Below are 72,089 nucleotides of genomic sequence, written 5' to 3' on the forward strand. Positions count from 1 at the left end.
TTTTCATGGAAACTTCTTAATTATGAAAATGTTTAGAATTTTTAGAGAGTAGAGAGATTGAGTTTGAACTAAACACACATTTAAATTTGCAACATATCATCAAAGTACTGAGGAAAAATCTTAAACATTACACTAAATGATTCTAATAATATAATATTGTAACCTTATAATGAAACTAGCGGTTAACAGTTGCTTATATGTCAGCAAATATAACCTATAACTCTTTGCTGCTAAATAATAAACTCGATGTTTGTGATACTTCTAGTTTTCTGGTGGACAACAAGTAATATGCTTACAAAGCCTAAACTGAATGTTAATCTACGGCAGCTGGGGGCTCATATTATGCATTATGGCGTTACCGTGCCTGTCAACACACTGCAGAAGAACTAAAGGAAGACAATCCTCTTTCTGGATACTCACTTTGTCATTATTGGCATATCTGAAGCCAGATATCCAGCCCTCTCCTCCCCACAGGCCGTCCTGCGACTGTGGAGGGTAGTAGATGGGTATCGGGACATCCTGCACCCTTTCCTTATGGCCCGTCTTTGGGTTCGCTCGGTACTGGACTCCCAGGGGCTTCCAATGGACAGGGGTGGGGTCTTTCTGTTCGAGGGACTTGAGGTAGTGTTTGGGGAGACGAGCGTAGATGCCCTGCTTCAGTTTCAGGGCATCCCAGATTTTGGGTGCGTATTTATGTAAAGGCATGATAGACTTCTGTAGTCAAATCTGAAAGACAGAACAGGGATGAAACATCACTACTTAGTTAGAGTAGGAAATCAATCAAAGAAAAATCAGTAGTTCAGGACGCATCCTAACCAAGTCAGAGCTGAAAGCGTAGAACCTTTCTGTACTTAGTTTGGCAGGTTGCATTTATAAAGTGGCACAGATCATTTAATACACTAGACATTTGTAGTGAAATGACTGGCTGAAAATTAATCCATTTAATTCATGACACTGAATATTTGGTTTACTCTTCAGGTCGAGTCATACATTATAAGTCTAAGCAACAATTATATTTATGATTTATAATGTATTTCTGTTTTAATTCAGCGTCACATGAGCTGAAACACTAAAGGTCATTTAAACTATTTTAACAGCTGGGTGAAAATGCAGGAATTACTAAATATCAATTTACAGAGACTCAATAGCACAAGTGAACAACTTCTAACTGCTGGTTAACAGGACGCTAACTAGCAACGACGCTAACCGCTAGTTAGCAGGACTACACCAACAGGCCAATAACGTAGATAGACGTCCAAACGAGTCGTTTATACTATTGTGAAACATTAAAAAAAATCTGTTTACCGGATAATGATAAAACAGTGACCGCCACCAAATAAAAGTTGAGTTTTCAGTCTAAGTTAGTCAAAAAATCGAGCTGGCAAGGACATCACGCCAAGCTGCTGCTCCCAGGCAGATTTCCGCATTGATGATCCCGCCTCCATCTAGGAGGAAAACGATTGGATGGCTGACAGGAAGTCATCGCATATGATTGGTTGTCACAGACTGTCAATCAACGTTGTTTTCCGGGCAAACCGGATGTCGATTCAAAGTAAATTCTCCTTCCGCGATAATAACCCTGCATTTATTTTCAATAACGCGAATGTGATGTATATGTATAATTTTAATTATATTATCTTAGAAACACATGGATCATAACTACATTCATACATTAAACTCGTATGGATTACGAGGTTTAATTACTAATCGTCGATAAAAGTCATATGATTATATTCCATTTTGACGTATGCTTTATGTGAGCAGCATTTTAACGTTTGAGTTGGACGAGGTGGAAGTGATTTTAACAACTCTGTATACTGTTGGCCAGTTTAATCTAATATCTAATATTTCATCATATTGTCGTGTTTTTACCCCAACTAATCGGACTTTATTCTGAAATTCAAGGACGGAGATTGAATAAATAAAGCTATAGACTAATTCCTATTTATTTTTGACTAAATATCGATAAATTGAAACGCGCTACGCCCGAAAGGTGGAATTGAACCACTCTGCCGCTAAGCAGCTACAGGTTTGAAGCCTGCACCCCGGACCACCGAGGATCATCCGGGCATTTGTACAAAGCCCCTGGGATGGTTATATAGCTGACATCCGTGACACTGTTTTCAGTAGCGGTGTCATTACAAATATTCAGGTTAGTTTTCCTTTAATTACAGAGCGATCGTACAGAAAGTAATACTACTTGGTTGACCTAAAGCATAACGCTGTCAAATAAACACAAAAGAGTGAAACGTAATTTGGTCCGCGCGGGATTATGCAAATCAGACGTGTTGTGATTGGCTGTTTGAAAAGAAAAAAAGGTGACGTCGTTTAGCGTCACCGTAGGTAAGAAATATGTTAGAGGATTACAATTATACACAGACAGAAATCATTTTGAGAAAGCCACACATGTAGCATGACGACATGAAAAATGGCTGCAGGTGTAAAGTGTCTTTCTCTGCCATGAAAACGCCTCATGTGCGGTTTGATTTACGTCTTCAGCTTCACGTGTTGGCTGCGTCAACTGTGTTTTCACCCTTCAGGTGCTTTTATTTATTCCAACTTCCTTATCACCCAATTTTATTCATGACGTTTGACGTAAAAGTATCAACAGGCCTAGCATTTTATAGAAGTACTCTATTACAAGTAAAGTGTGCCCCCCTCCCCCCCTCCCTCCCACACACACACACCAATGTTATCATATCATTGGCTAATATGATGAGATTGGTACTTTAACGATGTAATTTGTCGAGGTGGAGTTTATTTTAAATCGTTTATTTCCTACGTCATCTATAAACTGTTATGTAGTTTAATCTATAACAGTGCATCGTATCGATCACATGTTTTGCATGTATAATCTAAATCTGTAAAATAGCTATAATTATTATTTAAAAAGGTACAAGATTTGCCTTTGAAATGTAGTGGAGAAGAAGTATAGAGCAGCCAAAATAAGTAATACGAATCTCAAATGGTTCTTACTTACAGTATTTGAGTAAATGTACTTTGTTACCTTCCACCACTTGATGTATAATATAAAGTTATATTTTGAATCAAAGTTGATCATGTCTGTACCCCTTTTTATTCTATACTATAAATCACATGTCTATATAATTTGTTCTTACACTTCCCTTTGCTGCTGTGACACTGGGATTCATTTTGTATTATCTTAAAAATAACAAGAGGCACAATTGAATACCATTATTTGTTTATACATCCAAGGAAGATGATACAGAGGTTCCAGATACAAATGAAGCATCACAAGAAGAAATGCCTCACTTGATTTTGCAGCACCATGTTAACGTCATAAAACAGTTTTGTTCATTTCCCCCATCATCCATTATCTTTACCTTTTACATTCATTCATTTGTTTTCTTTCAGTGCAATTCTTTCAGAGGAAGGTGTTCTCGATGACCAGCGTCTGAGGCTCCTCCTCGGTTTCCCCAGCAGGTGGTGCCAGCGGGCCGCTCTCCTCCACTATGGGACAGCAACACATGCAGGCCTTTTCACAGGCGAGGCTGCAGGCAGGAGGAGGAGGCACGGAGGGCTCCTCTCTGTGGCCGACAGGGGAGGCGTCCCCCTCGCTGCCTGCAGAGGATCCAGAGCAGGAGCTGAACTCTGGCTGAATGGTGCAGCAGCTCACTCCTACACTCTGCAGCACCTTAGTGACCCCCGACATCAGATCAGCACACCTGGACACGCGTGAAAAATATTCTGCATTCATATATTTATAGAGTTTTTAATCCGGACAGAAACATATTTTTGATCAACCATAACAGCCCCTAGAATCTAAAGAAATGAATGTATGATTATGGTGGACGACATCTATCACCAAATGTGCACTAGGACTGGATGGAGACCCCTGTGATGATGCACAGCCTTCAGTAATGATTTGCTCGGCCTCATCCCGGGGCGGACTGGGACAAAAATCCGGCCCTGGTAATTTGGTCCCTTACAAGCCCAATTTCAGAAGTGGGGGGTTATTTGCTTTATGAATGCAAATATCAGGCTCACGTGAGATTATGGCACCAGCAGCATGTGGTCATTTTAAACCCATACTTACAACAAGTAATCCCAGCTCTTTGAGCTCTAGGTAATGTTTAACCTCACTGTTGCTGTGTCAACATACAGTTTAATAATGGCACAATCATTTAGAGTGGCAAACAAACACATATTAAAGATGTCTGGTTGTATGGTTCAGCTGCAGAACATGATCCATACCTCCCAGCCAATAACAATCAAGTGTATTCCACAATGGCCATGGTACGAACAGTTTTAACGATTCTACCTCACCTGTGCACTGGAAACCCAGCATGGCAGTGTACATGGACAGAGGCCACCACAAATGATTCAGTTAACTGCCAGACGTGAAGGTTGTGCACAGCCTGCACCCCAGGGACACTCGTGATCCTCCGTCCGAGATCAGACACACAAACGTGTGGAGGTGTGGCCTGTAGCAGCAGCAGTCCATACCTGTGCACCTGGAGAGATTTACCGGTGAGACAAAGGCAGTCAGCGCAGGCTTGACTGAACTTGAGCATTTAAAATATAAAGACACGGACTTGCGGTGCAGCTGTGGCAATCAGCATATTGACAGCCAGCAGGGAGAGGCAAGGATCCAGGTAAACCAGGAGGTTACAGGATCCAGAGCTTGGCAGGCACTGTGAGCCGATCAGCAGCATCACCAGGCTGGTGATCAGAGCCAGAAGGGAGGGACAAAGGCCCTGCATGATGAGGAGCAACGACAGGAGACCGAAGCGCCTCCGGCTGCTTGGTACACTCCTCTCAATGTGATGTGATGGCGTGCAGACTGGGGTGTTAGATGCCCGTTGACTGTCTGAAGGAGGAGAAAACGATGATAATATGATCTTCAGATTCATAAAACGTCAAATTTTGTACAAAAGTGTAAAATGTCAACCATTAAAAGTTAATAAATGAAACAATCATTATTTGTTTTGTGTAAAATTGTTATTTCACCTGCAAAAACAAACCCAAAACAAATCGGTAATTTTGTATGAAATTCACATATTTACACACATGCATTGGATGATATTTTCTCCTGTAGCTCTTTTTCTATGGGAACCCTATTTCTCCTGTAGCTGAGCTCTCTTACCAAGATGTCCCATGCAGGTGTTGTCTTTGGAAACCTGGGTGATGCCTTCGGAACAACTCTCACACTCTGCATCTCCGCTGGCTGCTTCCCAGTCCCTGCTGTCCTGCAGCGCTGCCGCATGCCGGTGGACGTCTGGCTCTTGTGCAGTTTGAGAGTCGGTGTCGGGGACGCTGGAGGCTCCCGGGTTACAGAGGACAAGCGCCCCATTGTGGAGCGAGGCGTCCACAGCACACTGGACGTGGCTTACATCATCCAGCTCATTCTGACCTTTGGCTTCCTCTGCAGCCAAGGCTGTGGGAGTCGAACAGAGGGATGAAACTCCTAACAGCTGAATATACACTTGGCAGCTACTTCAAAGAGAAATATGTCAGAGCAATAGCATCACCTGTACAGGCACACTAATTCTTCTTTAGTAAAGGATTATTATTACGTCATTATTACATGACACGAGAGAGGAGCTCTGCAGCGTCAATGCAAATGAATTTCAGCCACCAGAAAGTGTCTTACACAATAATCTGCTTTAAAATCCTGAAGTACAGTGAAACGTTAACTGACAATTTGATCTCAGATCAGATTGATCAGAATTCCATCTGAAACTGGATGTCCAGATTGTAAAAACGACATGAGGATCAATATTCTAATGTCTGTATGCTAACGGTGTAGCTGGATTTAGCATTCTGTTCGCTTAGTATCAAGACTTAAAACTGGGAGTTTAAATCCAGCCAACCCGACAACAAGCACGTTCTTATTTATGGCTTGTAATCTAAAAAAACAACACGCCTTTATAAACCAGCCTTGTTAGAAACGTGTTGTGATGCTGTATATTTGTGCGTCAGCGTTCAAAGTTAACATATAATCTGTATGTTACCTCTGTGGTTCACTGCCAGGCCGGAGTCGTTCTTCGGCTGCCTGCTGGCCCTGGCCCTCTCGTTGTGCAGCTGATCCCAGTTCAGCCAGACCACCAGCATCTTGTGGAGCAGACTGACTGCTGCAACCACCACAAGCAGCAGGGGGCGCTGCACTGGGTGTGGCTCTAGGGCAAAGCTGGTGATTTCCAGTAAGTAAGAGAGACACAGAGACGTCAGTAGGAGAGCAGAGATGAAAGCCCCCACAGGCCGAATCCTGCTGCTGGTGAAGGACACGCAGCGGTCCACAGGTCCATCCACCCGGGACCCTGGTGCAGATTCAATGGAGGACTCTGCAGGTTGGGTGGAGGGGAGTCCTGCAGAGGAGGAGGAGGAGGAGGCATGTGGAGGAGATTCGGAGGGGTCCGAAGAGGAGAGGGGAGGATTTTTTACGCTTGCCGTTTGAGGAGGAGGAAGAGCCATGTGCAAGAGGATGAAGAACGTGTGGAAACCATCCACTAAGGTGATGAGGGACTTGCTCAGCTGACTGACGGTGACCTGGCACACCAGCAGCAGGATGGTCACTCCCAGCATGCACCAGTGTAGCACCCTCATACCTGCAACTGAGGGTTGAAAGCCCACACTAGAATACTTCATACATTCAAACACTCACTAGTTCTTACAGCGTCCATGTCAGAGTTCTGCTTATTATCTAACATTTTTACTTTTTAATAAAGTAATAGAAACAAATGCATATAATTTGATTATATTTCTAGAAACATTGTTACTTTGCTCCACTGTTTTAAATACTCATGTGAAATGAACTACACCAGCATGACTGCACACGTTCTCCAACTTTATTATCTAGTCCATATGGCAGATACAAGAATGACTTTTTAATCTCCTACATTGATTTGATAACTTGAGTTAAAAGGTAGTTTGCAAATTCAGATTAATAATGCAAAAATATAATTGACAAATACATCATGATGTATAATTATAGGTGGTATTAAAACTTTCTTGATCTACGGGGTAAATGCACAAGTTCCCATCAGTCCATAAAGTTAAAATCAGCCACACCTTTACCAACACCAATACACAAGTAATTATAATGCAGAAATATTATATATTTTTCTGAAATTGACCATTTTGTATAATAACTAATTTTACTTTTGGTACTTTAAATATTAGTATTTTTATGCTTTATCTAAGGTAACATTCTGAATGCATGACTTTTATTTGTAACAGCATATTTCTACACTGTGGTATTACTACTTTTACTTAAGCAAATCATCTGAGTACTTTTTCCACCACTGATTAAGTCGCGTATAACATGTAACATGCAACAAACAAACTATTTGCTGAATTAGAACCAGGAAATTAAAATGCAACACAAATGCAACAAGTGTGGACTAGCTACAAGTTGTCTTTTTCAGTATAAAGTTGAATTACCGCAGAAAAGTTGACGACCCTCAGCCAGCAATCAAAGACAGGTTGGGTTGTTGGTTGTGATCTGTGCGCTGAAATCAGAAAAAAAAGTCATTCATCATGCTCACCATGTCTCCCGCTCTGTCCCACCTCACTCCTCCTCTAATCACAGTCATGTGAGCTGCAGAGGAGGGGCTGGGTGCTGGGTGCTGTCGTCCTCCACAGTCATCGATGTTTGAATTCCCTCCTCAGCTCGTTGGTGGGAAGAAAAGACCTTTGGTGGGTGATCACAGAGCCCACCCAGCCTTCACACACTCTCTGAGCAGATCCAGTCAAGCTAATTTGCACTAATTAAATCCCCATTGTGTTGTCAGGATTATATAACCAGATCGTAAGGTTATGACAAAAAAAAAGAAGTTTCTTCCTTGATGTGGAAGGAGCCCCAACTGGCAGTGTAATGGCTGAAGATACTCAATACCCTGAAGGTATTGCCTGAAATAATAAGTATATTGAAACGATAAACGATCAAACAATAGTTGCATTTGATCCTTTTTGGATAATTGTCCCCAGAAAAATAATAAAAACTTCTACAGTACAAAGTCATCATGACTAGACTATAGAAGTTTTCATTATTGTGGTTTGGCCTGGGAACCTGAATCTGAATATATCTGGTGTGGAGGTAACGGGTTCCAGTTTATTCTGGGTCTTGTGTATTGAGTAACACATTAATGGAAACCTCAGATAAACGGAATAATCAGTGAGTGAAGTAAGAAACAACACATGAGAGTTACTGTTAGGACCAGAGAAGCCACAGGCTTGATAAAAAACAGTGTATACTTGCCAAAAAAGTGTTTGGTAGAAGTGAAGGCAGACAAGTCCGGCAGGAAGAAGGCTAAGACGAGGTCAGGGAAACAGGCAGACATAAAAACAACAACCCAGGAACACGGAGAAGCCAGTGAAGCAGAAGTTAGAGCATCTTCAGCTTCTGTGCTGTGACGTATTCCCCAGTGAAAAGGAAGATTTGATTCGAGCAGTGTGCAGTTATGGGAGGGATTTAAAGAACATCCTACACATTTGATTGGATCACCAAAAGATGGGCGGACCTAGAAGGTGTCGAAGCTGATGGGGTCTCACAAAAGGGTTTAAAGGCCATGTAAAGATAAAGTGGAGTAAAGGGGCCCTGAGCAGAGAAGTCACACTGCCTCAGTATGTGTTGTAGTTTCTCTGTGCCTGCATGTTAGTGCATCAAAGCTCTTCCCTTTGAAACTTCCCTACATCCTGGCTATCTAAAGCACAGTTTACTTGACGTTTAAGGTGACTCCCATTATCAGGATATGTGAAAGAAGGAGGGATCAACATGACATTTGAAGCTGCTTCAAAGGGAGACTAAAGGAACCGTTTGTAAACATTTGTACTTCTTCTCCTTGACACCGCTCTCATGGTATCTCAGCAGTGATGACGCTGCACTCCCATCAGCCCCTCCAGCGTGCAGGCGTCTGTTGCAGTCCACTGGACTGCGAGTCAACAGGCCAGATCGGGGCTGACACCACAGATAAATCCCTACTGTTCTCCCAGCACATTCCTGAGGCACGGCTTAGCCCAAGGAAAGACCCAGCGAGGAAGCATTTGATCAGTTTCCACTGTCCCCGGACAGAGGGAGAGAGAGGGGGCAGACCTGTCAGCTTGGCTCAACCTTCAGCACCTACAGAGCTGGGATTTAGCCATGAAGCTTTCTGCTCCCTCATCTTTGGAGACTTTCTTTAAAGCTGCTTTAAACTTTTGTGTCTCCTTGGAGGAGCAATCGCAAAACACAGACGTGTCATCACCAAATCACAAGTTTGTCCAGTTTGACTCCCTGCTGAGAATACGTCCGTACCAAATAAAGTCCAGCTTCTGCCTTACCTAGGCCGAGGAAATTAAACCGTCTGTGGGTCTGACAAAACATTTTCACAGAAGGAACATTTCAAACGTTCACCCCCAGGTGCTCGATCCCATGTTTCTTACTGATGTGTACAGGGACGGTGCCTCAGAGGTTTTCTGGTCTCATGATGAGTCGACAGGAACAGAAGGTCAACTAAAGACTAAATGCAAACATTTACATGAACTCCATAGATACGATAAAACCAACCCCCTGCTGCGCTCCCTACAGCGGAACCTTTATCACTCGACAGCTGGTGAAAATCTTCAAAAATCACACTGAACACCAGCAGCCCACACGGCCCTTTAACCTGTTAAAGAGGCCCCAGGGTAAAATTAGGGGGCCACTCAGTACTAGCTTCATATTCAACATACAGACATACACAGAGGATACATACATGTGTAAGAAACGTAATGCTGCTGGGATTTCTTTCTTTTTATTAACATAATGAAGAAACAAACACATCTGATAAATGTTCACTGACAGTGCCCGTCGTTTGTTTTCCCACCACATCTGCCTTACAGCATCTAAAGCATGGTTCACATTGAGTAACGGCTTTGTTTACGTACTCACAGCACTTGATTAAGGTTAGGATGATGATTCATGGTGAATATGAAAATTTAACACCGACTTGAAGCATGAGAGACAACCTGTGCTTCCATGTTACCTTCAGACAATAAAACAAACATAACCTGTGAACACAAACCAAGCAGCAATTACATTTCCCTTCAAAAAAGTGGCATAAAACAATTAGCAGCATAAAAATGTTGTTTCTAGGAGACAACGTTGCCTGAGTAGCAGCTAAAGCAAGAGAGTCCCTCGTTTCAGGGGTCATAAATCACAAGACAAAGTACTCTGTTATATGTGCAGAGACATTTGCCTTAGTGAGGTTGCCTGTAAGCATTGAAGGGTAAACAAAATCACATTTTAATAACTTCTGCCCGTCTCCCAAGCCCCTGCATTATTGGAGCATTACTGGGCGGGACTGGATTAGTGCAGTCTGGAATTCCTCACATACAGAGCAGAGCTCCCACCCTGCTCGACCCCCGCCACCGCTACACACCCGACTCCAGGAGACGCCAGGGAGCGAGGGCTCTTCTTTTGTTTCAAGGTGTGACACGCAAGGATCTGTGATCCTTCTTTAGGTCCCTGGCCTCCAACACTGCAGATGCAAATACAAACCAGGTGCAAACAACATGGTGTAAATTGTGAAGAAAAAGCATAGGTTGCTTATTTATACGGTGTATACTAATGTTTATACTAGTGTTTACTTTACTAACTAAAGTCACTGCAACGTTCTGAAATGTGAACAAAGCTTTGTCATCTGAAATGCATATGGTTTAGTGTGGTTTTATATGGATGAACAGTATTTCCTAATACAAACGCTGTAAGCATACAACCATGTTGATGATGTTAAGGCTTGGGAATGGTTTCCACCTCATCCATCCTACATGACGGACATGAAGTCACATGCTGCAAACATGGCTGTATCTGCACAGGTTGCAGTGGGAGGAGCAAAAGACATGCTGACTATAACTAAAATATGATTGTCAGATTAGCAGTCACAGTAAGTCACTCAGATATGAGCCTGAAGCACAGCAGATGTAACTGGTTGATTGAGAAATAATAAACAGAAAGTGAAAATAAAAAATACACTTTTAAATGGACTGTTGTATTAAATAACTAGTCCTCTTTTCATAGAAGTTTCAAAGATCCCATCCATCCATCCATCCATCCATTTTCTACCGCTTATCCTGTATTCAGGGTCGCGGGGGGCTGGAGCCGATCCCAGCTGTCATTGGGCGAAGGCAGGGTTCACCTGGACAGGACGCCAGTCTATCACAGGGCCAACATGTAGAGACAAACAACCATTCACACTCACATTCACACCTACGGGCAATTTAGAGTCATCAATGAACCAATCCCCATCCTGCATGCTGGTGAATTTCAAAGATCCCATATTTGAAATTCACCAGCTCTATCCGACAATCGCAGCCAAACACATTATTCCATCTGCAGAGTTCAGACATTGAAAACATTCAGTCATATCATTTAGTCATTACATGCATTTATTTGAGAGGAACAAATTTCGCCATACATATCTTTGTGATTACCAGCACATTTTAATTAAGTTAACAAATTATTAAAAATTTCTAAAAATTAAAGCATAACAAACACTGGGAGGGGGGGCTATCTGTTGGGTGGAAAGAAAACAAACAAACAAACCAACAAACAACACACCTGCCTGCACCTGCTGGGAATAACTCAGAGCAGCTCTCTTCACGGACAAACATGAAGACAAAGTTGGATTTGAGTGGAGACATCGGTGTGTAGCACATGATCTTGTTCGGATTGTGGCATCTTTTACTCATCTCCTCTGTGGGAAAATAACATGATAAACAGCGCCCCCTTGTGGCCACAGCTTACGCCCAGCAGAGTAGTGTCGAAACAAGAAGGACTAATGCGTTTGCTGCTCCCTTGTGTTTGCTTTTTATTACTGCACCCCGACTGCTATCATAGTCAACCACTCAATCATATTCACCTTTCCTTCCAACACAGATTATCCTTCCCTCCACCCCCCCCCCCAAAACAAAACAAAACTAAATATCTGCTCTAATTTGAATTTGAAATATACATCAACAATGGGGCTAATCTTTAAAAGCAACCCCCAAAATGGAAAAGAAAAGATAAAATGAGGATGGTGGGGATCAAGAAGAAAATGGGGGGGAAATAATCAGAAAAGGCCCATAAAGCTATAAAATAAATAGAAAATAACCGTTTTCTCAAAGCAGCCCAAACAACAGAAGAAGAAATGACTGAATCTAAAGTGGTGCGTTTGAAGGCAACATGAATGATGAGCTGGAGCGGTGAGATGGCACAGAGTACCAGTGGAAGACAGGCGGAATGAGGCGATAGGTGACGACGGACGCCGAGCTGCTTCTTTTGAAAGACATTAACATACAAATGACTGGTCAAACTAAGCAATAATAGTGTCTGAAAGTTGCAGAGAACCAAGGAAAAAAAAAGATGGAAATTACTCAACCAATAGCAGACATCTTGCTTTCCAACATTCGCAGAAGTTCTGGGTTTTTTTTCAGCTGGGAGCAAAATAACCGACTTTCTCACTTTCAAAGTGTTTTTTTTTTTTTTTTTTTTTCAAATTTTTTTTTAGCGGAGGCAGGTGGAGAGACAGTTGCAACTCCTCCACATCAGATCTGAGGAGACTGACTGGAGGGGGACGCTGATTCCTGAGGGGCCAAAGTGAGCAGAGGATGAGAAAACGGAAAGAGGGAGGTCACTTTGGCAGAGGTCCCTTAAGAGCTTCCTTTGTTTCCTCCCCCACCGAAGGGGGAGGAATGGTCGGGAGCGGAGACACAGACATAAAACATTGACATTTAAACACTCACGTTAACATCTTCAGCTTCCTTGGATATAAAAGCCTTTGACAGTGATCTACTTTCACCTCCAGAACAAGTGTTTAAACCCAGCAGGTCCGCTCAGCAGGGACCGTCACAGTTATTATGTCTTGAGACTGCCGCCAACCCCACCGTTCTCATTATCACTGTTATGTCTTTGTGTACGTGTTTTCAACACTTTATTTGCGAGACATTTCCCCATCTAAAGTGGAAATATACAGAAGAGAGCAACAAGAGGGCTGTGAGTAAAGTCTGTGTTGTCTTTGGTTAGTGTTCTATCCTCCTGCTCTCTTCTTTCTCACACACAGGCGGCTGCTTGTGTGGAAAGATTGCAGATTAACAAAATGTAGTGATAACATGGTGATTTTATTTCTCTCCCCCCAATTCCTCATAATATGCATATGTGTGTGTGTGTCAGTGGTTGATGTAGTGTGCATGTAGAGGGCTCCATATTTGTCACAGCAAAGCTCCAGAAGTTGATTTTGTCCTTTAGTCTTCCCATAAATCGCTTGTATTTTCGTGTATAGAGCTTTGACTGTTCCTCCAGGTCTTCTTTATGGAAAGGTTGTGTCATTGGTAAAGTCAAGGAAACGACAAAAATATTGTAGGGCAACCAGTCACGTAGTAGAGCCAGACAAACCGAGTGCTGTTTCATCCCGTCCTCACCGTCCCTGTGGAAGAAGGAGAGAGGCCATCAATTACTCCTGAACGTAGCAGGACCTCATTATCCTGATACAAATATTACTGAAGGTAAAACCATTAAGTGCACACCATTGAAGCATGCTTCAGTTAAATGCTTCTTTGGCTGCACAAATACATGCACACCTTTATTTCCCAGCTTTGCCTCAGAGGCTGCAGAGCAGCAGCACTCGCAGGCTTAGATCACTGTTTATATTCTATGTATTCAGCCACAGTACAGCATTATTGCAACACCCACAGTTCAATAGAAAATCCCTGTAGTAGTGCATGAACGCTGGCAGAAAACGGACTAGAATTGTGAAAAAAAAAAGAAAAAAAAGAAAGAAAGAAAGCTGATGAGACAGGTAAGCAAGCCAAAAGTTACAATCGGTCATTGCACAGAAAAAACAGCATGTACAACTACAGCAGTCAGTCAGTTTTGAGCAATAATAAGTGTTTGCCTTTGTTTTCTGTCCCCGTGACTATTTTTAAAGTTCCCAACAGTTACATTGGTGAGCACAGTAATGGATGATCAGAGCTACTAAATTACTTTTTTCTTTAATTGGTCCATGAAATTTAATTTCTGCTTCCTAAATTAGATGCATTCCAGGTAAGGATCATTATGAACAACGGCATAAAAATGGGATATTGTTCAAGAATAGAAAGGCCGTTAATTAAGTTAAATTAAGTTATATTTGATGTTTTTATTTTCACAAACTTTAATAAAAGAGATTGAGGTATTTTAAAGAAGTGGCTTCTGTAATGTGTTTGTGTTTCCTGGAAACTATGTATGATGATGAATCTACCGGTGATGTATTGTACATACGTACAAATAAATGTTTACCTCAACCTCATGGTGCATCTCTCCCCGTCTCCAAACTGGCTTCTAGCAGCAGCTCCTCCAGGTCTTGTCCACAGCTGACACTCACTACACAAGCAACACACAAAAACACATTATCAAACAGGAACTGCACATGTGACTGTATTCATCTAGCAAGGATCAGCGGCTCACCGTGCTCCATCACACAGCTGCCGGGCTTGGGGGTTTCAGCGTCGAGAAGGTGGAGGGAGAACTCGGGCTTCAGGCCGTTGGGTAGGGCTGAACCGACTGCCTCCTCTGAGGCCTCGGCAAAACACTCGTCCTCGTCTGCAGAGCTCTCTTCGGGTGAATCCTCGTCTTTGATTGGCGGGACAGACTCGGCTGTGGCAGATTCGGGACTCGTTGAAGATTCTTCTGTTTCTCCACCTTGAGTGACAGATGGTTCCTGTTGATCAGTATGGACAGAGAGAACAGGATCTCCTGCCCGTTCATCTGCCTCTGTTTGCTGCTTAGGACATAGGTCCACTTGGGTTGAATGGCTGTCCTCTTCTTCTGTTCCACTGGGTTTTTGATTTTCTGACAAGTTGTCTAGTGCTTCCTGTTTCTCCTGTAATGGAGCTCGCTCCTCTTCTTTTTCTTCCTCCGTTTGGTTCTCCACCTGCGTCTCTTCGGATGCTACTGCTAGCTCATCTTGTAGCTGTCCAAGAACGGATGTTAATGGCTGCTGCTGCGTTTGTACCGCAGGGGAAGGAGTCTGGGTTTGACTCACTTCATCTAACAGTTCACACTCTGCTTCTGTGCTCACCTCTTCCTCATCATCTCTGTGACCGTCCTCCTCCTCCTCCTCTCCTTCCTTCTTTCCCTCGAGTGGACAAGTGGACTCCCGTTGGGGGCTTTTAATGCTCTCTATTACCTCCTCAGCGAGCCGAAATGCTGCAACCTGCACTACTGAGGAATTTGAAGGCAGGGCTGGTGCTTGTTGACTTGGATCCGTCACTTCTGGATTTAAAGTGCTAGCTGTCACATCCTCTGTGGTTTGGCTTGTAGTCTGTGGCTTTAGTGTGGTATTTAGTGCGGACTCTAAGTGTGCTACAGGACTCTGCTCAATGAGTTTACAGTCTGTTGGCGGAGCAGGTGAGCTCTGCTTTACATCTTCCTGTGTCAGCTGTGTTTGAGTAGCTGTTTGAGGTGAGGGCCCTGACTGTGTCGGCTGCATCGCGGGCGTGTTCCCGCCTACAGGCTTCTTCGAGGCCTCTTTAGCCTTGCTGGGAGCTGCACTCATCCGGAGTTGTAGCTGCTGCTGCTCAGGGGGGCTCTCCACCCGAGTCACCATGAAGATTTTGTGACCCCTCCCTGGGCTAGAGACAGATATACAGCGACCAGGTGACGGAGGGGTGCCGGGGGGAGCTGTGGATTCTGTGACGGTGATGGCGGATATGACACTTGGCCCGCCAGCAGGTGAGGCAGATGGGGGTGAGGATGTACATGAGGCACTGAGAAGAGGCTCTGCGACCCCCGTTTGGGTTTGAGGAGCAGTCTGGTTTAAAAGAGTAGAGGAGTTTGACGTGGAAGAGGATTTTGTTATCACCTCCTCTTCCTCATCCTCGGTGTCTGAGTCTGACTCCAGGGTAATTTGAGGAATGCTCGTCTCAGTGCTTTCTCCGGACTGGCTACTTGTCTGTCCTTCATTTGGTGTTGTTTCACCCTTCTCCTCTCCCGCTTTCTCCCCTTTGTCTAGTCTCTCCTCTGGTGCTGGTTCTTCCTCTTCTTCTCTGGTCCCATCCTCTGTGGCGATTTCAGCCATGGACGCCGACTGCCTCATTTTCTGCTCCGTCTCCTCCTTCTCCTTAGCCAGGATGAAGTTCCTCTTGCAGCCATTCTGTATCTCAGCCAGCAGGGCGCGCTGGGTCTCAATGAAGCTTTTCACCTGGAAAACACGAAACAATTGTCTCAAACATGGAACATAATCCTGTAGAATATCAGAATAAACACAACAAAGTTAAAGCAATCCCTTCAGGCTGCTGCTTTAGTCAGTAATATTATCTTTATTTCAAAACACATGGTGGCCTTAAGGTTAAGGAGACCTTTATTGTCACTGCCCATTTTTTTCTCTCTCTCTCCACTACCAGCTATTTAATAAAGGAATAAAATGCCCCCAAACATAAAAGAAGGCTAAGGCTAGTATTATTCTGTAGTTATTGTGAACAAATCCAATGAAAAAGCCAAAGTTGTATTAGTTTATCTCTCAATACTTTATGACTTCTCTACCGTGTCTAGCTAAAGTAATTTCTTATTTATTTGCCACAGCTCAGCCTGGCAATACGGACAAAATCTCCCATCTGGATAGACGTCATTTCATATCTTGATAACAAATATATCACAATATAGCATATTTACTGGTAATTCAATGAATAAATGGTTTATGTGAAACTAGCCCGTGTAATTCCCAGAAGCAGAATTCTTATCAACAACAACACATTGCATTATTCGTCCCTTTACTTCCCCCGTCTCCATGCTCACAGTTTCTTTCTTGGGCTCCCGGTCCAGGTCGAGACGCAGCAGAGAGGTGTTGACTTTTAGGGCGAGCGACAGGGCCATCAGTCCACCGGTCTTGATCTCATTCTCTCGGAGGTCCAGGCGCAACAGTCTGGGGCTCTCAGCGATGAATTCAGCCACAGCCACCGCTCCTACGGCACGGATGGCAGAGAGGAGCACGTCAAAAAGAAAGCAAACATAAGGACATAAAAAAATACAAAAAAACAAGCACTAATCCCCACCTTCGCAGGACAGCTTGGTAGAAGCGAGGCCCAGTCGGAGCACAGAGCGGTTGGCAATCAGACCGTCTTTCAGCTTGTGGATGCCTTCGTTTCCCACCGAGTTATGGCCAAGGTTCAGAGTCTCCAGACTCTGGGTGCAGGGCTGAGGGAGGCAGACAAACAACAGAGATATTGATGGGTGTAATAGTTTATTTAGCAAATGTCGAACGCATTTCAGTTTTCACAGCTGGTGTTTTTCAGGGGAGACTTGAATTAACATTATTCACGGAAAGATTAACTGAGATTATGCTAATATTATGTGTAAAATGTCCATTTTACTTTCTGAGAACCATTTTGCGTCCCTTTTGAATTTACTGAGAGTCTCTCTGAAATAGATTGTCAGACACTTTATAACTCAGTGAGCTGATTAATAAAGGCCAGTTCATAATTTCCACATCTGGGTGTCTGCACATAAATGTTGTGCGACCAAGTACACAGTGTATCTCCAGGGTAACTTATTACATAGTCATGGGATGTTCTTTTCAGTATGAATGAGGCTTTTAGACCATTGTTGTGTGTCCTGCAACATCTTACAAGCCATTGGACAAATATCTTGGGAGAAGAATGCCGTATTAATAATCGAAAAGCACAACCATCCATATATCAGAACATGTGAGAGGTGAAAGGCATTCATTTGTCTGTTATTTAAAAAAAAGAAAGAAAGAAGAAAAAAAAAGCTCTACTTGCTCTACTTACTACACTCCACATCCCTCGATATAAGGAGTTGCTTTCACAATAAGAGTTTGTACAGTTATTTCTTTCTCTTCTCTAGGCTCCGGTTTTACGCAGTCGTGACAGATTAAAAATACTCAAACATGAGCTGTAAATATTACCACAACCTGTTTATACATGGACATAAGCATCAGAGATAAATGTAATAACAGCTGAATGTTACAGTCGTAGAGTTTATAAACAAAATGGGACAATTTGTTGATAAAAATTCACTTATTCCCACCACTGTTTCTTTATTTAAAGACGACTCATGATTGTGAAAGAAATAATCCAATTAAAATGAAAAATGTAGCGAAATTCTGAGTCAACAGTTTGTCAAACATGAGCAACATTCAAGCTTCACTTGAGCTCTTCACACACATTTAGAAATAAAAGGAGTTTTTGTAGCTATTGGCTCGACAAAATTTAATCTGATAAAACAGTATTGACAAACAGCAAGAAGCACATAGCAGATGCTGCATTATAGTAATATTAATTCAATAATGGCAGTAATGTCAAATGCCTGTGGTTCTATTTATAGGAGATAATGGGAACAGCAGATTAAAAGCAGCAATACAAGTTTATCTTGCTCTGACAAGGCCGGGGCTGCAATGACTCAGCACTGTCTAAATGTAACACTTTAGTACTGAAACAATGAGTGTGACTGTAATGTCGCTATCACTTAACAGCAGACATTAGACCAATTACTTCAGTAATGGATTATCTATGCCAGATAACAAAATGGTAGTGCACAAAGACATTCCCCAGCTCACATCTGTTCACTGAGCGAGACATGACGGCACAAAATATCAGCTGTATTAATGAGGCGCCTATCTGGAAATGTCCGGTCCAATCAGACATCACAGTGTATCTTACACAGCACCTTCATTTCATACCCGGACACCTGTCAGTCTCAAGTTTAGTGGTCTAGCGGCTTCTCAAGTGAAAACGAAAACAGGATTCTTTCATCGAACAATGAAACAGTTCTTGTCTCGTCTTTGGCAGATAACCCTCAGTGGCTAACCTCTTGTTTTGCTGGGTTACTTCTATCCAGGCAATAAACCAAACTCGTGCCAGAGTTCGTAAACTGAGGTCCAGCTGCTGAACGCTAACAGATATAAGGAGAAGAAACAGAGCCCTGTTTTGATCATTTCTCTGATAGAATAATGAGGAGAAAATTGAATTCTCCGTGCCTACGCTTTTATAGACACACAAACAGCCAGTGATTTCCTCTTAAAACCTCTGATAACTGTGGGTGAGTAGAGTTATTGTTCCACAGTGTGTGTGTGTGTGTGTGTGTGTGTGTGTGTGTGTGTGTGTGTACCAGTGCAGCTGCGAGGTAGCCCATGCCATTGTGTGTGAGCTGGTTGTTCCATAGCACCAAAGTGACGAGGCCCTTCCTCTGCTCTTTTAGTCCTTCGCACACGTAGGCCAGACCTGTGAGGGCAGGCAGAGTTAGTACATCTGTATCTACCTCATCACAATTTAACAAAATGTTAGTCAAATGTTGTATTGCGGTGCATTAGCAGTGGCTTCTTTGCATAATCCTTTATTTAGATTTACTGTCAACTGTAAACCGGACCGAAGAAATAAAATACATGCAGATTAATTTATCCTAAGAGAGAATATTGTTTGTAATGACATCACATCCTGTGTATTTGCATCGTGAAGTGCTCAGATGTGTATTCATTTTAATGCGCTGATCTAATTTCCCCAGAAGGCTCAATAAACTCATCTTATCAGAGTTTGTTCTGAGGTGCTCAAAAAAAAAGTGTTTTTAACAAAACATACAAGACATTAACATAGTTATGCTGCAGTGTGTGTTAGTGCTCCGTCACTACAGTACCAGAGTCTAGAATGTGGTTGTTGCGCAGATCCAGGATCTGGATGTTGTAGTTGAACTTGAGCAAGTTGCCAAGTTGGGCTGAGTCCTGCAGGCCATTGAGCTTGTTGTCTGCCAGGTACAACTCCCGCAGGTTCATATTCATCTTCAGAGCCGTAGCTGTCCAGAAAAATACATTATAAATGAAGGTGAAGAAATACAAAGTGTCAGGAATGGAGGAGTAAATTCTTGGACTTGGATTGTCTGACACTGAAGGAAGGGCTGGAAAGGGAAGCCGTTCTGCCCATCTTACCCAGTAACATGAGCGGTCTGCCGGACAGACCGGCATTCTCCAGGTGGAGGACTGCCAGGCTGCCGCTGATCCTGAGCGCTCGCGCTACAAAGGGAGCCGAGTGGTCCAGCAGAGGACTGTTACGTGCATCGAGGTACTGCAGAGAGCTCGTCTGAGAGGAAACACCAACAGAGATACAATTCATTTGGTGTGCACGGATACAAGTGCACACAACCAAATCATAACAGTGTGTGTCCTCGTCATGGCAATGACAACAGCCTTTCTGTGGTTCTTAACGGCCATAAAATAACACATCTATAACGGACAAGGAGAATGACTAAACGAGTTAAAGGTGGAGTTTGAGTTAAGGATGTCTTGAGGACTTTAGCATTGATTATAGCTGCGGTCATAAAGCGATGAACATCTGCTAAGAGTGTCATTGGACTCCATATATAAAACATTATCCTCATATGAGCAAACGAGGAAGACAAAGAGGAAGTACGTGCATGTTGTCTCCCAGATAAAGGCTCTTCAGAATGGATTAATTCAAGGCCTCACCTCAGGGATTCAAAGCACGCACTTGTCAAAGCATGAACACATTCACACCCATTGGGCTTTGCCGAAATTAGCTGCTTTTTATTGACAAGCTCCGACACAAACAATCTACAAGCTGGTTTTCTCCAGACAGCCCTTCATTAATCATCAGACATTCGATGCTTGTAGACAAGGGGATGTCTTTTACAAACACTGATCAGATGAGGAGTTGGCTTTTTTACATTTTAAGCAAATAATGAAGCAAATCTCTAAAAATAAAATAACCAAATAAACATGCCACCGTATAAATACTCCAAAGTAATTTGTGGTTTTGCACACAGATTACTGTTGTTCACTGCCAGACTACTTCACCATGTAATTCAGTATAGCCAAATATATTCACAAACTGCATAATATAGTAACCTAATATACAAATTAAACAATTTACCACAATTGGTTGAAGTTATATTTTTGCATTTATCATCTCAAACGTTGAACTATTCCACATTTTACAAAAACAACTGTATGAAATGCGTTTTTGAAGTCTTTATTCCTCGAGCACACAATCAACACTTATCTGCACATGATTTAACAAAAGCTACCAGCAGCTGTTCATACCCATGCGTTTTCTCACATAGAGGCTTGAGAGGTGATGTATTAATATGTGTTAGCCTGGCGACCCATTTGTATTCTTCACAGTGATGACTGACGTCAAAGAGCGGCGTAAAAGGGCAGGCGAGGAAAAGCCGAACACGTCTGAGTGCTGCAGCACATAAATTCAACCAGAGATTTAAAAACAACAGATGAAAGATCGATCTTCCATCCCGGGCACAGAGCTACAATTACAGAAGTAAAAGATCAAACACCCTCTTTTCTGGTCACAAATAAATGTATAACATGACATTTTTTCACTCAGTTTGCACTTAAGGCTGAAGTGCTTTCTCGCTGAAGACAAAACACTCAGACCAGAGAAGTCCATCACTCTCCTTTCATTTATTTTACAAATGATTACTTTTATCGTCCGTCCTCGGTGCCCTCACTGTCATCATCCTGTTCATTCTGTCAGGACTCAGCCTGTATTCTCCTTCACACAAGCAAGAAGGACTTTCAGAGCTTCATGTTTATCGTATCTTTTCATGCTGTTACAACAAAGTCACTTCATTCCACTGTACTGATCAGTATTGGATAAAGAGTCCATTACCATAAACTTCACCTCTAACACAGAGATCAGGTCTAATTTTATATAAACGCCATTTTTGTGTTGTGTATTTAAGAATCTATCATCTGTAAAAAAAAAAACAATTTAGGGGGAAATAAATGTTCTCCCTTAAACATGTTATTCTGAGGAATGTTTTGTTGATCCATGAATGCAACAAATGCTCTCCTATTCTCATACGGTCCTTTTTCTCCACAGACAACGTTTCCCCCTATTGAAGATGGAGATGACCTCTCACCTTTCTCATCATGTGAGCCGCAGCCTGCCATCCCCGTGTGCCAATGTGCTTGTTGAAGGAAATGTTGAGATGTGTGGCGGACTCGTAGTACTCGATCATGTCAAACAGAGCTGATGCGCCCTGAGAAGCACAAACATACATTAACTGTTATTTCAGATTAAAATTCAACTGTTATATATCTACACATACATATACAAACACTTATCACAGTCAGTCAAATTGTTGAAACCCTGAAAGAGATGTTACATGGTATAGTCTGGAGCAGCTGAAGTAGCCACGGTAACAGTCCCCTCGGAAAAGGCGAGAGCTGCTGAGCTGTTTAAGGGGCTCACGCGTTGGAGAAGACACACCTGTCTGGTCTACGGTTGCAAGTAAAAAGGCAGTGAACACCAAAGTAGCGAACATGTGAAAATATGCAGTGTCACAGCTCCTATCGTCTATTTTAGAGTGCAGCTGGCAATTACTTACACTACCGACAATCTGCAGATTCTTTCATGATTAATTGATCATGAAAATCATAATTAATCATTGATCAATTGATTATTTTCTCTTTAAATAATAGTTGAAAATGTGATTAGTATTAATTTTTTTGTAAGATCCAGATCCAGTTTATTGTCATTTATGATGCTGAAATACTTTGAATCCTCAAATTGAGAAGCTGGAAGCAGTAAATGTTGTGCATAATTAAAAAAAGATTAGTAGAGTATAAAAACAGTGACTAATTAAATCTATGTCAAACAAATAATCAGTTAATTGTCATTTCAGCTATGTTATAGAGAAATGTGTACAAAATGAAACCCTGGAGCTGAAGAACCAAAGTGAAATGTCTGGTGTTGCATCTCTCTTATCGATCACTGATCTACTGACCATGTCAACGTTTTGGTGAAACTTAAACACCACCAGCAACACCAGGCAGCGGTGAATTTTCTCCTGTGTGCAGTCAATTGCAGGCTGTGAGTAGCGGATTAAAATGAGAGCATGAGTGTATAAATTCATCCTCCACGGAGTCGTACGAAAATCAGACAGGCTGCTGCATAGTGTCTCATACTAACCTTTCCCCCTTTGTGTGTGTATATACTGGGAGACATTACAGAACATACACAAGTGTGTTTATCTACAGGGTGGGGGGAGATGAGTCACATCCAGCCCAATAAAAGCCAGCCTAAGTTAGTCCTCCCCACACTTCTTAAAACATCTCTCCAAAACCATTTCCCCATTTCATCTTCCCATATCATTCCCAACAACATCACCACAGAGGCTCTGCACAAATCAACTGCGACTCATTTCCCATCTTCTCACTTCCCCTCGATTCCCCTTCTACGCCCCCTTCCTCCATTCTCCTTTCAACACTTTTGCGTCTGAGCCCAAAGCAAAGACACTTGTCTCAGACCAAGATGCAGCTCTCTGGTGACTCAGTAATGACTCATTCAACTACTTCATTCATATTTCCGGGGCAGTGTTCCATTTTGTTTGTGCGCACGTCATTCTGCATTCGTCTGGGTTATGGGAAGCTCTGGTGTGCGGATGAGAGCTGTGTGTGTATTTTCCAATTTTAGATGCTAAAAGAGTAAATGTACAACACTGTTGATGAATGGAACCGCTACATTTTGTTCTGTGTATAAATTTAAACTAGAATATGAAGCCAAATAAAACGCTATTGTCAGGGGATCTACCAACTGGTTGCAGGTGATGTTAAATGTTCTTGCATGTAATTGGGTAAAATCCGTTCCACTTGAGAGAATTTGTGAGTTCACGTATTTGTCTATGGCGTCTTGTATGGTGGAACCTATATAATATAAGACATATACGCAGAACGGCAGTCCATCTCAGGGCTAACGACACCTGTTAAATAACCTGATCTGTCTCTGGAAACATTATCCGGATATCTGATTCATGGGTGTTTACATTTACCACCTTGTATAAAAAGGGGTTATTGTTATCTCCATCGTCCTGCTTTGTGTTCGGATCTCATTATGAAAAGTATTTTGGCAGTGATGCCAGACTGTTCAGTAGGCACGGCAAACTCCAGGTGATCTTTTGAGTTGATGGCAGATTGTAATCATTTGGAAAGTTAGACAAACTAGAAGGGCGGATTATTTAATTCCTCATCCTATATAACAGTGCTTTTCACCAATTCAGCATGTGTGTAAATTAATATATCTGGAGCTCTGTGTGAAAGGAAGTGGCTGTACTCAACACTGCAGCAGTGTCTATCTGTGCGTGCCACCAGCCCAAACGTCCCTAATGGTGTTTACACAAGTGGACACAAGTGGACATCTGGAGTAATCAGAAAACCCATGACAAATACTGCACATCCTGTCAGTCCAGTGAGAGTGAAAAAGAAGATCCGACTGTGACCGAGGGCAGAAAGCAACAGTGAACGAAGAAAAGCGTGAATTATGGATGTACGGTAGCAGTATGCTAGCTGCACTGAGAGAAATAAAGGGTGGGAATGAGACAGAGACAGACTTTAATGGCAGGATCTTCTTACATCTTCATCCAGGTTGGTCTGCTCCAGGTCTATCACTTTAAACTGGACCCTCTTCAAAATCTCTTCCAGAGACTCGCATGCTTTGTAGTCCAGCTTCTCACCTAAAGACATACGTTGATACAATTTGTAAGAAAAGAAAAGAATCTTCCAATATGAAAGGTATTGGTTGAGTCCCACAAGTTACGGTTTGACTGTGAAGCTGATGTTCTGGTGCTTACCTTTCAGATCTAAGCATTCATTTCGCTGAGTCAGGTCTTTCAATTCCTACAGAGACAAAAGGAAGCTGTGTCAGTAAGAGTCGGGTAACCCAATGGAAGTAAACATTGCTTTTTCACTACTTACATCATACAGGAGGTGTTTCAATACATTGGTACTCGGAAAAAAACACAGATCTTGTGTAAACTAAGATAAAACTTTGCTGCAAAGAAAAGCCTCTGCAGGACACGTTTGCTCAGGTGTGTCAGGTGTATCACGTGTACGCCATTGAGTCTCAATAGTGGCAACTTTGGTAGGAACAGGATTTGGATATAGAGGGGTTCTGCTATTCCTGGTGATGTTTTTCAAATGAATACTCGCAACAAGCTGAGCGATGACTAACTATGACCATTCAAGCCTTGGTGGTGCGGTTTTCCACAGGACAGCAGAGGAAGTTTCACCCAACAGCTCACTGTGGCCGTTTCCACTAGAACTATTCCTCCCTACAATATTAAAAACTGATCCAATGTATGTATGTCCATTTATGTTTCATTTCCTAAAGCTGTTTCACAATAGAAGACTTCGCTGACAGAAAAACTGAAGCAGCAGGAAATATTCGGTGTGCATCAGCAGTAACAGAGCTCTGATACGGCTGAAAGCACCCAGTGAACTGAAAAATGTTAAGTATGAACAGGCATATAGGACGGTCTACTTTTGCAGGGCAGAAATAATTGCGACCACTGAGATAATGATAGTATAATAACATTATAATGCAAGAACGTCCTTTCAAAGAGCAATTCATTTTTAATACTTAAACATTCTCAGAGATTGTAATTGGAATGCAAAAACAACAAAACAAACATCTGGCCTATAATGGCAGGGAAACCTGCTTTTATTCTGGGGTTATTAACTTATGTAAACAAACGGTGATCATGTCCATATATCGTTCGATAAGTCGATAATGTACTTATCGTGATCGGCCTTCAGGTTAAGAGTGAAAATACTCTCCAAACAGTAAACGTTTTAAAAAACATCCCATTCTTTTTGGTCAGCAGCAGAAGGCCTAAATGTGGCTCGACCGTTTTTATGTTTCGCTTCATTCTTTGAGATGAGCATATGTTGTCATTGATCCAGTGATGTAGCACATCAACACACTCAGATGGAAAGGTGGAAAAGACATTTACATGTAACCTCTCGCCCTGGTAAAACATCCCACCACCTACACAAACACAAAAACATAGAGTCCTGCCCTCGAAACTATGTAGCAGCAAATCCCTCCCTCTAGTTGGCTGCTGAGCCCATTCAGCATGAACTCGGTAAACTCTGCCCTCGTGCCACACTGCCGTCACTGATCTGCGTGTGTCTGGACATACTGATGATGATCGAGTTGTACGGAGGCATCATCGCCTCCTGCATGACTCAACGGGCCCCAAAAACACCAAGATGATATGTGACAAATCACACGCCTAAAAAGCTGTATTGTCATAACACAATCAGCAGGAAACAATATGACACTGAATAACACTCAGAAGTTATGGAGATAATTAATCTGTGAACCTAACTGAATAATTCACTTTAGGCAGCTATAAATAAAAAGCCCGAAATGGAACATTTCAACACTGTTTTCTAAGTATGATTTGAGAAATGGTTTAAATAAAAAAGAAACGGAATGTTCTAAATGATCTAGATGGTGTTGTTGACTACGTAAACACAACCAGACATGTTTGGCAATTTAACAGCAAGACAGTCTTCAATTAAACGGGGCATCTGTCAGTGAGAACGACTTTATCAGCGTAAATACCTCCCTGAAAGAGCCGTCAGAACCCAAAATAGTGCATGACGCATAGTGCGCCTCTGCACGGATGGTGGTGGTGGTGGTGTGTGTTGTGGGTGGACTACATCGAGCTACCGGTTCTCTTTCTGATCTTGTTCATTAAATTCTGTGGTGACTCTTGCTTTACTGTGCATCTATGTTATATATTTGCACCGTTAGTGTGTGTTTCTATTGGCTGAGTGTGTTTTAGTCAAAAGGACCTTCGCCAATCAACCTGAAGTCTAATAAATAAATAAAATAGACATGGGGGATACATATAGAAAAAGACAGGTGGAGATGATGGAAAAAAACCTTCCTGTGAGCTTGTAGTCCAAATCCATAGTGGATCTCCCAAAATACATGGCCCTTAAAATGTGTACTTCATAAAAGGACCAGGATAAACCTGCACCTTCAACCTACATGAGAGATTCCAACCTCACAAAGACCAAAATTGAGTGATCAGAAGGTCCTTAAATAGTTTGACCTTTTGGTAAATACTCTCATTGTTTTTTCTTGCAGAGTTGAGAAGATTGTTCATGTCATTGTTCATGGAAGTCTTAGAAAGGTTGATGTGTGATGAGACGTCTGCAGGAAAATATATTTTCCTTCATTTAACACAGATTGAGGATATGTATATAAATACATGCTGAACCAGTCCAAAGAGATACATGTTCTGCATATTCAGAGAAATCAAGTGTGCACATGGCTGCATGTGAGATATTGCATAATAGGGAAACCACTTGTCCCAGAGGGAACTGCTGCAGCAGAAATGTGACACAAAGCTACCAAGTGTCCAGTTCTCAAGACTCTGTTGGGAGTTACTGCAGAGCAGGCATTCAACATGCAGCTTCTAAATAGTGACCCTTGTAAAACACACAGACACACAAACAACTCTTCAGAAATGTACATAACCTGCAGGGCCCCACGTGTACAGTTCAGTTGGACTTCATAAAGAAAGCATTAAGAGTGAAAGAGGAAAAGAAACTGCAAAAAGGTGGTGCTACTCATCCCCCCCCCCCCACCCCCCCTGGTCAGCCATTTGGTCAGACTGGCTTGTTTATGTTAGTGGCTAGTGCAAGGATGACTAAGCAGAAATGAGAGGGGGCAGTAGTGGACCAAAAGACTACAGTGGCAGGGAGGGATGGAGGGAAGCCAGGCATGAGCAAACAAGCAGTCACAAAAAAAGCAGAATATGATGGAGAGAAGGAGGGGAGAACGGGGGCCACCTCTCTGATGAGTCCCAGTGGAAATGTACCAAGACTGTAGCCTGAAATGAGGCTCACAGCAGCAGTTTAGCACAGTGATGCGCATTTCCACAAGTAGCTGATATGTTAACCTTCTTCTATCTCTCAGCTGACCAGGCATATTGTGGGGATCTCTTTACAGAGTCTCTTGAAACTCAACTGCGTTTCCATCTGGGGACAGCTTTACGTCAGCGTCATCACTCACACACACATGAAGACACACCTGCAGGTACAAATATGCAAAGCTTTGGCGGCGAGGTCCAGTTAAGGGTTTTATGAGCGACTGTGCGACAGAACAAACAGGAGAAAGTGCTGATGTGCCTCTGCTGCAAACGCTCGTACTACCAACTCCTCCGTCTAGCAGAGGGAAATCAGTTTGATAATGGGATGTTCCCACACAAAAGCAAGCAGAGAGACAGACAAAGTTTGTTTGTAGACAAACAGTTATTACGCATCAGAGATATCAGATCAACACATTTCCAGTAATAGCTGGGGCATTCATCTATTTAAATAAAAGAAAATACAGGTCTTTATCAGACAGAGGCTCTCATGTCAATAGACCGTTCTTCTTACATTTACATGAAACACATTGCCAGCAGTAATTTTAAATCTAGGTCAGTGTACCTGGGAGTGTTTCACCCCACAGGCAGTATTGCAGTAAATGCAAAAATCTGACAATTACATAGTCAGTTGTCTCCCTCCGGCCACAAAGAAACAAGTTACCTGCACCCATGACTCAGCAAAAATGCCTCTTTACTCTGATATATCTACTATACATGTACCATCCTCTAGCATCAGGATACCAGCATTATTAACTGGCTGATAAGTGGAGAGTCATTTATGTCTGCTTGAGAAGGAGGTTAAAAATATATTTGTCTCTTCTGCCCATTGACTTGTTTTCCCTCTGTCCTGCTCGTCGGTGACAAAGACATGTCTCACACTCGGTGGAAAACAGTTCCTCACAAGATAACATTTGAATGTGTTAACAATCGCAATACAGAACAAGCACAAGCACCAATTCGCATACAAAAGGCACGAGGTCGGCAGAAATAGCCTATATAAAAACAAACAGTCCTGAGGCTTCCCCCGCTGGATTTGAAGAACTGCTTATGCAGAGGGATTATGAGACACATGACTGTGCTGGCTCACCCACAAGAGAAGGCAGAAAAAAAAAGACATGAGACACTGGTCTGCCTGTTGGGAGTAAAAATGGGGGAAAAGGCCCAGCTCTACTCAATGCTATGGCAGCGCAGTCATGACATTGTGCATTATGTCGTGCCCTAAAACCACATTAACAGACTTTTTTGAAGTGTTTTCATCATCAGAAGAAAAGCTCTAGGAAGTTATTCTTGGAATAAATGGGACTAAATTTTGTTCAACCCCGCGAACAGGATCCTTCAAAATCACAAACAACCTTTGGGTGGATCTACCGGGACTTCCTAACTCTTTCCTAGCTTGTTCAACTCCTGAACTTCCTCTCCTCAACTAGAGTAGTTTCTATTATAATTATAATAAATGTTGTATAACCTTTTTATATAACAAGCCCTTGTGTGTGCGAGCATAAAATAAATTTTGAATAATGAAAATAATAATGTACATTAACACTAAAACTACCTTTTCCCTCCACCACGGGTAACACACCTCGCAATCATAATGCTTATTGATTAATTTGCAGATTATTTTCATAAAGCATTGTTTAATAGATAGATACATCTATAAAAAGTTCCGTCTTTGTATGGGAAGGAAGTGAGGGATTTGGTATTTGGGAGAGCAATGATGTTCTGCTGGGGGATCAGCAGGGGAACCTGTGGGGTTAACACAAACTTTTGAGTTCTCTAGTGTTAGTTTTAGCTAACTGCACATCTGTAGGGGCTTCTTGTTTCTTACACTGCTTGACTGAGTGCTGAGGCACAAAACATGCCACAGAGTTATATTTACCATCACAAATAAAAAGATGTGATGCTCTTTCTCCAGAATGAGAGTGTGCCAGACTGTAAAATAATAAGTGTGTTATTCCACAGCATCGCTCACTCTCTCACACACACAAACTCACACTGTCTCTCGGGGTGCGTGTTGTTTTTATCACAACTATTCAAACCCATGACGATAATTGTTTTGGGAATGCTTGTGACAAACAAGCAGTGACAGCAGTGTGTCGGCAGGTTGGGGTTGTGATGTGAGGAAGCATCAACGCCCTCACCAACTATGCTGCTAAACCACTTTTTTTCTGTTAACACTTTTCTTTGCTTTCTTTACTTAAAGTCCCAGTCGGCAACATTTGTTTGATCATATTCACTGAAAGCCGACACTACGCTCCGATAGAACAACATATATCATCCGGTTGTAGAAAAAAAGCGTGCCTCTACGTGCACGGAGCTCGGTGGTCGTGGGGGAGGAGCTCGGTGGTCGTGGGGGAGGAGCTCGGTGGTCATGGGGGAGGAGTGTGAGAGTTGTAAACATTCAAAATCTGCCCTCGATCCACCGGACTTGCAGACTGGGACTTTAATTTATGGTTTAAATTAATTGAGAAAACAAACTAATGTAATCAGAATCTTTAGTTTTTCTTGCTGCTGCTTAACGAGGAAGCACGCCTCAACAGTAGCCCTTTCATGTGTTGTATGTGTAGGCAGGTTCTCTGATCGGATTACTCAAAGGATGTGATGAAAAAGACAGGTGATTAAATAAAATATGAACATTGTTTTCAACATTTCAGCATGTTCTCATTTGAGGGAATTTAATATTTTCCTCTCCCAACAGCAGACAAATACAGTTAGAAAGACAACCGAAACTACACAGGAGAGAAAAAAAGACAAAAACTAGAGACTACACTCAGTTGCCAGTTTATTAGGTAGACCTGGCTAAAGCTAACAGTCTGTGTGATTGCACTGATGTGTCTGTTAATCTGTGTTTTGGGTCAGGTTTAACCTCACCTGTATCTGTTTGAGCACTTTGGGGATGGGTTTACAGTTGAGCTTCTGACAGGCTTGTTTGTAGGAAGAGAGGATCTCGTCCACCGTCACATTCTGAGCTGCAAAACACAGAAAATTAAGGAGGTTACGATTATTTTATTGCCTTGTTTCTTTGAGGAATCAACACACGCTCACACATACAAGAGAATCAAATGAAAAGGAAAGGAAAAATGACACGACAAGTATGTTTCAATCATGTTTTTCCCCGTATCCCATAAGATTGCCTGAGATCTGTTGATAAGCTTTGTTTTCTATTTTTATTTATTTCCATTTAAAGCTACAGTGAGCTCACATGTATCACAGCAACTATGTGTGAACTTAAGTGCATGACAGCTTTCGTTTGAAGGTTTCCTATAATATTTTTTATTATTCGTCAGCAAGATTGGGAGTGGGACAGGATGGAGACAGCTTTTCTTCATCTCCGGCAACACTGAAGTTCAAAACTTTAGCTCAAACGCAACCAAAGTTGCAATATGACCCTGAAAAAACATGCCAATGTTTTTAATGTGTCCAATATCCAAAGTGGCTCTGTTCACATCGCTTACGGGCACACTTTGTCATATCATTAGGTCAACTGATGCTCATTTATTTTGCATTCTCTGCACTCGGCACAACTCGCTTGTGATGCTGACGTGCATCTCACTGCAATTGTGATGTTCTGACAACAAACAAAGCCTCTTGTATGGATCAGGCTTCAGCTCGATCCAGCATATCAGCCAGGGATATCCCTCCATATGAACATATGATGGTTCCGAAATAGTAACCCCCTTTAAGGCATCCCCTACTTAAGTCAGCAAAAAGGAGGTATTGTTCTTTGCTGCCTTCCAAGGCTGTAATGGGGCTAACGCCAGTCAGATGACTGGGCAACATTCAAACCCACTGTTCTGGCTGACAGACTCTGCTGAGAGATGAAGTGGGCACACAGGGGGAAAAAAAGACGTGGAACTAGATTAAGCATTCTAACAGACTTATTTGAACTGTGTATACAACTTTATTCAAAGTAAGCAGTGCATGCCGGTACAGACAGCCGGTACAGTACTAATAATAAAACCTTTGTCTTTCTATACAAACAGTTTCAGCATGTAGATTTGGATGGTTGAATGTGTTTGCCTGTTGGCGGAGGCAAAGGGGCAGTTCAAAAACCTGTACAACAGCTATGCATGTTGACCAATTGTGTCATTCTCCCTCTCAATGAAATGTACAAACGTCCGACCGCGGCTCAAAATACTACAAGAGACGATACTGCGGTGAGTCTGAGGTAATGGAGTGCATGTGTGTGTGTGACTAAATTAAAGGGTGAGTCAGTGCCACATGAATACAATTAGAAAGGCCACAACATATCTTCCACTTGTTTTGAGATCCAGACCAAACAGCCACTCAAATGGAAACCAGTTGAGTTTTGCAGCAGGAGCTGGTAGATGCTGAATGTACACGTACGCACATAAAAACTCACCACCGCTAGTTTGATGAGGAAATGCTTCTAATGACAAGACACATAAAACTCTATGTAGGTTCAGGACTCAAACTCTCTGGGCGCAAAAAAAAGAAATATGCAAACTCTCTGCATCAGATTTATAAAAAGATACCCATTCACATGGTCATGTTTGATAACTTTCAATTATGGTGAAATTGTGCACACAAGCCTCATTTCTCCTCATACAAGTAGCCATAAATCATAGATTAACAATGAATCAACTGTTAGCAGCTGTTAGCTCCCAAAATATTTAGACCTGTTAAAGCAGGGGCCACATACAGCAGCTTGATCTCATGCCTCTCTGTTCAATGCAGTTCTTGAAAGTTCTTGTATTTTTCTTCATAATGAGTCTGATAGTGGCATCAAATATTATATTCCTTGAGCATTGAAAGGTCCTGCACAAACAAGAAACGTTTAGAAGTAATCTAGTGGGCCGGATTGGACCCTTTGGTCAATTCTCCTTTCACTCTGCATCCATTGCTTAAAGTGTTAAAAAGCATGTTAATAAATTGCTGTTGTGGTTTCAAGATCTCCAACATTCATAGCAGCTTGCAGGGGTTTGTTTGAAGCAAATGCAATTATTATGTCCTGAAAATCAGTTTTAGTTAAGTGCCACTCATGTGAATGAGGACAGAAATGTGGAATGAACCTAAACGTCTCTGCTGCCAGTACGTGAGAGCGCAGTCTTGAAAATGTGTACAGCAGTGCATGTGCGTTCAAGTGAACACTGTGTCCTTGGAAAAGTGTTATTGTGCAGAGTCGCTGTGAAGCAAGTGTGTGTGTGTGTGTGTGTGTGTGTGTAAACACTTCCTGAGGGAAGGGAGGGAACGGGGGGTGGCGTGCTTACTAACCCGTATTTTCACACATAGTTACAAACATTAATTGGAGAAAAAGACATGGAGACTGAATTAAAAAAAGAATATGCTCTACAGTATATGGCCTAATCTATTAGTATTGGGCTGAAAAGCAAATAAATTACAGCACGGAAGCTTAGATTGAACACCTATGAGTACATGAGTGGTGGGAAATTACAAATAAAAATAAAAACCAGTGACAGAAAGCAACTCAGGAGTCAAATGCTTGGTGTTAAACAGAAGATGTGAGCTTTAGCCCTGCAGGATCATTAGGCGCTGAGCTACAGCTGCATTTCTGCTGGCTTTGTCTTTGTTTTATTGCACTCCCTCTAGTGCTGCTGGTACTTGCAAAAAGGAGGGAGTGGTGGTGAGGAGGTACGCAGAAGGGGGAGAGAGGGAGGGGAAAGGGCTGCTCCAAACAACATCTTTGAAAACCAGGTTAAAGGGAAGTAGAAGGGTAAAGGTAGTCTGATTAGGGTTGGGCAATACTAAAGTTCCCCTACGGTCAGTGTTGCTTTAACTATAACTATATTACTGAACAAAAAAAAACAAAAAAAAATGGAGAGAGAGACAAAAATATATATAAATATCTATAGTCTGAAGTTGTAGTCTGAAGTATGTCGCAATACCCAAAATTAGCCCCAATTTATAGGCAGTAAGCGCTGTGTTACACAAGGGCATGCAGCGATCAATCACTGGTAGTACCTGACCTCACACATTTTCGTCACCGTCACATTTATATTTTGTTGCCTTTGGAAAAGTCCTGATAACTGAGGGTTGATTGCTCACAGTGATAGTTTGCTTTGTCCGGCTGCTCTTTGTGGTGGCAGACTTGTGTATTCTGTTGGGTGATGAGTTTTAAGATGGGAGTAGAGATTAGTGGTTCTTCCATCCTTAGTCTCAAATTGTTTATTGCAGAGCTCGCAAAGAACATCTTTCCTGCTGAGGTTAGGCCTTATGGGTATTTAAAAGGACTGTGCTGAAAGGTTTGAGGCTTTATTCATAACGTTGACGTTCACATTATTATTATTTATAACTTACGGAAACATGTGTGTGCAACAGTCCACCGGCTTCCACATTCCCTTCCCCGTTCTCTCTCAAACACACAAACAGTGAGCCTCCTCTCTTGTGAGCAGTTTCACGTCAGAACTATTTTCTTTCAAACACAGCTCTTACATGAAATTGCTCACAACAACACAAAACAAGGTCTTTGGATGATCTTGCGTCATGCTTTCTGAAAAAGCCAAGTGAAGGCAAACATCTCCAGTGGCAGATATCTCCAAAACTAGGCAACACACACCAAAACCAAATTTGCAGGAAATGAGGAAAAATATGTAGTTTTGATTTTGGTGTTAACTGTCTCTAAGCATTTGTAGACTCTGCTCAATTCAACTCACTAAGGGAAGGAAGACAGTAGTGAGCTGGCACAGAGTGTTTGCACTTATGGAAGACAAAGTGAACTGTGTGCAAATTTAGTTTTAGAGTGACTCATTTATTACATGAATGTATAAATGTTTTACAATGAAGAATTAATGAAGAATGATTCATAATAACTCCTCAATTAGCATTTTAATCAAGCTCAATCCTTCATGGTAACAGCTAGCGAGCCAAAACTAGCAGAAAATCTAAACTGTGTACTTTGCTTTAGGCTACTATGTGTCTGTTCACTCCAGTAATAAAGTCAAACCTCGCATGAAAAGCATGTATTACTGCTCAGACAGTGCGGTAGTGTTGGCAGCAGTGTGGGCTGCACATGTGATGTAAGAGTGTGCTGTTGAATGCAGTGTTTGGTTACAATTCAATACCGTAACCAAATCATAACGTGTCCTAGTATGGTTTTTATTAGTACCCCCCCTCTCTATTAAAATGCTTTTTAAATTTAAATTGTGCAAATGTCTCCACATTAAGAAACCCTACCATTAAAAATGATATAATACCCTGGTTTTATCAGTACTGGTACTTTTGTATGACCATTTTAAAAGGATCCGTTCCATCATTACGGGAGATCTGTAAATTAATTTGGTGTCATTTAATTGTTGTGGTGGCTCCCTCTAAGACTTGTGCATTATGAAAACAAATGCAGTTTTCAACCGTTTCAACTCTACTATAACTATAACACATTACGGCTCTTCTTTTGTTGCATTCGTGCTTCAGTACACCGCCGGTTGGATTGGGTCAGGAAAAATTACAGGCAACAAGGGAGGTAATAAGTACCATAAATTAGGCCTATAAATCAATCACTATGAAGAACAACCAGCAGAATTACAACAATTACAGGCACATAGATGAGAGGAGAAGGCTGTACATACAGCATGTCAAAGCGTAAGAATTGTTTTTACAGTTGGGCATTGGACGTGACACATGAAACTTGATACTTTACTTCCACACCTTAATTACACTGAAACTATAAAGCACAAGGTGAGGTCGTGGTTTTCACTGGTATTTTTAGTCATTTTACTTGAACAAGGGCCGGAAGGTATCAGACAACTAATTTCAAACAGTCATATTTAGTCAGATTTACATTTGTGATTTTCAATAAATGCTGCCAAACAAGCCTCTAGCCATGTATGACAATTCATCAAAAAAGGACCATTATTAAATGCAGCTGCTAAAAATACAACACTTTTCCTCCACTTTGTAACTGCACGACATAACACTGCTGCAGTCAAAGCCTCGACCACCGCCCACAAAAGACCAGAACAGATCGACTCAGAGAGAGTGGGCTTCAGCAGCAGACTCAGTTTGTGCTCGTTTTACTGGGACAGATGAATGAACTCATCTATGAACGCTTTTCAAACATCACGATCACCATTAAAGGCTTTATATTAGATATTATTTAGAACTTAGTATTTATTGCTATTTAATGCTGCTCCATTGTAAATGATGGCCATGGTTGTAGGTAGGGCAAGGATCTAGATAGTGCATAACAAAGCAGCAAAACCAGCATATAAATAAAGAAAATTATAATTTAACGTAAAGGTAGTGCACAGGTTGCGGCATTTCCTAGTGTGTGTGTGTGTTGCAGATTTTGCAAGAAGCAGCACGGCCATCGTGTTTGTTCTGGAAAGTTACAAATAAATTAGGTAACACAGACAACTCCCCCTTCTCCAAACTTCCACTGTTTCCCACTGCTTTCTGACACCTAAATTAATGTGTAAGGGGTGGACAATTTTCGTAATAATAAGTACTTTGAAAACTCTTTATGTTCAAGCCAAACCTTTAGGGCTTGTAAAAACATGATTATTATCTTCCAAGATGCTGAAAAAGAGCTAGAACCTCATTTCCCTAGAAGCTGCTGTCATATGGAGGCATTTAATGGAGAGGCGATGTCCGTCCCCTCCTGGAGACCCCCATGGAACACGTGATTTTGTGAATAATAAATAATTCAGTAAGTAGTTAGTACGATTTATTAAGTAGTACCATTTAGTTAAAGTTCTGCACTTTATTCATTATTTTTGTTTAATGTACACACCTTAAGATACATGTGAAAGTGAGGTTTTTCTCTTAATCCCAAAGGGATTGTTTTTTTTTGTTTACAAGAGGTCTACAAGATAACAAGGAGCAAAGACAGATGGCAAAAGTTCATTAATTGTTCTTTATATTAATCCCTTGAGGATTTTTTTTTAATAAGAGCAAGGTTTGCACTCAAATTCCAATGGGGAGATTATTTGCAAAATGTTCAATAAAAAACAGCATATTTGAAATAATTTCTTTGCCTTTGGCATTTCACAAAATAATCGTAATCGAAAAATGGATTTTGAGAGAAGAAAATCGGGATTTTATTTTTGGGCAAAATCGAACAGCCCTACCATTTAGTTTTATGTGAAACTGCTCTTGTCTTGCACAAAGTGCTCACCAACATGGCCATAACAGTGACAGTGAGAATTACAGTAAGTAGGGCTGGGGGTAAACGATTATTTTTAAAACGATTAATCGGGCGATTATTTTATCGATTAGTCGACTAATCTAACGACTACAATTAATCCAACGATTATTTTTCTGTTGTTCGATTAATAAAAACCATAATGTATCTCAAATAAATACCAAAAAATCTTAATAATATAGATTACTAAACTATTCTGTTTTGCACAGCAAAATAAAAAATATAGAATACAATTATAGAAAATAAAAAGGCCGGCCTGTTTACTCTTACAGTTCAACTAAAATCTCTCCTGTACAAAATTACAAAAGATAAAAAAAAATGCAGTACAAAAACAAATACTGTGCCGTGCACATTCCAATATAGAACCTGATGCAAAATTAAACTGACTCTCTATCTAAAAGCTCGTAGAGTACTCTATCTATCTACACAGTGAAACATTTTGGTAGTGCAACACGTATGAGCCCTCAATGCTCATTCAACATTCATTCATTCATTCATGACCACAGCGCACCAGCTTACGTGCAGCGCTGGCCTGGACATTGGCTCCGTTAGTTGACATTAGCGAACTAGCTTAGTGAATCTTCATGATACATACTTTAAGCTTGCTAACGTTAGTCTAATGTTATGTTTGAATCGTAAACGACCACAACATGAGTTAGCTCTCTGTGCAGTTTGTTCGTGCCGGGTTAGTAGCGGCTAGATAGCTGTGTTCTGCAGCCGTAAGCTAGCTACCATCCCAGCCAACATTAAATGCTAACAAACATTAACTAACACACAGCTGTCTAGCCGCTAGTAGCTAGCTAACATTAACTGCTCACCAACCAAGCGAACAAACTGCACGGAGAGCTAAGATAGTTAGCTAGCATGACCTAAGTGCACAGAACTCAAGCTGCACAACACACTACAGAAACGTGAAATTAATTTAGCCAAAGTTAGTACTCCACGAGAGACAGGGGGATGCCTCCACTTTAGATGCTCTGACATCGCTGTTGTGCTGGTGTGGTATGCCAACTCCATTTGGCAAAGACTGCAAATAACGATGCCTTTGGGACTAAATTTAAAGTATTCCCATACTTTTGATGACCTAGGGTGAGCTGTTTTTGTTTTTGGGCTTCTTGCAGGGCTTCTTGCAGGGCTTTGTTGGCAATCCTGTGAGGAGGTCGCAGCTTCAGTCACCATTCTGCAAAGTGCGATTGCAAACTATTTGTTTTGGGTCACGTGTGCGTGGTGATGCGTTGACGACAAAATATGATGTTGACGATATTTTGAAGTTGATGCATCGACGTCATCGACGCAGCGCTACAGGCCTAACAGTTAGGGAGGTGTATCAATCAATTACACAGCTAGCTGATAACAAAGCAAGTGGTCTAGATCAGATCACTGCAGAGCACCTTAACTTTGCAAGTCCGAGGGCTGGCTGCAGCTCTTCTTGCATTGTTTTACTGGCTTTATGACTCATGGTCTATTGCCGGACTCCATGTTGTCTGTTACCTTGGTGCCTGTCATCAAGGACAAAGCGGGCAAGGTGGGGAGCTTGGATAATTATAGACCAATTGCTCTAGCCAGTGTTGGAAAGACTAAGTTTTTATATTGATACCACAGACAACCAGTTTGGCTTGAAGACTAAGGATAGTACTGATCTATGCATCTATGCCCTGAAGGAAGTGGTTGAAATGTATAGAAGACAGAACTCTACAGTCTTGATTGGTTTTATTCATGCTTTGAAGGCTTTTGACAGAATCAATCATAACAAGTTATTCTCAAAGCTGAGTCAAAGAGGTGTGCCCAACAGCATTATTAGGATCCTGACATATTGGTATGCGAGCAAAGCATTCAGGTCAAATGGGAGGATGCAGTCTCTACACCATTTGGCGTTCGTCAGGGGGGGCTACTATGACCAGCCCTCTTTAATATTTACATGAATGATCTATCTGACCAGTTAAGGGACTGTAAACCAGGATGCATGGTTGGCAACACCTTGGTAAACCATCTAATGTATGCTGATGATTTAGCTATCTTTTCTCCTAGCAGTGCTGGGTTTCAACAGATGCTGAATATATGTACCGAGTATGGTGTCAAATACAATGGAGGAAAAGAGTGTTGTTTTAATTTGTAAAACAAAAGGAGATAAGGGACTAATCTTTACATCTTTTTACCTGGCAGGGCAAACATTAACTGTAAGCCACAAAAAAATATATGGGACACATCATCACAGATCAAATGTGTGATGATGACGACATCTTACGGCAGCGCCTCATGTTATATGCACAAGCTAACATGCTGGTTAAGAAATGTTAATGGTGCTCAGATAATGTAAAGATAAGCCCGTTTAAGGCATACTGCACTCCTCTGTATACTGCCCCCTTGTGGGTCAAGTTGAAAAAGTCTAGCCTCCAGAAACTCCAAGTTGCCTATAATGATGGGTTGCGTATACTGCTCAAAAAACCAAGGTGGAGCAGTGCAAGTGACCTATTTTGTATAGAAGAAGTAAACACATTTCATGCACTGTTGAGACATTTGATGTGCAAATCTATTTGCAGACTGAATGGTTCATGTAACTTTATCATTATGCTGTTGGCAAATCCTGGACTGAGATACCAGTCACCCATGTGGAAACACTGGCATAACTGCCTTTTTCTGTGTTGTCTGTGTATGTGTTACTGTTTGGATTTGTATGTGTCTTTTAATGGACCATGAGTCTGGCAATTAAAGTTGATTGATTGATTGATTGAATGATCGTAACCTTGGCTTGGTAGCTAGTTAGGTACTTTAGTTATGTTACATCCCAAATCTAATGTTATCTTTCCCGATGTGTTTTATCCAGACTCTTTATCAGCCACGAGGTGAAAGAACAAGCAAGACCCATTGTTAGTGTGAGAAATGCTACAAGCCGGTACAAAAAACACACGGGCATCATAGCTTCAACGAAAGCAGTCACTTACATGGAATGTGTATTTGTTCTTATTACATATTTCTCTTTTAAGTTGACAAATAGCATATGTGTAATTCATGGCACAATTCAAACAGGAAAAAAATGGCCACCATTGCCTTGCCATCTTTGTGCCTTCACTCACTCACTCGCATTCTTTGTCTAGCTGACAAGAAACAAACACACAGTCCTCCGGCGATGCGCTGTCTCCCCGCACTCCAACAACAAGGAGGAAACAATCAAAGACAAGCGTTAGCACGTGTGCAGAGTAACACATTTGCAGAGACAAACAAACTGATGACGGAAAGCCTTGGCACAAAGAGGATTTCATTGGAAACATTAAAGTTGCATAACACCCTGAATTTCTTCTGTTTACACTCGTCTGCACAGTCTGGTCTGGTTTTCACTATCACACAGCACACTCTGTATGTGGAGAGCTTAAGAAATATTTTGGCGGTGAATGTGTATGTAGTAAAGATTGTAGCGGCTACTGTAGATAAACACCTGACCTGCTGTCTGCACACATAGTCTGGAGTTGCATGGACAGTGGGGGTCTCAGCACAGAGTTACAGTCAGAAAAGGTAGTCGGCCTTTTGACCGACCTACTTTATTGTTGGACAAATTGTTTTAGCAGCTAATACAACCCTGCGACAACCGACGACCAATCCTCTGGAAGGATTAGTCCACTGAGACGTCGGAATGCTAAATACTTTAGAAAGCATGAGGTCTGTGGAAAGTAACCTTGAATTGATCATCTCAGAAAACATTTATCACTTTAAAAGGTCATAACAGAGGAAACCAGTGTTGACAGGTAACATGCTTCAAGAGGAAATTATTCCCAGCCAGCACTTCAGAAAAAGGTGCTCCAACATAGAAGATTGAACACAGAACACTCAGGAACACATGGAGGCCAGGTGTCCAAGAATCCACTGTGTTTCAGCCGAGTCTATTAGGTACACCTCACTAAAAATACTGCAGTCTAGGTGTCAAGGTGTAATTTAGCCAATCATCATTGATAAAAAATACACCCGTCAGTATAACGCAACACAAATCCACAGCACCACAAACTGCAGTTAGGTTGTTTACAAGTTTAAAGGTAATCACAGAGAGACGGAAGAAGCAGAACAAAGGTTGAGTCCTTTTCCTGTTGTGTAAACATATTTTTGTAATTTAGCTGGCTTAGTCTAAAGTGAAAACATGAAGAATACACACGACAACAATTTATAAAATAGCATGCCAAACCTGTGAGCAACCATCCAGAGATAGATGCGAGTATGTTGTGGGTGGCACACCAACGTGTTACCAGCTCCTACTTAACATGCAAGTGCCAGTGTTCAAAATAGCCCCCCTCTGCCTGTCTCCAGTCCCACTCTCTGCCATCTCACACTGCAGTGCTATGGATGGTGACAGCAGCGTCATTCACACATGACAGTTGGCCGCCTGGCTGATCAGAGGTGTGGCAGAGAGGCAGGGATTGTGTCGCTACTGCAGTGTGCCTCGACCAGTCTGGGTGACAAGACGGCAGCAGTGTGTCAACACAAAGAGAAACAAGTTCAAGTTTTAGAAGGAAGCCGCCATCTGCTTAAAGCAGATGATGAGGTTAAAACCACAACTTAAGCCCATTTACCTAACATAAATCATGCTGTATCAGCACAGGTTTTTTGTGCAATGTCTAGGAAGATTTGTCACTTGACTCCAGCTAAAAGCTGATGGATTTCATAGAGAGTGGTATGTAATATGTCTATTCTACCATTTACAAACAATCCCCAGATTGTTTGGTAAAAAAAGATCACGTATAGGGCTACAGTGCAGACAGACACATGGTTAAATGCCAGGGTTTATTAAAAAAACCCAGACAAACAGATTTTAAACAAAAGGTGGATGTGTATCACAGACAGGCAGAAATGCTGGATAAATTAATGTACAAACCAGAGCTATGCTACAGGGATGATATTATCAGCAGGTATGACCGTATCACAGACAAAAAAAATATCACAGAGGCCCAGAATACCCGGTGTTGGTCTGCCTCTAACGCAAACTGAACTAGCTTCTAGGTTTTCAAAGCCTTTGTCCATTCTGTTCACTGAAAGCTTTGCTTATCACTATGTAAGTTGGTTCACAGCCATGACACATAACTTTTCATGGGTCACAGAGCCTCTAATAACCTGGTGCCAAGTGGGCCTCGGGTCTGATGACATGAGACAGAGCTGCACGTCGGCCAAAGAGTTTGGCTGCTTGCAGGATTAATGGTCATTAATGTGAAGGAAGTAGGCTTTTACATATTTGTACACAAAGCTGTATTACATTAATGTTATAGTACTCTGGTGTGCTCTATCATTCTCAACGGTTGCTGTGAAAAACCATCTTGCACCATGGCTTAACAAAAACAACCGCTCTGCATTTAAGAGTGTTTGCAGTGGCTGATAAGTCTAATAAAATAAATGACGTAGCACATGTTTCCAGAGATTTTGTAACAACGTGCTTAACTGATATCAGCCCAAGCTGCAGCTAGACTGAAGTGACCGGCCAGGGAGGAGGGCGAAACAGGGGAGGAGAAGTGAAGGGAGCACGGGAAGCAACGCAGCATGTTGGGAAGTTCAGGAATCTCAGGATATGATGTAGTATTTGCCCAGGCCTGGAGGGAAAGAACAGTCTCGCAAGTCTCGACAGGGAGAGAGGTAAAGAAAGGAAAAAAAGAGCTCTAAGAAAGATATAATCTAACATTGATATTTCTTACCACTGTCGACAATATTACATTTGAGTACAATCTGGTCCTTTTAGTGTAACTCCACACATTTCATGCTAGCTGATGCCACAAAACGGAGTGCAGCGAAAAGAAGAATAAATGGAAATATGACACCCCATCCCCCATCTGACTACCATTGTTCACCTCTCTGTTCCCTCCTGAACCTCAGGTGTTAATTTGAATGACAACTTTCTAACCCCTGCTTTGCAAACATTCAATACCCATCCAACAAATTCTCCCCCCTGCTCTTACAGGAGAGACTCACACTGTGCATGGACGAAGCTCCAGGCTCTGTGAGCTCAGGCTCACTTTGCTGTTATGTTTCTGGCAGACGACATAAGACAGAGACGCAGAAAACCTGACACTAGATCTGCAGATAAAGGGTTTGCATGGATGATAAAGCTATTGCGACACAGTGCTTCTAACAAAGTGAAAAATGAAGGGCCTGAAGTGGTGGTTTGGATACTTTCAATTTACTTTGGCCTCAGAAACACAGACGCACACATACACACATTCAGGTAACCTGTCCCATGTGCAAGCATGTCTAATGACAAGACGGCAGGAACAGGACAAAGGAAAATATATCCATGTGAACGACAAACATTCAAAGATTTCACTAGTAACACAAAAAATAGAAAAGTAGAATTGTTTCCCAAATTTTGAAAACATCACACAAGAAGCAATTTCCAAATTGAATACATAAGTGACATACAGTATATAGTAATTATCAGGCTTTGTCAGTTGCAAAAAAAGAAAAAGATGTTATCAAACAGTGGTTGGGTGACTCATTAACATTTAACACGTATTTGCTGTCAACGTTTAAAAGACACAACAGGCTAAACTGCCACTACCTGAATGAGCTTGATAAAATCAGATCTATTTCAAGAAATCAGATAGCAGACCAAGTTGTCAAAACAGTGACACTTCAAGATCCTCAATATGTTGAATAGTAGAACATTCTCGGTAACATGAATGTTGCATTTCTATGGTTCACTTTGCGATTGTCGTAACGAACAATGCAATTGTCGCCATGATAACTTTCCATACTTCCTGATAAAATCCTGATTCTGTAAACCGTTATGCAGTGTTTTGATGTCTGATAGGCTTTTGAAAGCATCCATCTGCTACTTTCTTCTGGATCAGAGGTAATATCTCAGTATCCTTATCTCTAGGCCCCCAGAAACACATTCCTCTGCATTGTTTTGATGCAGGGATCCTGGTGGATGCGTCTCCCCTCTATGACATTTTTAAAAATTGATACAGATGCTACAGTACTGGTTGCTAGGAATACTTCATGTTTGCCACGTCGATCAAAGAGATTTGTTTTCTGAATCAAATTGCATAGCTAACTTTTTGCAATGTAGGCATGTATGCAATATATCAAAACAAAATGACTTCCACCTGATCTCAATACCATCATACTTAGATAGAAAGAAACGGTATTGATACTGAGAGAAACGTAGGAATCTGGTAGACACATACAAAAACATTAATACACACAAAAATAAAACATAAGAATTAAAACACATGAGTGAAGTGATGTGATAGCCAACAGAACTACTACAGAGATCAGTCACTAAAATAGAGTATGTGCAAATGGAGGTAATGCAAATGTAAGAAGATTAATAAGTATAATGTAAAACCAGTGCAAGAATCATGATGACTGTCAATGTAAAATTTGAATTGAATATATATATATGACAAAATACAAATCCTAACATAGCAATCCTAACAAAACATTAAGAGTTTTGGGACCTCAAATGATTATATTCATCTGATCCATTAGACTTAACACTGTTTTATTAATGTACAATGGTATTAGTATATATTTTCCTAGATTAAAAACTGAACACTGTATCAGTTGATTAACTTCACCGCCATCAACGGTCTGCCTGCCACTATATCAACAGCACAATCAGTTTGACCTTTGGAACTTAAATAAACTAAATGATAAATGTACTGAGATAAGATCATTAGTCATCCAGAAATTTGACTGTTTGCAGTGACAAATGTTTCATAACAGCCCAAAAATCTTGGCTAACCAGGTTGTACTTAGCCCCTGTGGAGTTTGGCTTAAGATATTTCACGGCAAATTTATCATCAGGCTGGCTGCCTGGCAGGTGCACTGCAAACTGATGCACAAACATCAGAAAAAGGCAACAGGGTTATGTGACAACAGTCAAGTTCCTGGATGCAACAAATGTGTCAATTATTTTTGGGGTAGAATATAAATTACAGTATAATGCGGCTGAATGTGTGAGTATAAATGTGTCTTTCTGAGCGGCCCTCTGACCAATTGCAGGGGGTGTTAATAGAACAATTTATATTCAGCTGAACATGAGGCATTACTGTCCATGCATATTAACCTTTGCTTTTTTGCTTCTTTCTACTCCCCCTCCTCCATCTGGACATCTCGCATCACTGACCCCTGCCTTGGTCTGGCCTACATTTTTGGTTTTATACGCCATGAAAAAGCTACTCTCTCTGGCCTACCCTTAAAACAATACAGGTTGCAAAGACACTGTAAAGTCAGCAGTAGGGCTGAAACGATTACTTGAGTTATTCGAGTAACTCGATTCTAAAAAATGCTTGAGGCAAAAACTCTGCCTCGAAGCTTCGTTGAATTCCTATCTCGGCATTATGCGGCTGCTCAGCAGGGATCATTGTTCCACACGGGCCGTTCTTGAGGAAGCCAGGGCTCCGGAGTGACCATTTAGGGCGCACATGCAACCAAAACTCAGTGAAGTAAATATGTTCTTTGGTTGCAACATTTAGCGGGTCTGTTTGTGTGCAGCGTTGTTTTTTTCCCCACTGCATACAGAGATGAATCACCACGGTCTGAGTCAATGAGAGGCCGAGTAGGGGCGGGCCTAGGTCTCTGATTGGCTCAGACCCCGGTCTCTTCTTCACTCAAATGTTTGTAAAGTAATCAGGCGTAGTGACTTGAGCGTCAAAAATGAAGACAACTGTTGATCGTTTTTTACCTACAGAAAGTTGCCGTGCACGTAACACCTGTCTCCCCTCGCGCCGTAAGACACCAGTCCTGTCTCACTGTCTCCCCTCACACCGTAACATACCGGTCCTGTCTCATGCGTCTCCATCCGAGCCAGTGTCGCGAACCGGGCGGTCTGGTCGGGTGTAGTTTTAAGAACCGGTCGTTTGATCCGGTCTCCGGTTCACCGCAGGCAGCTGACATTATGCAGTACGGCAGAGCCAGGCTGGGAACGCTGCCTTTACTGCCGGAGCGTCGTCGTTCAGAATCGTTAAAAAGCACCAGAAACACAACCGGTACCGGGACAGGTGCATGCTGGTCCGAGCAGCACCCCCCTCCCCTCCCCTCCACGTCAGGCAGCCCCAAACCGAAGCAGTGAGGAGTCAGACATGATAATAACATTTAACAGTGCTTATAATATCACCCAAGATGAGCATTTTAAGTTTATTTGTAAACAATTTAGGTTATTTTGATTTCTTTTTTGTGTTGAGATTTATAAAAGAAAAAAATCCTCATTTATCTTTAGCTTTATTTTTTTCTCATCTTTATTCCTGTTTATAGTCATTGACCGAATGTGTTAAGAAATTAACAGTGCATATGAGAACTATATACAATGTTAATTTTTTATCCGAATAATCGGTAAATCACTCGACTACAAAAAAATTTGATAGCTGCAGCCCTAGTCAGCAGTGTATAAAATAAACCGATTTGGCATCTTCTCAGACTGCAATCAACTGTGTAATTATGTCGACCGCCATCACAGTAGGCTACTGTGAGCAAACACCAGTTGTCACACTCTGTCTGCAGGTCCGCTTATTCAACGATGCCAATTGTCCACACCAGAGTGTCGTGGTCAGATCATAGAGGACTTGCCCGTTGATCCCAAACAAGAATACAACATGACACTACTGTATACTAAATAAGTATAACTCTGCATAAGAGGAACTACACTGAAAAACCATAGAAAAATAGAATAAAAAAATAAATAAAAAGACCCAGAAATGTCAGATTATCAGTATTATTAAACTTGACTTACAATTCCACAAGAATCAATACACAGTAATTGAAAGCCATTAATTGTTCTATTAAAACTGCATTTAAATGTATTGGACCACAGTCCACGCAAAGAAAATAAAGTTGAATTTAAATTCTAAATAAAAGAATAATAACAAAATGTTGATATTATATATTATTGATTATGTTCATTTGTGCAGGCACACTAATCTACATAAATAGCAATCAATTAAAGTGACAATGCATGTGGCTTTCTAAAGTTTTATCTTAAATATGCGGCATCTATGATCAAATACATTCATATGACTACAGGGAAAATGGTGAAAAATATGAAAAAGTAACTTTTTATTTTGTTGTAATATTAAAGGTTGGGTACCTTTAGCTCAGTTAAGGCAGTGCCATATCCTGCATGAGCTTCCTTTTGGCACTGAACAAACAGGAACGGACAGACGTAAAATGGCACACCTCAAGGAGTGGTGGTATCCACTCACAATATGAAAAACCGCACATATTTAGATATATAGGTGTTCTTTGGCTGCCGGGGGAGGGGGGGACCTAGACTAAGCCTTGATGTTATTTATTTAACTATTTAAAGTAAGAAATTAACTTGTGTTTGACAAAGGGGCCTGGGCTCAGGTGCTGTCTTGGGACTAATGCGTGCAAGAGATGAGGAGTTCACACAAAAGAACATTCCTAAAAAAAGCTGTCACAATCGACACACCTCTCAGGCATCACTGCCAACATACATCCATCAGTCACGTTTTTACCAACTACACATAGAAAATGGACCATTACTGTCATTTTAAACCTAATCTGAATAGAGTGAACAGCATTTTACATATGGAGCTAGAGAAAAATGCTGTTAAAAGTCTTATGCAGACAAATCTTGGTGAGCCATGTTAAACTGACATGTTTATACAGGCACAATAGACAAGTAGAATAAATATAAAGTCATTCACACACGCAGGCATGCAGAAACAAACACACAGTATTACCGTGTCTCCAGGGGTCCTTCGGCTCCACTGCTCCAGAGATAATAGCCTCATCTGAGGGAAACGTCACCCTTTTGCCAGTTGGTTTGTTTTTGTCGTCCCCCTCCTCCACCGTAGGGTACAGTCCGGCCGGGTCCGTGGCAGACGCTTCTGTGCTGCTTGTTTGGCTTGCATCTGACGGGCTCTCTGCCGTGCTGCCAACCGGGACATCCTGACACGCGGACTCCGAGTCTAAAGTATTGTCTGAGAATGATCTGACATTTGTAAGTTCAGCCTCCAACACCCCACTCTCGTCGAGACTCAGATCCACACCTATGTCCATGTCCCCACCATCATCCCCTTCTTCCACAACAAACGTTGCTGGATCAGTGTCCTTATCTTCCTTCATTTTGTCCCCCCCAATATTGTCCTTGTGCTCCTCATCATTAGAAAAGATCAGTGGGAGGTCAGTGGGATTCACTACGCTGTCTTGAGCAGTGCTCTTTCTATTTCCATTGACCTCATCAATTTCCAGTGTGTCTTGTGGCTGGTGGTTATCCTCCTCAGCTGCCTGAAGGTTGTCAGAGGGCTGAGGCATCAGGTACGTTTCGGAGGCCTCTGTGGGAACAATATTTTGTTTTTCTGTGTTACCGTCCGTCATCAGTTCAGAGATCCGGGGGATGACCCCTTCCATGTTGTTTGTGGTGTTGTGATCATCACCATTGCTTTTTGTCTTGACATTGCTCAAATCTAGACACTGCTCTTCGATATTCATGTTTTAATTTCCAGTGAAACTTAAGTCTTTAACTGTGCCAGACAGCCTGGGTGTTGGGTTAAACAGTAACTAGGAACCAAGTGACATGGATAAGCCTGTCTCTGGGCCTTGTCTCACAGAAATATACGTAAAATGTCCACCTACCTAGGTCCTTTACTGACCAAATTATATTCAAGTGCAATCAGAAAACCTTTACCTATACTTAAACTAGTTGTTGTATTTGGAGTGATTTAAATGCGTTTTTCACAAAGCCCCAAGTCACAAGTGATTTTGGTGCATCCTTATAATTAAAGTGCAATTTCACACAAATATTAATGCAAGAAATATGTGATGCCTACGTGGAAAAAGGTAGATGTTTCAGCAATTATGCATATGCCAAACCAGGCAACTTTGTTCCAACTATCAGCCAGGCAGGCAACCGCCAGATCCGACGAAATGCTCGCTGGTCGTTAGCACATTGCCAGCAGTATAGAAGAGGACCAGGACAGTCAATTGAAACGGAACAAGTCACTCAGGGTGCCTCCATTAGAGTGAGCTGACTGCCCCGACACCAAACCAATTCATTTGCATGAATTTGAGCGAGCTAACGTTAGCTAGCTTGCTAAAGTTGTTGCCCAACAATGTCGTCCAGGCCTGTATCCAGTCGCGTGCCAGCTTCTTTGCGTGAGCCCGTCTGTTTCTCCGCGACAAAGTCCATTCTTCCCCGTCAATAAAAATATTATCCGGCTGTGGATCTCGTCTCACCCTCCGTCGTGCTGCTCGGCTCGCATCACAACCCCCGACCAGCGGCAACCAGAAAAAAAACAGGCGTCACACTCCGAGCAATGAGCATGTTTCAATGGCTAAACGTTAGCGCTTCAGAGCCGCGCCGAGGCTACAACTTCCGCTACTAACAGCGATAATTATTATGAGATTATAAAGACGTTCCGACTGCACAGGTTTCGTAACTGTCTCTCTATCCGGGCGAGCTACGGTGTACCTGTTTTGTCTTGCGTTACCATTCGCTAGCTTGTTGAAGTCCGACAACTGTTTGTTGTTCACACGTCTTACGTCAGCACGTCGTTACCCACAGGGGTACGTTCAACAGACGGCGTGTTACAGAACGTTGCTAAAAATCAAATCGCATAAATAGCGTCATATTCGGAAGGGTTGGAGGAATATTAAGTATAGAATAGTAAATGAATAGTGTTGCTTACTTACTGTAATTATTCGTATCCAAAATATGTGTTGAACAAATCCCAAAGTCAAGAATATCAAAACACTTGTAGATACTGTAGAATTTCATTATTGCATTTCCAATCTTCTGCTAGCCATTTGCAGGTAGAATCAAGTACGAACATGCATGCTTGGCCTGAGTGAGGTTTGAGCCCTAGTCCTTTTAGTTGGAGAGGAGCTTTTCCAAGTTTGGAAATAATTCACGCACTACAGACACATTCAGCGAGTTTGTCTTTTACGAGCCAGTTAACCACTGCATGGTCGTCATTTACGTTTGCTTATCTGCAGTTGTAGCACAAACGCTTGAGGTACAGAGTTGTACTATACAGGGGCTGTATCTGTTCACATGCTGCCGACAAGCAGAGTTGAAATCAGGACTTTAAAGGCTCATATTGGACTGAATGGAGCATCAGTACATACAGAATGTGTTTGGAATTATAGGCATACAAAGACATTTCGGTCAGACAGGTTCATTCAAACATATGGACAACCCTCGATACAAGGAAGCATCCCAACAGCCTTGCCAGGTCAACCGTTCAGAATTCTTAGATTTCAAACGACGGTGTCGCTATAAGCATTTTAGTTAAGTCACTTAACTCTGCAAGAAGCATAGTATGAAATGTCAATTTAGCAAGTTGCCTCTTAAAGACACGTCAAGCTCAAGTAGAGCATTTCCCCAGAAGACCCAAGCAAATTAAAAAGATACGCACTTTTTTAAAAAAAAAAAACAATCACTTTAATATAAATTTTGCAAAACATGGTCAGTTAAAACTCTTGAGACGGAACATCTTTAGCTGTACTGTCATCCTTCGACACCTTTGTCTTCTTGGGTAGAAGGCTTGCCTGGATATTCGGGATGACACCGCCGTCACTGATCGTGACCCCTGCCAGCAGTTTGTTGAGCTCTTCATCATTTTTCACTGCCAACAAGATATGGCGGGGAGCAATGCGATGCTTTTTGTTGTCACGACAGGCGTTTCCTGCTAGCTCCACGATTTCAGCACAGAGATACTCCAGGACAGCTGCTAAGTAGACTGCAGCACCGTTGCCAATCCGGTTAGCATAGTGGCCCTTCCTGAGCAGCCTGTGGATGCGGCCCACTGGGAAAGAGATCCCTGCTCTGGCAGACCTGGAAACTGAAGTTTTTTGTTTGGCCACGGCTTTCTTCCCACGGCCAGACATCTTTCATCTGGGTTGAGAGAAATATTTAGGGCAATTTCAAGTCAATTTACTATATATTTCATCTCTAACGAGAACATCCTTTATAATCTGGGATCATATGACTAAAATCAGCACCTTATGTTTAAACATTAGAGCCAACACCATCTTATAATCTACAATACAACAATTGAAATGATTCCTCCTGAGGCCAAACCACCCCCACCTCACATGAGCACTCACCTGTATCCAGCACTTCCTTCAGGATGAGACAACAGGTACACACTGAAACACAGAATACTGCTTTTATATGAGCCAGGCAGTAATTTGTTGATTGCTGACACCTGTCTCCTCTGAGACGTGAGAAAGAACCAGAGATGTGTCTGCAAAGGGATTTGAAACTAACCCATTTAGAGTAAAGGAGATGGAAATAATCAGTGTTAGATCTGAGAAGACATAAGCATGAGGAAGTAGAAGATTTGGTGCGAGACAAGAAGCTATGGGGAAGATCGATTAGATCAGGTGATGTTTGACATTGACATAATGATCGATGCAGCAAGGAGATTTTTTAATAAGAGGATTTTGGATGCCAGCCACCATTAAAAACCAAAAAAGACCAGGGGTGGACTGGGAAACAAATTCATCCCTTACAGACCCAATGTCAGAAGGTGGGCGTTATTTGCTTTATAATTGCAAATATCAGGCTCACATGAGATTAGGGCACCAGCAGCATGCGGTGCACTTACAGGCTTTCATAATTAAATTAAATAAATAAATACACACATGGGCGTTGCACCCATTGTATAAGGGTGGGATGAGTCCCGTTAGCTTTGCTCATTACGCCTCAGTCCCCGATTGCCAGCCCACAGGCCATTTAGTTGCAAACGTGTTTTGCATGTACACTGCGGGATAATTGTCTATGTAAATGTCCTTTATCTACCTCTGTTGACAAGCCTTTACTGTTTGCTTTTGAACGGTCCTCACTGTGTAAACACCTTGCGTTAAAATATTTGTTTATGCTCTCTCTGTCTCTCAATTTTCAGAAACCAAGCACGCTGCTCATAAAACTTACACCTGACAGATGACATCTTTTCCACTTATTTGAATGAATTTCATTCAATTCTCATAATGTGCTGAAACACACCAACAGCAGATGGCAGCACAGACCTCAGACTTAATCTGGAGCTTGTTGCAGTTTGTCTTTATTTATTTATTTATTTTTTAACTCAAATTACAATCTCTTAATGAAGGAGCATTTATAAAACCACATTTAATGGTGTCATGATCCTTCCCTTTATGATTAGGTTCTTGACTGTCTGTCTCCTTGAGAGCCTGATGTGCCTGCTAACTAACCGCTTAGGGGAAGTGAAGATGACTCATCTCCACGCTGTCCTATCAAGTGTTTCATTACACTCAGAAACAGACTGAGATAAACAGGGATTTAAAGATGTTTAAATGTCTCAAAGGACACTCATGATTAGTAACCAACACTTGGTTGGTTACTAATGTTTTAGGCTACTGGTATTTTTGGTGTGATGTTTGGGGTTATAGCTATTATTGAGGGGAAACCCCGCTGACAATGAGGATCAAAGGGAATTCTTGAGTAAGACTAAACTAAGTTTGACAAAACTTTTTTTTTTTTTTACTTTTGATGAGAGCTCAGTACTGCTTATATTTCACCCATATTTTTTTTTAGCACATCCCCATAATGCATGTTACGTTTTCAGCAACTAAACTTACATTTCAATCGATCCATATGGCAACTGAGCAATGTCCATCTACTGATGAAGACCATGTGATATGTTTGGAAGTAAAAGCTAGTAAATTAATTATTGATTAAATAATTCCATTGAATGGACAAAGAGTGACATTTCATATACATCATCTATCTGATATTTTACAGTATGCATGTGTTTTTTAAAGGCCCACTAAAGCAGCTGTCAGGACATTCTCTGCACCAAAGGTTTAAATTGCCAGCGGCCGATGAACTGAGCAGAATGGGCAAAGTTCTCTTGCTGAGAAAATGAATCCATTATAATTTCTCAGTTTAGTTTAGCTTTAATGCAATGACTGGCAGCTCTGACATTGTCAATATCCTCATTGCCAAATTTAAAGACAACCAGCTTCGTCCTTTGTACCACTTGTCTTCTCCGCTATGTACCGACAGTGAGAGATGGAGGAGAGACAGAGAGACATTTTGACTGTTCGAATTCACTTTAAAACATGGCAAAGAGCCAATCCCAGAGCAGTAGGAAGACAAATTAAGCGAGGACCTTCCCAGCAGGTCGTCCTTGGCCAGATTGGATGTGATTCTGTTCAGCCTCTCGACATCCTCCTGACATGAGGAGGACAGGACGCAGCTCACAGGCTTTTACAGAGCAGTTCCCATGATGCTTTTCCCTGCAGCCTGACTTTCAAGTATGTAAAGTATAAAGCCAGTACACACATGGAGCTGGTTCCTAACACAATTTGTTTTAACTCAGTGGAGACTAGATCAGTGCATAAGCCGTATTTTTTCATCATGTGAGTTGTCATCATTGAAACAAGCCATTTGTTTTTCGTGCAGCTCTCCTGAGAGTCCTGGTCTGGATAAAGGCTGAAGGCCGTCTGTATTTATTAGCAACAGTAGCTACTAACACTGAGTTTGCAGTCTGCAGCAGAGTGAGAAGAGGAGATGAGAAGGAGAGCGGAGGAAGCTACGAAATGATCCAAACATACGATTTAAGTCAGAGATTGAAGGCAAAACCAGACACCAAAGCCCCCAACAAGAGTTCTTTTATGTCTGCTCACCCACCATAATTTAAATAAGGTACTTTATCTCTCCGTTATATGCCATTTTCACACAATTGACTGCTGCATAGTCTTGTTCTCTGACAGGTGGACAGGTGGACAGGTAAACAGCGAAGGCAGCCTCACACTCCCTGTGGCGAACACACGGAGGCCTCGTTCTCTTTTCCCTGATCAGTAATAAATCTGGAGATGTGGCTTTGAGGAGGATTGCAGTTACTTTGACTTCTAGTTTTTCCTCTTTCCTCAGCTCTACGGGGATGTCAGCGGCAGACTACAGGAGATTGTGCCTGATCTTCGTAAATCAGTTGATCTTCTGCATGAAACCAACTCAAATGTCAATGACTTCCTGTCAATGTGCACTTGTGCGATTATAGACATGCGTTCACATGGACAGAGTAGCACTCTTATTTGAATTACTGAACGTTTTAAATGAGCAGAAACTCCATTGAAAATAACTATTCGTAACAAATATCCATGAATATTTCTATATTTAACAGGGACACTACATATTAATGAACATTTCTGTAAATATGTCAGAGGTGGCCAAAAGGATAGTACTGTTCATCTATTTTTCAGATTCTATTTGACTCATCATAAACCACATTTCCTCATTTAAAAATTCCCAGATAACAGTGACATTAGCCTCATTATGCCTAATTGACAGCAGAAAAAGGTGTTTGATACATCTGACCCCTCTTGCAATTTGAAGTCAATAAAGAGAAAATTAATGTGACGTGTTCGCTTAGTAATTGGAGACTGATTCATTCCCTGAGTGCATCTACTTTAATCCTGAAACCTTATGGACACCCACAGTGCAGTGTCTTGATGTCCCAGGACCCTTAGGTGCTTAAAGTCTGTCGCCTCATGAAAAGAAAACGCCTGCAATGCTGTGATAGTTTTTCCATGACTTCTTCTGCAACGGCCTGGGCTAGTCCTATTAAAAAAAGGGGAAACTACTTTGGGATACTTCGCCTCAAAGTTATTTGCTGCATACAAGGGGAGCTTAAAGTTAAAGGCAATTGTGTGAAGCAAAAAGCTTTTGGAGAGGCTGTTTAATTGACTTGTGACCTTGTTCCTGTTCCTCCTCGGACTTCTAAAACGTCACCCTTTCTGGTGAGCAGAGAAAGTGAAGTGAGAGACAGACAGTCTGGTCAGGGCTGAGGGCCCAAAAAGAGAATAAAGAGCTTCGGTGTCAATAAGGGGCAGTTTAATTTAGCCACAGTGGGCCAATGAACAGCAAATACAGACACATCTTAAAGGATACGTTCACCTTTTTGATTCCTCCTGCAGAGGAGCGATTGGAAGAAAAAGAAAGGGAATGGTACTAAAAAGTATGACTATAAACTATGATGGAATCAAATTTGTGTAGTTGAACTTTGAGTGCTGAAGCCTCACATTAGCTTGGTCATTCTGCTATGGTAAAGTAATAACATTAGGTTATGTCTGTTTCCAAAATGAGTCCCTCCTGTGCTTACTATTTCTGGAAATTGTTAATTTTTTTTAGACTTTCCAGCCCTTCCTCTCTCGTACCATCCTCCTCTCCACCTTTCTCTTCTTTTGCATCCTCCTACGCATCTTTTATCCTCCTCAGGTCCTAAAGCAGCTGTGATAGTTACCATATGTCCAAACCACATGTCACTGGTTTCCCAATAAAATAATAAAAAAACAATTTCCCTTTTGAAACATTATGAAAACAGAGGGTGAACCTTGGGAGATATAAACATGGGAGTAGGATCTGATGGCTGAACACCTGTGTGTGGGCATTGACCAGAAGAAGGCACCGCAAATCCACCGCCACGTCATTGGAAGAAGAAGGGGGGAGAACGAAGGACAAAGAGATTTTCCATCCACGGAGCCACCCATCCGTCCATCCCACCTGTGCAAAACTCCCATTCCTCCTTGCTTTTAATTCCTCCATCTGTTTTTCTCTCTTTCCTTTTGGTCTCTCTTTCTTTGCAGCCATAACTTGTTTTGGCTACTGTCCACTGTATAGCTCTTTACAAAAAAAGGTAATTCTCTTCCTGTCTCTTCTCTCTCCTCCTTACACCCTACCTACCAAGACACACACACACACACACACACACACACACACACACACACACACACACACACACACACACACACACACACACACACACACACACACACACTTCATTTCTTTAAATATTCATTTCCGCCTGTCTGTGATGTGTTTTGGGGAGTTTCCTGTTCCCAGCCCTGCGGCTTCCCTGAGAACCGCCATGTAGGAAGTGGCGGTCCTGGCACTAGTTCCTCCTCCCCAGAGACTGGTCACATTCCCACCTAGAGGCCGACAGAGCTGGAAAGAGAGGGAAAAAGAGAAATGGACCACTGCCATAGAGGATACTGTCCATTTAATATTACTGGTTTCTGCATTCTGCTCCAGAAATTGTTGTTGCAATCGTTTTTTCCCAGACAATATCACCCTCTTTACTGCACTACCTGCACATCCCTGCTCGCTAATAAACTCGCCATATTACTCTATTTCACAGCTGGAGGTTTCTTAGAATTTCTCTAATTCTTTTGACAGAAACAATTCCCAGGTTGTCACTCAGGAAGCCATGACAGGTTTCCACCAAGATAAACACGCACACTTGAATCCGTGCATTTTATTTTAGACTGGAGAATATCTACATTTCTTTTCTTTTCTTTTTTTTTTTATCTGACTTGAAGAATACTTTTGATTCCGAGTTCAGAGGGACTGTAAACTCTCAGGTGAAGCTTGCCAGAGTCTCCGTGGTGGTCTGAGTCAAGGGGGGTCAAAGAGGGGAAACAGGACAACATCATGAATGTTTGTGCAGCTGATCTGGCTCCTCATTCAGTCACACCTGGGTTTAGCTGAAGAGGGAAAAAGGTATTTATGCTAATGAGAGTGATTCAAGTGATGGCCCCACAGAGAAGGATTCACAAATGTATTTTGTTATTCATGACTCTTCTCACAAATTCAGTATGTAAACATGTAAAATAAATCCATAAATGAACATACGGTTCACAAACACATTTCTGATCCACACACGAATGTGTCTTGTTTTAAATAAATGTAATATAAATCCAGAAATATATGAATTAAAAAAATATTAGAAATTTTCAGCAGAAATGTATTTGGATGTTGTTCCATTTATAAACAAACTGTTAAAATTTGTGAACTTGTTAGCGTTTGTGTGTGAACTGGTCTGTATTTATGTGTGGACTTTTTAGACTCTCCTGATTGGCTGGATTCACGAATGCATTTTTTCAACAAGGAACTCTCTGTAGCCAATCAGATGCCTCCCTCGTTTTCAGCCATCACAAATGTGTTTGTGAACCTTATTTTTGTTTATGGATTTATTTTACATTCTTACATACCGATATCCATTTGTGTAATGTATTTGTGGAGAGTCATTTATATATGAATCACAAAATACATTTGTGAATCCTTCTCTGTGCATTCATTATTGATGAGACTGAACTGACCCCATACATCGGACGGTCACGTTGGCACGTTCCTGCATGCTCAATTACGAATCCTGCTATGGTGAAGGCATGACCGGCCCTACTCTGCCTCTCATTGGCTGGTACTCATTGCTCTCGTTTGTTTGATTGAAAAGTATAATTATACATAGTAATAATTAAACTTATTTGGTGTTACGGACCTCTACATTATAATGGCTGAATGGCATCGTCGTAGTCCTGCTCCTGATGTCCACCCTCTGACAAAGTCTCTTAAAAGCGACCAATGTCCAACCTGTTACTGTAGCACAGTAAGTCTACACCCTTTATTCAAGGCGACCGGCTAGTGGTCTTCATACCATGACCTCTGTTATCCACTCTAAGATGGTGAAGCTGCTTTTTGGAATATCTCCGTCCTTCATCATAACGGCCTGTTTGCTCATTTCTGCACGTTTCATTTCCGGTTCTAGCTCCATCTGCCTTTTCCAGAACGATTTCACCCTTTCTTCCGTCTCCCATCTGGACCGCACGACACTGAAGTCAGTCCCTCCCTGCCTGTCAATATGTGTAAAAATAACTTGATGCAGGATTCAGGCCCCTGTGCTGACAGCTCAAGGCTGCTGTCAGGCTGCTGTTTGCTTGTGTGCATGACTGTGTGTGTTTGTGTGTTTTGAGAGGGAGGAACAGATGCTCTTAGGCTTGTTTTTCTCATTCTGGCTACAAACAGACCTATGATTTATGTTATTGTGCTGTTGCTTTGGCAAAAGCAAGACTGGAAGGGGGCTGAGGGGACGGAAGGGCCACCGGACAGAGGAAAGTCAAAAGTTAAAAGTGTTCAATTGAGGTGTTTTGCTTGATTGACTGAATGACGCTTGATTTTGATTTTGAGTTTATAACGTGTCTTTTGGTGTTTCCATGCTGTGAGTGAACCCAATAAAACACATCATATAAAAGGAAGACGATTGTAACATTTTTTGCCAGGCACCTTCAAAACAAGTATAATACGGACACCTGCTATAGTGCTCATCACTATTATTACAACAGAATCTGTTGATGTCCCGTATGGAAACACTCCATAGCTTCTCGCTGGCCTCACTTCTCTTCCTTCCTACTAGCTGTTGTCTCAATCTGCCAAATGGTACATAGCATCCCCACACACTCAAACACCCTCTCTCTCACACTCACACACATAAACACACACACACTCGAACGTGACTCAGAACAATTTTTGGGAATCTGCAAGACCATGTGGAGGCTTGTTTTCATATAAAGAGGGTACACGCTTCCCGTAAACCACTGATCTCAGCTCGACATCTGGTTGATGGTGAAATTCTCTGGATATTGAATTAAAGTAAAGTTTGTGTTTTGTTACGGCCAGACAAAAACATTATTTTTAAAACAGTCGGCAGCAAACAGCCAGTGGGCCCTTTTCACAGTGGCCATTTTTACCAGCATAACACAGATGTAATTAATGAAGTTAACGATGGTCCCTTGATAGCTAATTAAGTTCACATTTACTCTAAAAACGTGTCTCCAGCTGACTTTCCAAAATTCATCTGACTCTTAGATATTATATAATGTGAAAAAACACTGACTGATACTAAAACTGATCAATGTGAAGATCAGACTGTTTTTTCATTTTAACACCCCCCTGTTAAGGTCATGTAACGGTGTCTTGAGTAATGTCAGCTGAAGTTGCCGGAGCATAAACCTTTTACAAGCTGGATCTCACTGAATAGTTATAGAGGAACAGTTTACATTTGAAAGAGTTTTTGGGCAGTGATGCTTTGTAGAGATATCATGCAGTTCATTTAAGAAAATAAAAATATTCAGTACACATTTGTGGGTTGGGATTGGCATTCCTGTGATAGCTCATCTCTTGATTTTCAGACAGAATAATTGAGTCTTTACCAGCCCACCAGTGGAGATTAGAGGGTATATATCAGTCTTTCCATCGCTTTGTCTCATACTGTTCCCACCCTTCCTCCCTTTGGAGTTACAGCTCAGTGGTGCTGGAAACAAGCTTATGGGGAAAGGAATGGAGGAAACCCTTTTCCACGCCAATGCTCTCTTCCCATTGGATGCACGAACAGAATTAGGAGGTATGTCATCCCTTATACCATCGCTTGCAGAGAAGGATGGTCTGGAAGAGGGTGTTTAACACACATTATCAACCCTAAATAAACAAAACTGTGGGACGGTGGGAGTGTTGATGCTGCAGCTTCATAGGGAACACATATGAGCAGATATACGATGCATACTACAAATACATCATCAAGTTCTATCTCATGTTTCAGGTCGCTTTTAAATGGACACACATCATATGTTTAATTCATGGCACCATTCAAACGGGGTCAAACATTATATCATGATCAGAAGTCATGTCACTTGTTGAAATAAGGTCCTATGGTGGTTCACTGGAAGGCCTCTACCTTCCAGACTGGTTGTGTGTGTTTGTGAATGAGTTGGGCTTGTGTTTGGGGTACTGCTGTTTAGTACAGCTGTTTAGTACAGCTGTTTAGTATTGCTGTTTAGTACAGCTGTTTAGTACAGCTGTTTAGCACTGCTGTTTAGTACAGATGTTTAGTACAGCTGTTTAGTACAGCTGTTTAGTACAGCTGTTTAGTATTTCTGTTTAGTACAGCTGTTAAGTACAGATGTTTAGCACTTCTGTTTAGTACAGATGTTTAGTACTGCTGTTCAGTACAGATGTTTAGTTCAGATGTACAGATGTTTAGTACTGCTGTTTAGTACAGATGTTTAGTTCAGATGTACAGATGTTTAGTACTGCTGTTTAGTACAGATGTTTAGTACAGATGTACAGATGTTTAGTACAGATGTTTAGTACTGCTGTGTTGTACAGATGTACAGATGTTTAGTACAGATGTTTGTACAGATGTTTATACAGATGTTTAGTACTGCTGCTTAGTAAATATGTTTAGTACAGATGTTTAGTACAGATGTACAGATTTTAGTACAGATGTTTAGTACAGATGTACAGATGTTTAGTACAGATGTACAGATTTTAGTACAGATGTTTAGTACTGCTGTTTAGTACAGATGTACAGATTTTAGTACAGATGTTAAGTACTGCTGTTTAGTACAGATGTACAGATGTTTAGTACAGCTGTTTAGTACTGCTGCTTAGTACAGATGTTTAGTACAGATGTACAGGTGTTTAGTACCGCTGTTTAGTACAGATGTACAGATTTTAGTACAGATGTTTAGTACAGATGTACAGATGTTTAGTACAGATGTACAGATTTTAGTACAGATGTTTAGTACTGCTGTTTAGTACAGATGTACAGATTTTAGTACAGATGTTAAGTACTGCTGTTTAGTACAGATGTACAGATGTTTAGTACAGCTGTTTAGTACTGCTGCTTAGTACAGATGTTTAGTACAGATGTACAGATGTTTAGTACAGATGTTTAGTACTGCTGTTTAGTACAGATGTACAGATTTTAGTACAGATGTTTAGTACAGCTGTTTAGTACTGCTGCTTAGTACAGATGTTTAGTACAGATGTACAGGTGTTTAGTACCGCTGTTTAGTACAGATGTACAGATTTTAGTACAGATGTTTAGTACAGATGTACAGATGTTTAGTACTGCTGTTCAGTACAGATGTTTAGTACAGATGTTTAGTACAGATGTACAGATGTTTAGTACGGCTGTTTAGTACAGATGTACAGATTTTAGTACAGATGTTTAGTACAGATGTTTAGTACAGATGTTTAGTACAGATGTACAGATGTTTAGTACAGATGTTTCTGTAAACAGAGAAGAGAGAGACTCAAAATGTGTTTTTGTTAAATAAACAGATAACTGGTTGCTACATCTGATATTTCGGCAAGTGATTAGTTCACTTTTTGTCAGGTCTCTTTACGAGTTTTATTTATGAATCCACAGTTCTCAAAAATCGGAAATATAATAATTTCTGTCCAAATCTTGACAGTTACTCGGCGAGATCTAAAATGTAATTCATATTCATGACGGTGGAGTTCTCTTGCACAGTGACATAAGGAAATCAGGCTACACAGTCAGCATTGGCTAATAAAATAAAAAACAACAACACCACAAACTAAACGGCCAATGACAGAACAAACAGCAGACAGACCACAAAAAGGGGATGAGGGTGGAGGAAGGAGAGGTGGAGAGCAGAGGAGGGGAGGTGCAGGAAAGAAAATGTGAGATCAGGCCCAAATCTGTGGGGAAGCATAGCTTGGGCCGGACGAGTTCACAGATGTTTTAAAGTGCTAATCTAATCTTTATGCCAGGCCTTCTCCCTCCTCTCTCCTTCTTTCCCCTCTCCCTGTCTCAGTTGTTTTTTCTTTTCCTCCTTTTCTTTTTTGGAGTGAGGTTGGAGAGGCTGCGGCCTGTGTTAATGCATCTCCGGAGCATCATGTACTGCTGCTCGCTGATGGGCCCTAGTTATTCATGTGCCTGTTATCAGTCCTGTTTTCAGACTCGGACACATGTGCAATTGCAATGAGGGAGTCTGAAACTGAGAAGAAGTAAAATGAAAAATAGCCTTTCAAAGCTAAATATAAGAAAGGATGAAAGGGAGGTAAAGTAGCAGGATGGGGGGGAGGTCTTTGTTAAGAATATCACCCATGGTGAGGGAGTTCAGTTGCCTTTTTTTTCTTTTACACTGACACGTTATTGGTCCGCAGACTTTGCCTTTTATTTAAGCTCTGCCAATTGTGTGTTAAGGCTCTGTATATGGCTCTAATCGTGGATGAAGGGGGATTACATTGACGTCTCATGTTTGTGAAACTAATACATTTTAGGCCCCACTTTGACTCATTTCCTTTCCTTGTCACTCTCTTCCTTGATTTTCCCCTCTTGCTTTTTTCTTCCTTCCTCCCTCCTGTTGCCTGATAGCAGGGAGACTGTGTCTCTATTGAAATGCGCCGACAGCTCCCTCAGATTCAGCGGATGTGGTTGCACAGGTGTTAATCTCACTCCGCATAATTTAACAGCAAAACCCTATGGTTTAAGCCTCTTCCTCCTGACACGCTATAGACAAGAAACAACTAGGTCACAAAACCTGGAAATAAAGTCAGAAATTAGAGGCACATGTGGACATGTGAGAGGAAATAAAGCACAGGTTATCTAAGTTAGTTACTCATAGGTAGAAAATACATCCACATTGCAATTTTCACTTTTCAATTGCCGTTTTTTTTTCTTGTGTGATTTAGGGAGAGTGGAGGATGTGGTTACTTGTTGTTGAGCCTAGTGTTTGGTTCCTGTGTTATCCCGTGACAGGGCATTCCTACCACTGACTGCTGGTTACCGACCACATAGCACTTTGAATGTGCAAGTCATAAAATACACCACGATGAGTCCAACCTGGCAACCGCAACTGAACCAATCGCTCACATCCTTCTCCTGCTCTCTCTCTCTCTCTCTCTCTCTCTCTCTCTCAGCTTTGCCCCTGTCCTCCTCTCTCTCCCCTTCTCCTCTGTGTGCTGCGAAACATCTGGAGAGGAGCGATAAACAGACCAACAGCTGTCCACCAGCTCCTGTCCCCCCCCTCGCCATCCTTCTCTTCCTTCATCACTTGGTTCTTCCTTATATTTCTCTCTCCTTTTCTTCACAGGCTGTGTTTCAGTCATGCTGTTGCCTCCTCTCTGTTTGTGATTGTGTTTGTTGGCTCATCAACAGCTGACTATCAGTGATGGATGTGTTCACACTGCTGATTCTCAGCTGGTTTTTAGCCTTGGGGACACTGAGGAAACAGATTGAGTGATGGTCACAGAAGGTTGATTTTGTTGCTTCATTCAGATTTGGTGCCGGTAGTTTATTTTAGCCAAAACTTAGATAGATTATATAAAGGAAACAACAAAGCCTGATGATGTAAGCATCATCACAGTTAACATTAGGGATTATTACCAATGTTTCAAGGCCTCTCACTTTGTTTTCTCTTTGAATAAAATGGTTTCAAGACTGCAGGCCTGTAACCTGTCGTACTGATTATTTTGGTGAGGACACTTTCTTACAACTGACAGAAATGACGGCCAAAACTATGAAAATAAGATCTGTAATAAATTAGAACTTTAACGTTGGCTTTTCCAGGGGAGAATTAAGAGGTAAATGCCATTGGAGTCCAAACCTCTGTCCTCCGCACTGGGCTAATTAAAAATGAACTGAAGAACCCCCCCCCCCACACACACACACACACACTCCAGTGGCACATTTCCCTGAACACATGCCTCGAGTGTCGAGAGCAAATCAGAGGCAGCGGGAGAAGGTGGGAACGGCAGAAAGTGGGGAAGGAATGAATGCAATTCCCATTCAAGCGGGGACAGCAGCCGCATTGTGAGACACCTGTATAAACAGAATATTTCATCGTTGAGCTGTAAGGGAAGACGGAGATGAGATGAAAACACAAATGAGACGGACCGAAGACAGAGGAGGAAGAAAAAGATGGAGGTGCATGGGTCACAGACTGTTTATCCACCATTGAAAGTTGTAGCACCTTTGATGCTGTTGTAGATTTTCAGGGAGACACGACTGACAAGGATGAATTTAGGACAACAGCTGGTCCTTATGCAACCTCTGCAATGCTACATCAGACACACGAGTCGGAGAAGAAGAAGAGGCAGACGGACACAGCAGCCCCCCCTCCCCGACTTCAGGGGTCTGGCTCCCGTCAGGACTGCTTCCGGTTGGCCCGCCTCCAACGTGCTGCACCTGCCTCATGCGAACCGCGAGGTCCAGTTTTTGTTCATTCGGTTTCAGCATGAGTCTGTCTTTGAAGCTCAGAGGCGAAACCCAAAACCCTCGCTATCTGTTTTGTGTGTTCCAGACTGAAACCTCCAACTCAGCAGCAGCAGCAGCACACAACTGGTAGATGCATCCGCATCTGCTGCAGTGATTTGGGATGCTATCATTTTATTGTGTGACACACTATATGTATCAAACTGCCATTTAGTGTACTTAAGGGGTTAGCATGATTGAAAACAGTTCCTGATGTCCAAAGGGAATATTTTGCAGCCATTAAAGGTCTCTGACCCCGGCAGTATAAGTGATGCCCTGGTACTTCTGCTGCTGGTATATCACATCATCTTGGCTTTTATATCGTCTGATTAAAAAACCTGCAGGCAGACACTTTGAAGCTCTTTACCAAACCCACGCACTCTTACAAATAATGGATGCCCTCTCTGAAATATATGGAAAACGTTTCAGGACAAAAGACATTTGCAGAATAGCTATATTTTTCCAAATATCTAAGTCATTCTTTCTACATATACTTGTGTGTCCTTCTGTGTACTCAAACAAATGGTCAAATTCATAGTTTATTAAACCATCGTATTGAAATATAAAAAGTAATCCAAGACGTGCTTTGGACAGATATCATTAAATGTTATGTGTGCAGTGGGTGGGCCCCACCGTCAACCCAACAGTCTGACGGGGAGGTGGGAGTACTGTAGTCAACTGCAGCACATTTTAAAATGTTGACATGGAGAGCTGACCTTGGTCCATATCGATTTCTGAGTTTTTACCAACCTGAGGATGTCACGTTTAGGGAGAAGCACAAAGGAGGGAGCCAAATGCAGAACCCAGACAGGTAGATAGATAGAAAATACCTAAACACAGCAAAAAGCCAGGAGCTCGAAAAGTTACAAGTAACAAATGAAAAAAAAAAAAAAAATGAACTGAGGCAGTTTAAATAGTGACTGACAAACAAGGGAAGTGAGAACAGGTGAGCAGCAGGTGAGGTGAGTGCAGGTGAAACTGATCAGGGCAGACCATCAAAAAGGTGGGAAAACTCAGAAAGACAGGTAGTGAAACCAAACATGACACATGAGGAGTGAACAAAACACAAGAAAATGACAAAAGAGGAAATTAGATTTCAGGGAGCCCAATCATCAAATTGGTCTATATAAGTTTACTTAAACTCCCAAAGAGCATGCACATAAAATCCAACCACAAAACGTTCTGATTTTTTCTGCCTATTTTTACATTCTATGCTTTATATTAATTCAGGATTATAGGCAAATTTAGGTTTTTGCAACTATAGCAGTGGGTTTTGTTCTTATTCGAGATAAAGTGTAAATCTGCTAGATAGTCAATTTGTGCTTTAGATTAGCTTAATCTCCACGGCAACAATGTTTGATGCTCATGGCTATGGTAGTTTTTAGCACCTTATGCCATGCCATTCATATAACCATCAACCTAACATGAACCACAGGATTGTTTTCTAGGAGACCTACATTTCTATCTTGAGTAACATTGACCAGATCATTATTGAAATACAATTTGAGACAGGAATTCAGAGTGGGGGAATTTTCTTTGGTTGAAAGTCAAAAAAGTCTTTAAGGGTCTCTATGGACCTCAATAGTGTACGTCTAAATCCTGGCTGTGGCTATACGACCACGTTTGTGAACCATACTCTGGTTGTAATTATATTCCTGATGTTCTGTGCCTATCCATACGTGCCCACGTCTTGTGTGAAGAATGTAACGTGAGGCATTTGTACTCCCTTCTGCTCATCTGGTGTTCATCACAGATAAATCCAGACACCTGGCCATGCGTCCGAGATGTTACTGGGGTCACTCTTCACTGCCCCTCCGTCGCCCCCCTGCATGATTAATGGACTGAGAGAAGGTGCTCCTCTGGGCTGACTGGGTCAAGGCCGCTGCTACCCAACCTCAAACAGACTCCACACCTGACAAGATAAGCCCGGCCATATCCTGTCTTTGTGCACCTGTGAGAGGAAGCAGGAGAGAGAGGGAGGAAAGTATGTTTCAAAGGTAGATGTGAGATAAACGCAGCCTACAGCTTTGATGAAGGGTGAGGTCAAAGTGTGAGGGGCTCAAACTGCACAACTTAGTCACCCCCAAACACAACAGAATGCTGCCTTGGAGACTACAGTGATAGTCAAAGTGATATTTTTTGGTATTCACGCTGCTGTTTTGCGTTTCTAAATAATTTCTGCAGACCCTTAATGTTACATAGAGTTGGAATTTGCCAAAATTGTTGCCGCATACCCCTCTGACACATGGAGTAGTTGAGCCCCAATCCCAACCCCAACCCTAACCCCAACCCCAACCCCTAACCCAAACCCAAACCCCAACCCTAACCCCAACCCCAACCCCTAACCCAAACCCAAACCCCAACCCTAACCATAACCCTAAAAATAACCCCAACCCTAAACCTAATTCCCTGACTCTTATTGCCTGGTTCCTATCTGGTCAAACAAATCGGCAACCGTTACCAATATTGGATTCACAGGATGTTTGTATCACTATGATGATCACTCACTTCATCATGAGAGACAAATGGACGGTTTAGCACCTGCTTCCAATCCAGACCCTGGGAGAAGAATGAGTCGATGAGTCGGGTTGAAAGGCTTAAAAGCATAAACTGTCAGGATGGGCAAAGTGATTGAGAAATAGGCCGAGATAAAGCCGAGGTTGAAGAAGCTGGGGTTTGCAAGGGAGATAGATGAGTCAGGAAAGGTGGAATAAGGATGGGATTGAAGGTGAAAGAGTGAGTAGCGGGTCATGGAGGGAAAAGGCCGGAGGTTATCAGCCAACCACTAAGTGAACCATGATGTGTTACTGCCCATGATCCGAAGCACGCTGGCACGAACCCAAAGTGTTATCAGCCGGAGCTCCGTCGACAAACCATCTGTGAACATGATATCATATGACACTTCTATGTGTCTTTATCTGCCTCTACACTTTCTTTCCTTTGCTCTGTTTTTCTCTTCACACACACACACACACACACACACACACACACACACACACACACACACACACACACACACACACCTACCAGTGTGCTCCTGACAAGTGTTGAGAGGTGAAATATGCAGGGGAAGGAAGTTTAGAGCGTTCCAGCTGTGTGCAGCCAGCTACTTTTCATGCTGAAATGGCCGTCCAGATGTGTGACAGAATATATACAAAACAGAGTTTCAAATCTGGTAAACAAAGACTGTGCAGGTGGACATCCACCGAATGAATATGAAAGAACCACATTATAAGATTAGAATAACCAGCATTTTATAACCTTCATTTATGGCAGGAAATGGGGAAGTAGTTATGTCTCTGGGCAGTAGATGGAGGGGATACCAGTTACCTGCTTGTTGGGAGTTAATGTGTTACCCGCTGCAATTCTTTCTGCTCTATAACTCACTAAAACCAAACGGCACACTTCCACCTCACAGGTTGTGGGCTTCAATCAGCTGTGAGCTGCAGCGAGCTGGCCCATCGGGTGGCGGCTGAATGTGAAGGTCAAAGACGCCGAGCCGAGTTGGTCTGAACCCGTATTGAGGACTGACCTGCAGCCAAGTGTGGAAACCTTTTGCTCTTCCCTCTCATTCCCTTCATATACATGTTCTTACTTCCTGTCTTTCCACCTCCGTGTCTGATAACTGGGATCAGAAACATGTGCACACTGTTCACTGTCAAGTCATACAAGGTTCACTGGTTTAAGAAGCAATGATGTTCGGTGGAGATAAGACATTTCTCCTTACTTTTAAACCTCACAGCTGTTTCAATGTTAGAATTTAAAGCTGTAGTATCACACACACACACACACACACACACACACACACACACACACACACACACACACACACACACACACGCACACGCACACACACACACACACACACACATGCACACACAAATCTGTTTAAATTTCTCGGTGGGATTTCTGGCTTCCTTTTTATTCCAGACCAATAATTCTCTAGATCTCTTTGTGCACTCAGGCCCCAGAATGGGGAGAACAACGTACAAAAAGAGGGAATGGTAAATGCAAAAGAAAAGTCACGTCACAGTCGTGCTGTTTGCTTTGTTTATTAGAGGTATATTGTCAAACATTTTACAAGCTGTTGCTTAAATGTTTCCACTTAGAGAGAAAAAAGCAACACTGAAAAACAATTACTAAGCTCAGCAGAGAACACTGTTAAAGCCCCTGTTTGAAAGGCACTAAATTCCCAGTTTTAATGTCGGCCCTCCTTTTTTTCTTGACACATGCAGACACAACTAGCGAAGACACCTGCTGTTACACACTTCAGTAGCTACAATACACAGAGCTTTCCATTGACTTGTTAGTTGAGCTTTTAAAGGCAACAATACGTATGTCTGCTATCGAGTGTAGGACACCGAAATGTGTGCAATGATAAGGTGGGAAGTTGAAGAAACACAGACTGTTGATTCAATACACTGAACATTTGTACGGATGTGAAGCTACCATAACATATGGACGGCAGGCTTTCAGTTTGCTGTATGCTCTGTTGAGTGCAGGTATCTTAAATATTTTCAAGATTAAATACACCATATTGCTGCTACTTAAATACATAATGTGTCTTTTAAGTTAGGATCGCATTCAGTGGAATAATGTATAATCACAAGACAACCATCACTTGGATTTTCTTCACGTCTGCAAAAAGAAATGTACAAAAAAATATCTTCTTTAAATAATAGTGATAGTAGTACATTCAAACAATAGCATAATAATTCCTCAGCATTATTGTTGTGGTTTTAAATAGCTTGTGATGTAGGGGTGCTTGTGAGGGGATGGTCTGTCATCATATATTAACGTTCATAAAAACAGATGCACCCTACTTCTTCGTTCAAATACTGCAGAAACAACACTGTCAGGCTACGCTTGGAGGCCGTGCTAGTGCCGTCGTCGTATTGCTAATGCTGTTTGATCATCAGATCATCAGGAAGTCCGTCAGGAAGTTACACGATTCTGCTCCATAAAGATTTGATTCTGAATGTTTACCACGTCAGCTGATAAACATGAGCCTTTCAGACAGTCGTATGAGATGAGCGGCAAACACTGGATATAGAATCGACGCCGTCTGATGTCAAAGCGCTGGCTTCTCGTGAGAGGACGAGAAGCCTGTCGGTTGATGGTGTAAACAGCTGCATCATCGCTAAATGGGGGAAAAGGGAAAAGTAATTCCTGGCAGTGATCTGTGTTGACCATTTTTTTGCTTCTGCTGCCTTATAATCATTTATCCTGTTGGGTGGCAGATTACTCACTCTTTTTCTTTCTCTCTATTTCTGTCTGACCCTTTTTCTTGCTCCTGATAATGAAGATTTAGCTGCTATATTCGTTCCCTTATCTTCCTCCTCTCCACTCATCCTATTCTGTCATGTCTGTTTGCAGTTAGCTGGCTGCTCTTTTTCCCACCATCTGCCTTTTCATGCTTCTGTCTCTCTCCTATTCCCTCGATGTTCCTCCATCCACGTCTGGCTTCCTCCTGTTGAGTCCTCCGGCCCACTACCGGCAGCCGCAGCCCTCCACCACCATGTCCTGGTAATTCTTCAGCACCACTCGGTCTTGAGGGTCCAGGTAGAGCAGGGCGATGGGGCTGAGGGAGGTGGGCACACAGCAGGCCCGGGGCACAGCTCCATTCACAGAGTTTACCAGAGTTTGCACCATGGCGTGGCTAGAGGAGTTCATGTGGTCGGCCAGGGGGAAGCGACACTCTCCAAGGCAGAAGAAGGCATCGTAGCCGCTGGGAGCAATGATCCACTTGTGCCAGCCCACATCGTTGAAATCTACATATAGAGGATGACGGCGGCATCTGTTACGGGAAAGGCGTTTCAGTTTCGCAGCACGACCGCCATTTCTTTTCACCCTTCCACGTTCGCTCCAACTGACCCCTCCTTTATCGCCTCCCCAGCCCGGCACTCTATACCCCGTTTTTTTGGCCCTCCCCGAGGCTTGGTCCCTATTGCGGCCCTTGCTGCTGCCCCTGGCTCTCTCTTTTGTCCCTTTTCTCCCTCTCTTCCTCTGACCTCCATTGGGGCTCCTCCTGCCATGTTTGACTAAGGGTTCTCCACGGCCATCATGACTGTACGTCACCAAGAGGGGTCTTTCCTGGGCCCAGCTGTACTCGTCCTGACCCACGGACCTGCACACCCTCAGGTGTCCCTGTTTGTGTTTCTCTGCCTCCTTCTCGCCTGCAGCAGAGGAGAGGCTCTGGTCAGGGAGCGACACGGTGCTGTTCTCAGGTCTGACCTCCAGGAGGAAACCCAGTCTGCCAGTCCCAGCAAGGGCCTTATGGAGGAGCTCTGCACTTAAGCTGAAAGCCTCCCAGAAACCACTTGCTTTATGATTGTGGAGGCCAGTGGTGAGTAACCTTGTCTCCAGCAGGGTGGGCTCAAGGTCCTCATGGTGCTCAGTGAGGTATAGGTTTAGTCTGTGGGCCCCAGGAGCCAGGGAGGCTCTGTCACTGCGGAGGAGCCGGAGCTCAGCAGAGATCACCCTCTCATCCTGAGGGATGGAGGAAACATTGAAGGCGATGTGCACCCTCTTACGGTTCTCTGCTATGGGACTGTCTCCAAGGGGCTCTAAGAGAGAGAGGAAGAGACAAGGGGGTATGGGGGTTTAGATTGTAAAGATCACACTCAAAAAAACTAAAATCAGAGGTTGGCTACATTAGTCAGATTTGTCATTTGCGGATCTTTCTTGAATGATCTCAGAAACGGCAAAATTGCCAACAAATACATGCAGTTACCAGGGAAGAAAGGGAAAGCTCACAATGCCGCTTTAAGTTACAACATTTACCCTTTAATAGAGGGCATAGTGAACTGAACTACTACAAGCATTCATTTGTACTTTTGTGGTTTGTAAATTATATTTATTGTATCTGAATCAAGGCTGGATTATCAACAATAAATTGATAACAGAATTGTCAACCTTTCCTACACCAGCATAAAGTATAAAATTCATAACATAGCAGCATATATATATTCCCAAATTAAAAGGGGAGAAATGTTTGCCCTGGTGTGCCTTTACAGGTAAATCCAGCCATGATCAAAACTACAGTGCAGAGTCCAGAACAGACTTCCCCTCAGTGAAGCGAAGTATGCTCCCACACAATGAAGGATTGTAAACAACTGATCTTATCTAAGAGTGCACAGATGGATCTGACTTAGTGTTGCTGAGTCACAAAAACACCTGCCATGGTCATAAATAGAATCTTTATACTTTATCTGTGGTTAATAAAATAATTCAACAGGACGCACGGACAACTTCCCTTAAACTAAAGTCCAAAGGCCAATTACAATTGAAATATTTGAATTGCGTTGCAATAAAGGCTGACACGATGACGTCATGGTGTACCAGTGAGCTTACCGTTGTGGTGAAAGCTGCGTACGGTGTTAGCCTGCTGGATGTGTTGGCTGGGGAAGCTAAACAAAGGGTCCTCCACTAGATGGTACTGCTGCTGGTGGAAGCGGTAAAGATCCAGAAGGTACCCGGGGACCGGCACCCCAGGTCGAGGGTCGGGCTGCGCCTGCAGGCCTAGCCGACTCAAGAGGAGGTTCTGGATGGTCTGAGCCAGACTGGGCTCCAGGAGAAGGGAACCAGCTGGTGGGGATGACAAGGAGGAAGGTAGAGGTGACATCCTGCCATGGTCGATCTTGCTGGTGTCTCCACCCTGGCGACCAGACGAGGCTTGAGGTAGCAGCAGGACCATGAGGAGCAGGCGGTTAGCAGGGAACATGGTGGACCTGGAGGGGGACAGGGAGGCGGGGGTAGATTATGGGAGGACAGGTGTGGTGGAGAAAGAAGAGAGGAAGTGATGAATAAAAGACAAAAGAGAATCCAAACATCAACACGTGAAGGTGAATTTGTTATTGTGTTATAGTTCTATATGAAATTTGCAAAAGAGATAACTCCTCTGAGATACTCCAGACTCTGTATATCATGTTTATGTCTTCTCCTTCCTGGACACACTAGTTTCTCATTAGTCTTCAGCCTCCATGTGGCATATGTTCAAGAAATTTACTGTCCGCATATCCGTATGAAGTTGGTTGCTTGTTACTTCTGGCTGTAGAAACAGTGCCACTTTGTTTTCTCTCTGTTAATTTATAGCGAGCTTCTTACCGCCAAGGCCCATATATCTCCTAAGCAGAGTAATTAAACAGTCTCTATCTGTGATTTAATCGTGCTGTGTGTTTGTGCATGAAAGACATCACAGTGCTGTGAATGAAAGACATCTCTCATTAATCAAAGGCTGTGGTCTCAAGTGGCCTTGTAGATATTTCCTTCTCCCCCCATTTTCGGGGAGTTGTGTCGAGTGAAAAAGACGTTTTTCATTTAAAGCTCGGGTAGGCAGTATATTATATTATTATACATTGTTGATGTCACTGTTTTAAGATTTTAAATAATCTAGCCCATAATGGGAGACTTTGGCCAATCACGGGTCATTTCAGATAGAGGGCGTTCCTGTTGGCTGAAAGCCTGATTCTACGGTGGAAATGTTGCTATTCCAACATTGGCAATAACTGCCTACACGTCAATG

The 72,089-nt window shown here is 42.1% G+C and overlaps 5 protein-coding genes across 5 annotated transcripts in view; all 5 read right to left on the reverse strand.

Annotated features, from left to right (window-relative positions):
* The window catches only part of mrpl28 (mitochondrial ribosomal protein L28), a 2,922-nt gene extending 1,486 nt beyond the window's left edge, over positions 1-1,436 (reverse strand). Inside the window, exons 1-2 of the mRNA XM_084019600.1 lie at positions 1,306-1,436; positions 421-726 (exon numbers count right to left, since the gene is read on the reverse strand). Of these exons, the coding sequence (XP_083875726.1) occupies positions 421-705 (285 nt within the window). The 5' untranslated portion in view covers positions 706-726; positions 1,306-1,436. The remainder of the gene's footprint in view (positions 1-420; positions 727-1,305) is intronic.
* Positions 1,437-3,231: 1,795 nt separating this feature from the next.
* Positions 3,232-7,478, reverse strand: LOC311019463 (uncharacterized protein). The gene is made up of 6 exons (XM_084018887.1): positions 7,405-7,478; positions 5,976-6,569; positions 5,108-5,386; positions 4,557-4,831; positions 4,288-4,475; positions 3,232-3,686 (listed from the first exon to the last, which is right to left on the reverse strand). Exons 2-6 carry the CDS (start codon positions 6,565-6,567, stop codon positions 3,386-3,388), a joined length of 1,635 nt encoding a protein of 544 aa, XP_083875013.1. The 5' UTR covers positions 6,568-6,569; positions 7,405-7,478; the 3' UTR covers positions 3,232-3,385.
* Positions 7,479-11,349: 3,871 nt separating this feature from the next.
* On the reverse strand, positions 11,350-49,213 carry ppp1r37 (protein phosphatase 1, regulatory subunit 37). The gene is made up of 13 exons (XM_084019196.1): positions 47,441-49,213; positions 30,515-30,612; positions 24,551-24,596; positions 24,333-24,433; positions 21,842-21,961; positions 19,875-20,025; positions 19,586-19,741; positions 19,064-19,176; positions 16,990-17,131; positions 16,733-16,899; positions 14,405-16,139; positions 14,237-14,320; positions 11,350-13,385 (listed from the first exon to the last, which is right to left on the reverse strand). The coding sequence occupies exons 1-12, from the start codon at positions 48,189-48,191 to the stop codon at positions 14,244-14,246; spliced, it is 3,657 nt and encodes a 1,218-aa protein (XP_083875322.1). The 5' UTR covers positions 48,192-49,213; the 3' UTR covers positions 11,350-13,385; positions 14,237-14,243.
* Positions 49,214-50,171: 958 nt separating this feature from the next.
* h2af1al (H2A histone family member 1a like) lies at positions 50,172-50,588 on the reverse strand (the record flags this gene model as incomplete). Its single annotated transcript, XM_084019442.1, has 1 exon — positions 50,172-50,588. The coding sequence occupies one exon, from the start codon at positions 50,586-50,588 to the stop codon at positions 50,172-50,174; it is 417 nt and encodes a 138-aa protein (XP_083875568.1).
* Positions 50,589-67,601: 17,013 nt separating this feature from the next.
* The window catches only part of bmp16 (bone morphogenetic protein 16), a 9,208-nt gene continuing 4,720 nt past the window's right edge, over positions 67,602-72,089 (reverse strand). The window contains exons 2-3 of the mRNA XM_084020094.1: positions 70,919-71,295; positions 67,602-70,131 (exon numbers count right to left, since the gene is read on the reverse strand). Of these exons, the coding sequence (XP_083876220.1) occupies positions 69,056-70,131; positions 70,919-71,288 (1,446 nt within the window). The 5' untranslated portion in view covers positions 71,289-71,295 and the 3' untranslated portion in view covers positions 67,602-69,055. The remainder of the gene's footprint in view (positions 70,132-70,918; positions 71,296-72,089) is intronic.

This window comes from Eutrigla gurnardus (genome assembly GCF_963514095.1).
Source record: "Eutrigla gurnardus genome assembly, chromosome: 10".
Taxonomy (NCBI): Eukaryota; Metazoa; Chordata; class Actinopteri; order Perciformes; family Triglidae; genus Eutrigla; species Eutrigla gurnardus.

Coding starts and splice junctions, on each gene's coding strand:
- LOC311019463 (XM_084018887.1), bottom strand. CDS start 6,567: ATGAGGGTGCTACACTGGTGCATGCTGGGAGTGACCATCCTGCTGCTG. Junction 4,832..5,107: donor CACCTGCATGGGACATCTTG/GTAAGAGAGCTC, acceptor CTCCTCCTTCAG/ACAGTCAACGGGCATCTAAC. Junction 3,687..4,287: donor GCTGGGTTTCCAGTGCACAG/GTGAGGTAGAAT, acceptor ACGCGTGTCCAG/GTGTGCTGATCTGATGTCGG.
- ppp1r37 (XM_084019196.1), bottom strand. CDS start 48,191: ATGAATATCGAAGAGCAGTGTCTAGATTTGAGCAATGTCAAGACAAAA. Junction 30,613..47,440: donor GAAGGACCCCTGGAGACACG/GTAATACTGTGT, acceptor TGTGTTTTGCAG/CTCAGAATGTGACGGTGGAC. Junction 16,140..16,732: donor GGGAGCCCAAGAAAGAAACT/GTGAGCATGGAG, acceptor CGTGTTTTCCAG/GTGAAAAGCTTCATTGAGAC.